The 71,357-nt window shown below is 43.1% G+C and overlaps 3 protein-coding genes across 3 annotated transcripts; all 3 read left to right on the top strand.

Annotated features, from left to right (window-relative positions):
• Positions 1 to 33,645: 33,645 nt before the first annotated feature.
• Positions 33,646 to 44,642, top strand: LOC146755879 (obscurin-like). The gene is made up of 4 exons (XM_085525089.1): positions 33,646 to 33,987; positions 34,632 to 34,769; positions 35,565 to 35,800; positions 44,604 to 44,642. Exons 1-4 carry the CDS (start codon positions 33,738 to 33,740, stop codon positions 44,640 to 44,642), a joined length of 663 nt encoding a protein of 220 aa, XP_085381215.1. The 5' UTR covers positions 33,646 to 33,737.
• A 179-nt stretch (positions 44,643 to 44,821) lies between these two features.
• On the top strand, positions 44,822 to 48,704 carry LOC146755878 (uncharacterized). The gene is made up of 6 exons (XM_085525088.1): positions 44,822 to 46,018; positions 46,459 to 46,597; positions 47,327 to 47,449; positions 47,849 to 47,909; positions 48,149 to 48,274; positions 48,538 to 48,704. The coding sequence occupies exons 1-6, from the start codon at positions 44,871 to 44,873 to the stop codon at positions 48,684 to 48,686; spliced, it is 1,746 nt and encodes a 581-aa protein (XP_085381214.1). The 5' UTR covers positions 44,822 to 44,870; the 3' UTR covers positions 48,687 to 48,704.
• A 7,760-nt stretch (positions 48,705 to 56,464) lies between these two features.
• On the top strand, positions 56,465 to 58,835 carry LOC146755877 (kinesin-like protein KIF20B). Its single transcript, XM_085525116.1, has 4 exons — positions 56,465 to 56,725; positions 57,164 to 57,244; positions 57,973 to 58,099; positions 58,645 to 58,835. The coding sequence occupies exons 1-4, from the start codon at positions 56,480 to 56,482 to the stop codon at positions 58,815 to 58,817; spliced, it is 627 nt and encodes a 208-aa protein (XP_085381242.1). The 5' UTR covers positions 56,465 to 56,479; the 3' UTR covers positions 58,818 to 58,835.
• Positions 58,836 to 71,357: the final 12,522 nt, after the last annotated feature.

Genomic DNA, 71,357 nt, shown 5'->3' with positions numbered 1-71,357 from the left:
GTTTGTGTGCCACCTTCTGCACACTGATACCATAGATGAGCTATCCAGTCAGGCTATGTCCAGTGATGCTTTTCAATTAGGATGTTTACTTCTGTGGTTTTGCACAAATGCAAACTTCAACACACAAGAAGCTAGAAATCTTGGTAGAGCTGCAGGCCTGAGCTCCTGTTTGGACCATGGGGACACAGTTGAATGGCTTCCACAACTGCACTGTAGCACAAGGGGGATACCGAGTCTTTAGGATGGATGGGTGAGGAGATAAAGAAGGGTGAATGCCCTCTGTGAGAGTGCACTGAGCTCTGCCTGGGGATGGAAGAGCAGACAGGTCAGAGCTAATGGAAATGGCCAACAGAGGAGACCATCAGTGTCTTTTCCTGTCTTCCTGATCAGGGAGAGTAAATGGAAGGTGCCCTCTGCAGACAGATGGGAATCTGATGTTGTCTGTCCCTTGTCCCATTTGGTGGCCTTTGTCACTCCATTATCTGCGGCAGGGACAGCACAGCAGGGCATGTGGCATCCAGCAGATCCCTGGAGAGCACAGATGGCAGCTTCTTGACCAAGCCATGAAGGAACCAAAGAGGAGAGGTGCTCTGCTGGATCTCATACTTTCTGTCATGGAAGGACTTGTGGGAACTGTGAAGGTCAAAGGGGCATCAGGCCATGTGCAAGATACAAATATATCTCTTTTTATTTATTTATTTATTTTGAGGCTGTAAGCTTAATAGTTGATCATAAATGTCAATAAAACTGAAACAAATAATTGAAGACGAAGATGGAAATCAATGAAAATTTGTTAACCCTTCTCAACATGAGAAATTCTCATGAGTCTTGTTCCATTTTAAGTTGTATATATGAATCTTTGAGGTGATTTGATGTCTTTTTTTTTCTTTCTTTCTTTTTTTTTCTTTTACTGAAACTACAATGTTTTCTAGAACTGTGTTCGCTGGACACAAATGTCTTCAGATTCAGAGACACAGACAGCTGTGCCAGTGCCAATGCCCTGTGACTATAGCCCAGTGCCCAGCACTACTCTTCCCTGCTGCCTATTTGACGTGTCTCATCCTCCAGGTGTTTTCAACTCTCCTAAATAAATGGCCATTGTTAAGGGCATGTTTTCAGCAGGCCATTTGGGCACACACTACTCCCACTGCCCTCCAGATTTCTCCATCCCTTCCTCTTTGTTCAGTCAGATACCTCCCAATTATCTGTCTGATTTCTGACTTTTAGGGGGATTACTGGAATTTGTCCCATCTCCCCAAAGTCTGAGAATCAGTGAGAATGTGTTAACCCGTCTCAATGTGTGAAATACTCAGAAGTCCTGATAAGTTTTAAGTTGATATTTCTCAACTACCTGGCTGATCTATCCCAGGGAGATTACAGGAATTTGCTCCATCTCCCACAGTCTGATGGCCTCTGTTGTCAACTACTTCACTGTGATTCAATCTATCCTATCCTACCTCAGTATAAATCATTTCTTTTAAAAGTATTCCATATGGAAGACAAACTTCAATAGATGCCGCTTGAACATGGCATGCAGTTGATCACTGTGTTTTACTGTTCATTCAATTGTACCACCTTTCTTTCCATTTGCTGGCCAGATAAAAAAGAGAAATCTTTCCTTTTCCATGTGTAGCTGGTTCTCTGAGGAAAGCCAGTGGGAGTTGGTGCAAAGCAGTTTTAACACTGAGCGGATGAATGCAGAGGAGAAGAGTGATGTGAAGAAAAGTGATGCAAGTCCCATAGGTACATTGTGAGCAGAAATTGGGTGGGGAGGTTGAGAAGGACCTTTGTCAACACAGTAACAGTACAGAACTCATTGGGACAACCTGGATTGGTATCAGTTGCACAGTGCTGCTTTAATGTCTTCTTTAAACCCAACTATAAATAAATAGACAATAAATTTATAATGGATTCTTTAAGCTCTCTCCAGATATCCCTCCTTTTTGCTGAACAAGTTCTGATAACCTGAAGAAGAGAACAAGATGGCATAAGGCACAGGAGATTCTTTAGGTTATAATGGTCCCAGGGTGCATTTGATGCTGAGTTCATCAGCCTCCAGTGCAGAGAGAAGTTTGCACAAAGTGCTCAACAAGACCAAGTCAGAAGTAACAGTGAAGTTTCTTGGAGTATTAATGGGCCCACTGAGGAACATTAACAAGCAAGCTTCCCAAGGGACTTGTTAGGGAAGATAACTGGAAGCCATGACTACAGGCAGGCAAAGGCACTGGCATGGTAAGAAACCTCTCCTTTGCCTTATGAAGCAGACAGGTCAAGCCCTGATTGCAAGACCAGTGGAAGAGATGTCCTGTATCTCATGTTGGCTCCGGGCATTTCCTGGGGCAATGGGTTGGAGGTCCGTATGATGTTAAATGAAAGACAGAAGATCCCAGGCTCTACATGTGGTGCAAGGACGCTGTGAGGTTCATGTCCCATATGAGACCTATGTTTCATTGCAGGATCTGAGAAGGGATGTGAGAAGGGCCCAGTCTGAATAAGCAGTCAATCCCTGTGAAACTCTGAACTTCAGATCTCTCAGTTCCAGTGCCCTCCTTTGCACATTCTCCCAGAGTTTGAAGTCCTTTATGTTCTGCGGTGCCCAAAAGTGCACCTAGTGCTGCTAGTGAGGCAGTAGCAATGCAGAGCAGAGAGGGATGATCCTTTCCCTCACCCAGCTGGCAATAAGTTGCTTCATGCACTCCAGGGGACTGTTGTATTTCCTGGCTGCCTGGGCACACTGCTGACTCACACTCAGTGTGATGCTGACCAGCACCCCAATCCTTTCCAGTCGGACTCCTCTCCAGTGTCCCATATCCAGTCAGTGTGTATGTCCAGCGTTGCCCCTACCCAGGTGCACAATCAGGCACTTGTTCTTGTTATACTTTATGCACTTGGTGCTTAGTACCAACTGGTACCCACTTCTCTGACTTGTCCACATCTCTCTGCAAGTCCTCTCCACCCTCAGTCAAGGCAACAGCACCTCCTCATCTGGTCTTATCAGCAAACTTGCTCAGAAGAGCTAGAACGTCTTCTAGTCCTGCATTCAAGTCATCTGCATAAACATGAAAGGAAAGTGGCCCCAAAATGGAACCCTGGGGACCCCGACCGTGACCATCTACCAGCCTGATGGAACCCACTGACTATAATCCTTTGGGACAGAACTACTGGCCAACTGCTCACCCGCCACTGCTGGTGAACCTGAAAGGCAAAATATCAGCGTGCTGGGACAAACAGACAAACACCAATATAGTTACTTATAGCTATGTCAATTTATTGCCCGAAAAGCCATGCTTTTATAGGAGACAGACAAGGGCGTCCAAAAATCACACACGCTAATTGGAGGAAAGCTACTGCAATAACAACCCTATGAAAGGAAAGTGGCCCCAAAATGGAACCCTGGGGACCCCGACAGTGACCATCTACCAGCCTGATGGAACCCACTGACTATAATCCTTTGGGACTGACCTACTGGCCAACTGCTCACCCACCACATTGTGTTTCTGTCTAGCCATATGCAGAATATTCTGTCCAGAAGGTTGTTGTGAGAAACAGTGTCAAAATCTCCACTGAAATCCTCAAGGATTACATCAACTGGCTTCCCTTGGTCAACTAAACGGATAACTGTGTCACAGAATGAGCTTAAATTAAACAGGACCTTCGCCTCACAAACTTGTGTTGGCTGCGACCAATGACAGAATTGTCCTTCAGCTGTTTTTCCATAACTCCCACCATCATTTTCTCCATAATTTTACCAGGCTCTGGACTGACAGGTCCATAATTGCCCATGTCATCTTTCTTGCTCTTCCTTACAACGAGACAACATTTGCCAGCTTCCTGTCAGCTGGCATGACCCTAGACTTCTTTAGATGCAATTGAAATGAGAGCCCAGAGCACACTAAGGTGTCATCATTGAAAGAAAGTAGATGTGCCATAGCTTTGCAATGCCTTGAACTCCAGAGTATGCCACAGATGGAGCAGAGGGGAAGATTTGCCTCTTCTGTAGTGAACTCATTCATTTGGTAAGCAGAATAACACTACCTGATACACGGGGACTGTGTCTCCACTATTCTCTGCTCTGCTCACAGGGCAGCGGTGCAGGTTGTTGCTCTCATGTCAGTGCAGGTAAACTCACTTTAACCCTTTTTCCTCTGTAAATGCTTCCTCTATTTCTATGCTCAGATACACTTCCACATTCCCTCAAGTACACTTTCATATATCATTAACAATTACACTTTCGTATACCATCTAAACAGTTTGTCAAACAGTACAGTTCTTCAGTGCACATAAACTCCCTTAATACAGTCTGTATTCTTCAGTTATAAACACTGTGCCACAGAATCAGCACTGACTGAACCACCTCCCTCACACACTTCCTCACAAGCTGTACATAGTATTACATAAATGGGTTGACACTCATTGGTGGTGGAATGTACACCTCTCCTCAGGACCATCTTATTAATCTACAGAGTACAAACTCCCATCTTCTTACATACAAGCAGAAAGTACATATGAGTGGACAGACAACACAGTCTTTCACTTTGTCCGTGTCTGGCCATTTCCCTCACAGGAGGAAGGAAACATGGATCGGGACTCGGCACTCACCCTGCAGCTGTTCTGTGTCTCACTCACACCACACTCACTCTGACATTTAGATCAAAAACCATGGTTTATTCATACTACACAATGCTGACAACGTTTTCTAGCTGGAATCTTAATAACACTCATACTCTGGTCGACCAGTTGCAAACGTTAATGTTTTTCCCAGAGTCGGCTTGACACACGGTACCAAACACTTAAAGCAGATGATAATATTGAACATACAACCTATAAGCCCCATGATTACACCTTGGAGAACCCAGGCTACCATTTGACAGGCTATCCACTATATCCCATACCCGTAGGAGAGACCAACCTAGGTCCCTCCTATTGCCAACCACCTGGGAGAGAGTATTTGTTCTTGTTTCCATTCATATGACATACAGTTCCCTTTCATAGGAACTCACCCAAGGAGTCTTCCTACCCCAGCTGGCAACCAAAGCCATGAGCTCACCTCCCTGTGAGCAGCACGTATGGCTGTAAACTGTGTAGGATGTCTCCTCAAGACATATGGCTCCACTTACCATACACATACCTGGTCCACCTATGGGTGGTCCTTGTCTGTCCCTGCAGTGATCAGGTGAGGAAGGGAGTCCTTCAGAGAAATCTCAGGGTGCGCCCAAAGTGTCTCCCTCTCAGCTGGTCCTGCAGCAAACAGAGCTGGTCCCACCTGGGCCGCCAAATTGACTACAGGAATTGAACTCTATAACCTCTATAACTGATACAGTCTCCCATGACATACTTATACCAAAGTTGAGGAAGTATGGGATAGGTGAGTGGACAGTGAAGTGGGTCGAGAATTGGCTGACTGGCAGAGTGCAGAGGGTTGCCGTTGGCGGTGCAGTGTCTGGCTGCAGGGCTGTAACTAGCGGCGTCCCCCAGGGGTCTGTGCTGGGTCCGGTCTTCTTCAACATCTTCATCAACAACCACCCTCAGCAAGTTTGCTGATGACATGAAGTTGGGAGGATTGGCTGACACACCTGAAGGCTGTGATGCCATTCAGTGAGACCTGGACAGGCTGGAGAGCTGGGCAGTAAGAAACCGGATGAGGTTTAACAAAAGCAAGTGTAGAGTCTTGCACCTGGGTAGAAATAATTGCATGCACCAGTACAGGCTGGGGGAAGAGCTGCTGGAGAGGAGCTCTGCTGAGAGGGACCTGGGCGTCCTGGTGGATGACAGATTGACCATGAGCCAGCAGTGTGCCCTTGTAGCCAAAAAAGCCAATGGCATCCTGGGGTGCATTAAAAAGAGCGTGTCCAGCAGGTCAAAGGAGGTGATCCTCCCCCTCTACTCTGCCTTGGTGAGGCCTCATCTGGAATATTGTGTCCAGTTCTGGGCTCCCCAGTACAAAAAAGACAGAGATCTCTTGGAAAGATTCCAGCGGAGGGCCACAAAGATGGTGAAGGGCCTGGAGCATCTCCCCTATGAGGAGAGACTTATGGAACTGAGTCTGTTTAGCCTTGAGAAAAGAAGGCTGAGAGGGGACAGGATCCAGGTTAATAAATACCTGAGGTGTGGGGGTCATAGTGGTGAGGCTGGTGTCTTTTCAGTAATGCATGGGGACAGGATTAGGGGTAATGGGATGAAAGTACAGCATAGGAAGTTCTGCACTAATGTGTGCAATAACTTCTTTATGGTGAGGGTGACAGAGCACTGGAACAGGCTGCCCAGGGTGGTTGTGGAATCTCCTTCTCTGGAGATATTCAAGACCTGCCTGGATGCCGAGCTGTGCAACGTGGTGTAGGGAACCTGCTTTGGCTGGGGGACTGGACTCAATGGTCTCTGGAGGTCCCTTCCAACCCCTACAATTCTGTGATTCTGTGAATATCATGGGGTGGTTTGGATGGGGAAAGACTACCCCTTTGAATGACCTTTTGTCAGGGCATGTCCTGGGATTCCTAGGATCCTCAAAATGCAGCATTGCTTCTGTCACTGAAAAATGGGGCCCTGTGTGGGACGGAGGGAGGGTCCATGAGTCCCTGGCCCACCTGACTGAGTATTTCTATGGTCTTAGCAAAGACATACTTACAACTTGAGAATGACAGTTAGCTGCGTCCATGGTGGCATGGCCACTGCTGATGGCCTTGAACTGTCTGAACATAACTGAAGAGGCTCAGGCTGATGCAAATCAGCTATTGAATGACAGTGTTGAAAAACTGGAAAGACAGGTGGCAGTTTTGATGGGAAAAAAACCTAATTCAATCATTCTCCTATGGAAGATCAGTAACAACTCTCTGGAAGACCACGGGGACCCTGTACAAGGGAATCTGTATAAAATGGACTCTGTAAATGAAGGCACTAAAAGGTCAGATTTTGAGGTTCCATTTGGACTAGATCTATTTGAGATCTGACTGATTGTAACCCTAAAATGAAAAAAAAAAAAAAATAAATGCAGGATAGGCTGGTGAGAGTGCCCTGACCAGTGTCCAACCCCCCAAACCCTGCTGCCCATAATACAGCAGCTGAACTGATGGATATAGTACAATGGTTTAGACAGAAACCAAGAGAGCATGCCAGCATAGCTGCTCTGGTTATGGGACATGGAGGCAGAAAGCGCTGTGGTGAATGGACTGGAAATTTCAAAACTGACATCCATTACTACTCACCCTGCCCTCAGGCAAAGACTGTATGCTCTGTCCAACATAATGAGGATAGCCATTTGATCAGAGAATGATTTATGGCTGTGTGTCATATAACATGGCCAAATAAGAATGACATACCATTAAATATCAGCCTGTGTTCCTCTATGGAGGACTAACAAAATTATATTAGAGAATTAGGCATGAAAGAGGCAATCTATGAAGATGATTTTGATAGCCCAGTCAATAAATTTTTCATCAGGAACGAGGGATCTCATCCTACAGCCATCACCTTTACATCAGGATGGGTCTATGTTATCCATACTGAACCCCCTAGTGGCCCTCAGGTGCTGTAATACAACAGGCTGCCCAATTGATGGGGAGACAAGAGTGCCTATGGCCAGATGCAGGCTCTGAATGGTGGTGGAAAGGTCAGAGAACCATCTGCTGCCCTGACTTAGGTGTCCAGCCCCTAAGGTAATCCAGTCTGGACCCATTAGGGTCTTGAGACAACAAATGTTTAAAGACCAGATTAGAGCAGGAGTTCAGTTTAAAAAGATCGATGGACAGCATAATCAGGAAAAAATATCTGTTAAACAGGCCCAAGCACTGAGTATTTATAGTCCAACCTTTTCAGCCAAACTAGATGTGAATGTAACTCAAGGAGGGTCTGGATGGGGGCTCTGGCAGAGCCGGAGTTCTTTGTGAACACCTATGAGGTTTTGGTCACGGGTTTGGCATGGAGCAGAATAAAGATACATCACAGCTGCAAAGCATTTATTGGCTACCTATTCTACACTACAGGTGGTAGAACCAGTAACTCAGATTTCAGAGGTTATCGTTAAACAACAAGGCCAGTCCAGGGGTGGGTAAAAGATCTAACACACATCTCTATGATGGGGGTGGCCCAATCACAAGCAGTGGTGCGCTCAGTTGTTCTGCTTGCCTGCTCCTCAAGGAGTTAGGAGAAATCTATGCCTGTTGCGTGTTCGAGTGCATGCGCAATGCCATGTGGAGGGCTTATCACAATAAAGATTGGCGGATTTGCTGCGTAGACCGGTCAGAACTCAGATCTGCGTTGTGCTTCCTGCGGCACCAAACGCCCAGCAGTGGCAGTTCCGTGTATTGGCCAGCAGGTGGCAGCAGAGACCACGGAAAGAGTGTCTGCGGGACAGACCCTGGGGATCCGTTCTCTTTTGATTATAGGGGAAGAACACGAGGATGGATTAAAAAAAAAGGGGGGTGGGGGGAGGGGGAGTGGGAAAAGAAAAAAAGAAAAAATCAAACCACAGCAAACAAATAAAACTTCTCCAAATGTAACAAACGTGAATGTCTGTCAATAAATAAATGAGTAATTGAATTGATGTCTGTTTCCCCTCCCCCCCACCCCTCCCCCCTCCGCTCCCCCCAACATCTGAGATGAAAAAAAAAACACCTGGTATCAATTGGACAGATGCACACAGTGAAGCCAGGGATGGTCTGAAATGCAAAGCAGCTGAGCAGCTTTTAGAAGAAAACAGAGTAGTAACAACTTCTGTACCTACATTCACCACTCTGAGATCCTGTCTGGGTCACCCAAGGCTTGTAAATAACCACTGGGTCGGTTCTGATGTCGAGTGATTTGTTGTCAGTTCTCTCATGGTTCTCCGGTCAGTTCTCCGGTGCCAGGATCTGCCACAGGGCATTCTGACCACGGGCATCATGTTTCTACGCTGCCGCCTGCATTAAACAGGCAATGGGACTGCCCAGCATGTGCAAGGCAGCACCTCTTTCACACCACCAGAATGTTTAAGGCTGTTGGGATTGTTGTTAGCGTCCCATTAACACTGAGGCTAGAGATACCCTTAGGATTGACATTACTATTAGCATTACTTTGATGGTGCCCTATCTGGGTCATTTCCAGGGGATGTCAGGAGTAAGGCACAGTGTCAGGAGAAAAAGAACAGACTCTGTTACTTTATAAAAGTGATAATAGAGAGAGTTCATTGGAAAAAATACAACTCTTAAATAATACAAAGCATGCTTCTGATTCGATGCAGGCATCATCTGGGCTCTGATTAATATTACTCTTAAGGTAAAGATTATTGTTACCTTAATGATTGTTTTTTGGATTATGATCAAGGTTAAGGTTCCTTTTGCTACAAACTTCTAGCATCATTTTTGTTGTTACATTTGGAGTTAGGGACGATTTTAGAATCATGGTAAGGGTTAGGATTAGAGTTACATTGCGGGTTAATGCTGTTATCTTTACAGCTCCTGTGAGGGTTGGGGTCTGGGTCAGGTGTTTAAAAAATGAAATGAAAAAAGAATAAAAAAAATTATTGACAGCTTCAGATTTCCTTAATCTTTGTGGAAATCATATAATGTGCAACTCAGATCTACCTCTTTGTGCTGTGACTGCCTGTAAATTTGCTAGAGCCTAATATAATATGGCCTTGTGCTTTCCGCTAACTCACCTTCATTTCATTTTCATTACATTTGCTTGGTAGTCAGATTTTGGTGTGTGGATATTTTAAAACAATCTAACTGACATTGGCAAAAAATTAAAAATAAAGAAATAAATGTACGACAGCATCAATTGTATCAATTTTTATAGATAAGATAAAGAAGAGCAGTTTCCCCTAGTTTTCTGTGCCTCTTTACTTTCTTACCCTCTCCCGTTGTGTGAGAAACTCTCAAAGTCAAAGATTTCTAGTTAGGCAAAGATGGCAGCGATAGCAGCAGTGCTTATTCATTATTGCAATACTGCGCGCACATCCCCTATTGGCAAGGGAGAAATTGCACACCAGTCAGTGACATTAATTCTGTTCTATGCCCTAAACCCAATGCAGGTAATGCTCTCATGGCTCTCATTGGTTGAGCATCACAGGCTCACAGACTCCTTGAGACTGTTGCTAGGATTCATTTCCATATAAGGTCAATTACCAACCTCTTGTTTTTAGGTCTGCCTTGTACTTTTCTGCGGAGAGAGAAGGGCAATGTTTCCAAAAGTCAGTACATTCATTCTGTCCTGTGCTGGGCTCTACCCACCCTGTGTATTTATCTTGTGCTTGTCTCAATTCTCCCCATGTCAGAATGCCCCCAGTCTGAACTTAACTCTGTTCAGCAACTTTCTTGGTGGAAAAACTACTTATACAGCTGTTTTACAAGAGGGTTATACATTCAGTTAGGGCCGACACTATGTACTGAAAATACTGGAAACTCCCACTGCAAAAACACAATCTACCTCTCCCATCTGTGCAGCCTTGCAGACCCAGAGCATGCCAGGTTATTTCTGCTTTCATAGCATTTGCATGCTGTAGGGTGAGCAAAAGGTTCTGCTGCTTGATTCTTCTGCAAGAGCTGCCTACCGGCAAATGGTTGCAGGGATGGAGGATGTGACAGAAAGCATTTGTCTCCACAAGAGCATAGTTACATTCAGTGCAGAGTGTGAGAGTCAGGTTGGTGTGGAAAAGCACTGACACTCTGGGGATGATGCAGTGCTCACATGTCTAACACTCACAGACATTACTGTCAGAAGGATGGTGCTGTGTTGTGCTTCTACCTTTGGCAGCCCCTGGAGAAATGCTGTGGCACACAGAACACCTTTGTATTGCACTGTCTGCTGCCATGCAGCATGGATTTAACACAGCAAATCCAGAGGAGCACGACTGCATCTAACTTCCCTGAGAAAAACTACTGTAGCTGAAGAGATGAGGAGGCAGCTGCTCATCTGCAGAACAAGCAGTACTGCCAGACATTGGGCCAGGTGAGCACCTCCTGCTGCAGCGTGATGATGACAGGGCTGGAGATGATCTGCAAAGCCAGCTTAAAAGTGGGAGACGTGAGTCAACATGGCAGGAGGACAGAGGTGTTAGGGAGCAGCCAAGGCATCAGAGAGTATCAAAAGGCTTTGAAAAGTATCACAAAGTGACAGCCAGGAAGACTGGGATTATCATGAGCAGCAACCTGGATGCTAGAGATTATTTGCTCCCATACAAAATGGTAGAGATCTTGCTGCAGACATCCCAAAGCCAGGCAAAATGGGAACCCAGAGCTCCGCCTGCACGAACCCCACAGCCAGAGTGTTGCAAGCTGAGCTGCCTTGCTGTTTGTTGCATTCATCCTAATCCCTGTGAATGAAGACTCGGAATGCAGTCAAGGCGATGACTGAGCATGAGAGTGACTTTATTCAATAAAAGACAGGAGGGCTTGAGAGGTCAAGGGTGAAGATGGGACTCCTCTTGTCAAGATGAGAGTGGCTCAGAGCTGGTGCTGCTGCCTGGTGCCTGGGACTGGCAGCCTGACTCTAAGTCCCCATCTAAGATGCTCAGCTTCACCTCACTGATGCTGACCTGCTCCTGCATGGTGGTGCTGCTGTTGGGGCACTCGGGCTGTGCTTGGGATGGGCAGCACTGCAAAGGCACTGGGTCACAATCCAGGCAGGTGACTGCTGTGTCTGGCAGGCTCAGGTCAGCATCTTCAGCAGAGCCAGGAGATATGAGAGCATGAACGTGGATGAGCCCCTTGTGTCCATCACTGTTACCATGTCGAAGGCTGTCATCCGAATTGCAGCGATTCATGCTTAATAAGAACTCTCCATTGATGGAAACACACTGCACATCACTACTTGGTTTGGATCTTTGGGGTTGACAAGGGCTCGAATCACCTAGGAAGGCATAGAAACACAAGGGTTAGTGTCAAACATTTGCAAGTTGAATCATGAAAGGTTGTTGATATTTGGTAATAGAGTGGCGGCAGGAAGAAGCAAATAGGCTTCAAGCAACAGAGCCACTGTCTTGAATGTGATCCTCATGCAGGTCCAGCTCGTGTGTTGTTTCACTGTAATCTGCTTCTTAGGGTCTACCTAGTGGGCAGCAACACTCGAGCTGTTACTGATATCACTGAAAAGAACTGGAGACAATTGTTCTATTCCTAAGAGCTTCAAGGTGCCTAGAAGCACAAATAGAAACCAGCGGTATTTCATCACTTCACCAAAAGGAAGGTCAAACACCTGAGCTGTGAAGAGCAGTTACAGAACCTATGCATAAGATCACACCAGACATACTTTGTTCTAACAACAGTTATGGCACATAGTCCATTTCCTTCAATATTCCCAAAATGAAATGATGTGGAGCATTACAGGGAAAGAAACACTGCACACAGACACTATGACCCTGATTAGACTCAAGCAGCAGACTTAAAACAAGTCAGAGTTTTAGATTCCAGGATATTTCAGGACCTATCATGTGTGAAATTCAGTTACACAACAGTGCCTAGGTGCCTGCGTTTCAAGCAACTTTCAGATCACAGCCATGTAAAATAAAAACAAATTCAGTGCAGAAATAGCAAGCCTGTACCTTAATACTCATGAGATTAACCATTTTTTACAGCACTCTGACTAAGTTCTAAAACTTGCTCACCCCAGTTCACTTCAGCAAGTTCCACCAGTTCAAGCAACGCAGTTCTGAGATCCTATGTATGTTATGCAGATAGAATTGAACAGTGCAGAAATAATCTCTGACAGCTTTAAGAGCTCCGTTCTGCTTACAAACTCTCAGTCCAAAATTATTCGCAGTTTTAAGGAAATGAACACCTGAAGCAGTTGGATCATCTGCCATTTGCTGCATTCTGCTTCTTGGCATCATGATTAGCACAAAGGGTTTTCTGCTGTCCTGCAGAGATGGACAAAGTCCTGCTTACAAATGGACCAAGTTTCAGTGTACAGCAGAGTTTGTACCAGACTAAATAGCCACGTCATTCTATTCATGTGCTCAGGTTGTTATGCACTCAGAAAGGAAACAGAACTAACTGTTGGATTCTGAAGGCAATCTGTGGGGTCCTACATTACCTCCTGATTCTGGAAGAGGAAATTCTAATAGCAAATGCAGAACTTTGATCTTTGTAGACATGAGAAGAGCTGGCATTTAGGAACATTCCTTTCTGGGAAATCAAATGATGTGTCTCTATTTTTACTACAGATAGTATAGGGAGCAGCCAGTTGAAGAACCAGATACAAAAAATCCAGCCCATTGGCAAGAAAATACTTCTCCTTAAATTCTGTATGCTATCATGGTACAGAATCAGGCTACAGTGCCACATAGGCCAACCAAGTGTAGAACCAAATCCACAAAATACTGGTAGACAAAGCAGCAAAAACAGGGACAATATTCAGCAGACAGGCCTTTCTACCCACAGCTCAGCATGTTCTGCCGTCCGAAAAGCAAGGTCAAGCTCAGCTATTTCCCTTCTCAGTGTATTCTAGCACCACTGATACCCACTGGTATCCTCCTGTAGAGTGCCATCATATTGTCATCATCCAAAGGGAAAACCCACACAGCAGAGCATACAGCACTACACCCATGCTCCAAATATCCGCCTGAAAACAAAAAGACAAGCTTACAAACCTGAAGCACCTCAAATGGCTTCCTGACAGACTGGATTGTCTGCCCTTGCCAAAGCCCACATATAGCCCATGAAAAGCTGGCTCTTTCCCTCAGGAAATAAAACCTTATCGTCCCAGAGAAAGCATATAACCCTCATTCAATTGCCCTTCCACTCAGGTTAGAGCACTACTAAAACCAGCATCTTCATCTTAGCTCATCACACTGCTGCAGTTCCTTTTACAAGGATTTCACTGCCAAAAATGAAATCAAAGCCGTCACAAGGGATTTAGCACAGTTACGTGTTACTGGCTACGAGAGCTGTCAGCACAGTCACCTGTCTGGCTTTGCTGCTGTTCTATTTATGTATAGGCACAACAAGGTTCAGCCACCTCACAGTGCAGTTCTCACTTTGACTGTAAAGAAAAAGGAGGCTTGAAAAGCAGTGTGTGGAAAACAAAGAAACAAGAATTAGAACAGTGGGGCCATGGCACTTGTAGGAATTGCTCCGCCTTTAACAGCGATTCAAGAAGGATGAGGGCATTCCAAACCAGACCAGTTTGGACAGATTAACAACTGCAAGTAGTGGGTTCCAAAATTCCAGACATGAAATCAAAGCTGGAAAAACTCTTCACATTTTCATCTCTCAATTTTTAGTACATTGTGCATTACAACGGAAACAATTCTTCACATACAACTTGGAAGCTAAAGACAAGTCTGACAAAACAGACTGCACAGAAATGATGGATAATTAACAGAGCAAATTGCTCTTTCAAAAACTTAGTAATAGAAAGAGATCTCTGAAGTTGCTGTTCTGTAGAGACCCAAAGCAGTCGCTTGAGGCAGTTCAGGATTAGCCAGAGACAAACCAGCCAGCTGTGTGAACTGAGACCAATTGCAATTTTCCAGTCTGTGGCCACTGACAGCTTCTGAGAGCTACCAAGCGATGCAACCTAGCAGAATTCAGAAGGGAAACCAAGAGAGCCTACCTGAGCTCCACTGCCTTTAAATGCTCTGTGGAGACATTTGGGTGATTTTGCATGGCTGAAGCAACTCTTTATTGCTTTGTATTACTGCAATCATCTTGCTTGTTTTAATGTACGTTGAAATGAGGTGTGTATTACGGCAGTGTAAAACCAGTGGGAATAGCTATGAAGAATACAAAATGAACAAGCTAAGACAGAAAGTGGAGAGCAGAAGTTATTTGAAATCTTCCCTTTCCCAGAATGTAGTAATCAAGCAAAAGTATTTGTAAAGTCCAAGAAAAGAGGGATTGAGTTCGAACAAGGGGGCAATCTAAGACTTAACTATTGTAGAGGGGCTTGGGTAAGCAGGATGTCAGGTCAGATAAGAAAAGAATATTTTGAAACTCCACTGTCAGCGTTACAGGGAACACTGGGCAAGGGACCAGCTGGAAACGGTTGCAGGCTGAAGTCAACGCACAGTTTGATGAACAGCCGTGTGCTTCCGGCTGGATTGTGGGCTTCTGAGAACATCCGACCCCGACAGCTCCAGAAATGTCTCAAGGAGGACAGACAGAGTCACTGCACATCCTTAATTTTTTTAAGGTTCATGGAGAGCCTAATTCATTATGTACAGTGCGTCTGGGCTACACTAAAAAGTTACAAGCTGAAGAGGAATTGATTTGAATAATGACATTTTAGTAAAAAGCATTACAGTATTTAAAAAAAAAAAAGAATAAGATTTAATACATTACACTTATAAAAATCGATTGAAACAAAATAAAACAAAGAGTTTGCAACAGTAAAAAGCTGCATTATATGTCATGAATTCCAATAGACGAGCAATTCACTGCCTTTAAAACACATCTGGTTATCACTTCCCTCATAGCATTCTTGACTTCGTGGTTCCTCATGCTGTAGATGAGGGGTTTACTGCTGGAGGCACCACTGAGTACAGAAGTGCCACCATCAGGTCCATGGATGGGAAGGAAATGGACAGGGGCTTCAGGTAGGCAAAAAAGCCAGTGCTGAGAAACAGGGAGACCACGGCCAGGTGAGGGAGGCACGTGGAGAAGGCTTTGTGTCGTCCCTGCTCAGAGGGCATCCTCAGCACAGCAAGGAAGATCTGCACATAGGACACCACTATGAAAACGAAGCACCCAGAAGCTAAAATGACACTAAAAATGAGAAACACAACTTCCCTGAGATTTGATTCTGAGCAGGAGAGCTTGAGGATCTGGGGGATTTCACAGAAAAACTGGTTGACAACATTGCCTTGGCAGAGAGGCAGTGAAAATGTACTGGCAGTGTGCAGCAGGGAGTAGAGAACCCCAGTGCCCCAGGCAGCTGCTGCCATGGTGGCACAAGCTCTGCTGTCCATCAAGGTCCCATAGTGCAGGGGCTTGCAGATGGCAACGTAGCGGTCATAAGACATGATGGTGAGAAGGGAATACTCTGCTGAGATGAAGAAGACATAGAAAAAGAGCTGTGCAACACATCCTGTGTAGGAGATGGCCCTGTTGTCCCAGAGGACGTTGGCCATGGCTTTGGGGAGAGTGGTGGAGATGCAGCCCAGGTCAAGGAGGGCCAGGTTGAGGAGGAAGAAGTACATGGGGTTGTGCAGGCGGCGGTCGCAGGCTACGGCTGTGCTGATGAGGCCGTTGCCCAGGAGGGCAGCCAGGTAGATGCCCAGGAAGAGCCAGAAGTGCAGGAGCTGCAGCTGCCGCGTGTCTGCCAACGGCAGCAGGAGGAACTCGCTGATGGAGCTGCTGTTGGGCATCTGCTGTTGTTGTGCTTGGAGTCCTGCTCAGAGTGCAGAAGATAATGACAAGTCCAGACCATTCTCTTAGACACTCCTCCTGCAATAATATAAAATGTTTTCATTCTCCTACAACAGTGTACATTTAGCACCATTACCTGCATTTAATTTCATGTTGTTCAGCATTTCTTAAGCAGAAGCAGTATATGGAGCTCTAACCTTCCTCTTATTTTCTTATTCCTCCTCCCTGGATATTTTCATGTGCTTCATGTCTCATATCTTTAACCCAACTGCTCTTGGAGCCCCAAAACAGCCTCTGTGCCATTCAGTGTAAATTCTATAAAGCTGCCTGCTTGCAGGTTAATTATTCATGTCTACTGAAAATAGGGATATTTTCAATTGGTTCCATCCTTCAGGAAATGGGATACTGAGAGCACATCATGTGTGACTGTTGTCAAAACAAGCAATTGATTGAAGAAAAATTCTCAGAGCTGTGACAGCCCCTTTTACATTTCTGCCTCCAATCCTTTCTGCGTTCCCCCAGAACAGGAAATTGAAACCCGCTGCATTGGCTCTGCTCTTGCAAAGTACCCTCAGAAACATACTGTTGTGCAGTGTAGCTGTGATCCTTTGACCTAGGCAGCAGCTGTAGCAGCACAAGCCCTGCCAGGGGGCTCCTTCCCCCCACACGTCTCCCCGCAGTGCCCTGGGCAGCTCCCCGGGCAGGCTGAGTGCTGAGCCTGGCAGGCGGCAGAGTCCCATACCCGGCACACAGCCCCTGGGGCACAGCAGGGACCCTGCTCTGCAGGACAGCCCTGGGCACCCGCCTGCAGCCCCGGCTGCACAGCCTGCAGCCGTGCTGGTACATGCAGCCCTCAGGGCTGTGATTTCATACTGCAGCACAGAAGCCCTCTGCTGGAACCGAAGTCTTTTTCCACAGTAAAGGAACATGCAGTGCCTGTGGCCATGTCTTCTATGGGATGTCCCACATTTATATAATCCTCTATTAAAAGCAGCTGCATTACCTACTGCAAGAGACTTACCATGTCATGGTCTGTGAGCGTTGTTCCTGCTGCGTGCTCACAGCTTTCTCACATAGTAACCATCCTCCAAGTTCTCTCCAATTTTTCTCCTCTCCTCTGTCACCTGCAGGCTGTGCTGTGCACAAGAGCTGCTCCTGGGCACAGCTGCCTCTCTAAAGAGCTGTACACTTTTATGAGCTCCCTGTGTCCCAGGAGCCTGGTCCAGCTCAGCATAAGATGATGTCAGTTTTTATGTTTCCCACTCACCTCCCCTGAGATGTCCCTGGGTCCTCATGGCCATCAGCTCCTGAAAGACAACAGTGTGCTTTGAAATCTGCTCAATTATCCACCAGACAATTCCTGACATGAGGTGAATCGTACCAGGGAGTGTTTGATGAAACAAAAATTGCACCCAGACAACAAGAAGGAGGGTTGGACTTCCCCTGTGCAGAGCAGTGATCCAGCAGAGGCTGTACAGGCACCTCATCCCCAGATGGAAACCTTGGGGCTGAAATGGGATTCAGCGCCCCACGGACCCACAGGAGCTGGGATTCCTCTGGTTCAGCTAAGATGTGTACAAGGAGTTGTACAGAGCGGCTTTAATATCTTCTTTATAACTGTAAATTAATAAACTATAAATGTCTGCTGGATTCTGGCTCTTTAAGCTCTCTCTAGATAACTCTCCATTTTGCTGAACAAGTTTGAAAACCTGAAGATTACAGAAAGGCACAAGACACAAGACACTCTTTAGGTTATAATGGGCCCCAGGGCGCATTTGATGTTTAGTCCATCAATCTCCAGTGCAGAGAGAAGTTTGCACATAGTGCTCAGCAAGACAAAGTCATAAGTAACAGTGAAGTTTCTTGGAGTATTAATGGGCCCACTGAGGGACATTACAGGCAAGATTCCCAAGGGACTTGTTAGAGAAGATAATTGGAAGACAAGATTACAGGCAATGAAAGGCACTGGCATGGTGGCTCTAATGCTAAGAAACCCCTCCTTTGCCTTACGAAATAGACAGGCCAAGCCCTGATCCCCATACCCTTGTCATGGAGATCTGGTCTCATGTTGGCTCAGGACCCTTCCTGGGGCAGTGGGATGGAGGTCTGTATGATGTTAAATGAAAGACATGGGGACAGAAGATCCCAGGCTCTGCATGGCGTGCAAGGATACTGTCAAGTTCATGTCCCATGTGTGCCCTGTGTTTCATTGCAGGTTGCGGGTTGTGAGAAGGGCCCAGTCTGAGCAAGCAGTCAATCCCAATGAAACTCTGAACTTCAGATCTCTCAGTTCCAGTGCCCTCCTGTGCACACTCTCTCATAGTTTGATGTTTTTGATGTTCTGCATTGCCCAGAAGTGCACCCAGTGCTCCAGGTGAGGCTGCAGCAGTGCAGAGAATACAGTGACAATCCTTTCCCTCACCCAGCTGGCAATAACTTGCTTGATGCACTCCAGAGGACCGTTGGCTTTCCTGGCTGCCTGGGTACACTGCTGACTCACATTCAATTTGATGCAGACCAGGACCCCCAATCCTTTTCAGTCAGACCACTCTCCAGTGTCCCATATCCAGGCAGTGTGTCCAGGGTTGCCCCTACCCAGGTGCACAATCAGGCACTTGTTATGCTTTATGCACTTAGTGCTGTCACGGTTTGAACTAAAAATCCACCTGTGTCCGTGACAGGGGCCGTGGGCCCTGGAGGGGCCCTAGGCCGAAAGGAAAAAGTTAATTAGGAAAAGAAAACAGCGGCAACGATCTAAGGAGGCACACTTATTTACTAAATACTATATCGAAATACCGGATAACACAATATAATACAATATAATTGAAAATTGAAAATTGAGCTAACGAATCAAGCAAAATAGGAGAGAGAATGAGTCCCGTAACCGAGAGGCCTACTGTGAAATCTAGGCAAACGGCTGAAGGCTCCCACACACTCCCCTGAACGCCAGAACTCGAAAGACGTCAGTCTGTTCTGCGACAGAGTTAATATAGAGTCCAGGTCCCGTGACCCATCGTGTTGTTCTCTGGGAGATGTAGTCTTCTGTAAGTTGCAGATTCAGTAAAATTATTCATGCTTTATATGATGTTATGATGTGGAATACTGATAGCAAAATTACAAAATTATTAAACCATGACATTCCACCCCTTATTCTACATCATTACATTATGTTTATACATACATACACACTCATACATATAGTTGTGAATAATCAGTAACCTTATTTTCTCAACAATTTATATTTGTTCCATACAAACCTCTAAGATGAGAACAAAACTCTATACCTTAACCTACTATTTATTAGTTTTGAGAAAATGGCAAAACTGCCAGAAAAAGGAAAACATGTCAGCGGTAGAGGAGAAAGGCAGCGCTAGTAGGGCGTCCCCTACATCAAGGTGCACTCATCCTTTCCCAGCCACCACAGCAGATTTCCTTTTGACTTATACTTCTTTCCATGTGTGCTCTACACATGCATGGCCAGTGCAGGATATAGAGTCCAGATGGAAAACTTGCTTACAGAATGCCTAATTAAGGTATATGGGAAAAAAAAAGTGTTTCCTTATCATTAATCCACTGTATCTTAATTCTGATATCTAATTGAAAATTCGTCAAATATTTTCTGAGCCTCTACCTATATATCTACAAGAAAAATCATTGGCTGCACTCCCCCAACATCAAATTCCCTTGTGGTACACATTGAACATTCCCATTTTTGTCCATCACCCACCACGTGCACCCAGGTCCCTGGGCAAAGACAGTACCCCGGAGAGGTTTGCCCTTTCCAGATGCTGGAAGGACCCAAACCATCTTTCCCAACACGCTCTTTATGTGTACTACAGGAACCTTATCTCCCTCCACGGTACGTAGGGGGCTGGATTGGTTAGGACCATTACGATTACTAGATCCTCGAGTGTTGACTAACCAGGTGGCTTCTGCTAAATGGTTCTCCCAGTTTTTATATATTCCACCACCCATTGCTTTCAACATAGTTTTCAACAACCCATTAAATCGTTCAATCTTACCAGAAGCTGGTGCATGATAGGGAATATGGTAAATCCACTCAATGCCATGATTTTTGGCCTAAGTGGTTACAAGAGAATTTTTAAAATGGGTCCCATTATCTGATTCAATTCTTTCCAGAGTGCCATGCCGCCACAGGATTTGCTTTTCCAACCCTAATATGGTGTTTCGGGCGGTAGCATGGGGTACTGCGTATGTTTCGAGCCACCCAGTGGTTGCCTCCACCATGGTGAGTACATACCGCTTACCATTGCGAGATCGTGGCAAGGTGATATAATCAACCTGCCATGCCTCTCCATATTTATACTTTTGCCATCGCCCTTTCCCCCAAAAAGGTTTCATCCTCTTGGCTTGTTTAATTATGGCGCATGTTTCACAATCATGAATAACCTGAGCAATAGCGTCCATAGTTAAGTCCACCCCTCGGTCTCTGGCCCACTTCTATGTTGCATCCCTTCCTTGATGACCTGAAGTCTCATGGGCCCACCGAGCTAGGAATAATTCACCCTTGTTCTGCCAGTCCAAGTCTATTTGAGCCACCTCAATTTTGGCAGCTCGATCAACCTGATGGTTATTTTTATGTTCTTCAGTAGCCTTACTTTTAGGCATATGAGCATCTTCATGGTGCACCTTTACAACAATGTTCCTTATTCGGGCAGCAATGTCTTTCCACAGTTCAGCAGCCCAAACAGGTTTACCCTTTCGTTGCCAATTATCATCCTCCCACTGTTGCAACCACCCCCATAAGGCATTTGCCACCATCCATGAATCAGTATAAAGATGAAGCATTGGCCACCACTCCCGTTCAGCCACATCTAAAGCCAGCTGAACAGCCTTTACCTCTGCGAATTGACTTGATTCTCCTTTACCTTCAGTGGCCTCTGCAACTTGTCGTGTGGGGCTCCATACAGCAGCTTTCCATCTGTGATGCTTCCCTACAATACGACATGATCCATCTGTGAATAGGGCAAATTTCTTTTCGTTTTCTGGTAGCTCATTGTATGGTGGTGCCTCTTTAGCACGTGATACCTCTTCTGTAGGTGGTGTTTCAATTTTTTTACTCTCAGGCCAGTCCATGATCACTTCTAGAATTCCAGGACGGCTGAGTTTTCCCATTCGAGCTCGTTGAGTAATTAATGAAATCCACTTACTCCAAGTGGCATCAGTAGCATGATGGGTGGAGGGAACCTGTCCTTTAAACATCCAGTTTATTACTGGCAAGTGAGGTGCTAGAAGAAGCTGAACCTCTGTCCCAACTACTTCAGAAGCAGCCCGAACCCCCTCATACACGGCTAAGATCTCCTTCTCAGTCGGAGTGTAGCGCTCCTCAGACCCTTTATATGCTCGACTCCAAAATCCTAGGGGTCGGCCTCAGGGCTCTCCTGAGGCTCTTTGCCACAAACTCCAGGTGGGACCTTTCTCTCAGGCAGCAGTGTAGAGGATGTTCTTCACATCCTGTCCAGTCCGTACTGGCCCCAAGGCCACGGCATGGGCTATTTCTTGTTTTATCTGCTCAAAAGCCTGCTGCTGCTCAGGACCCCATGAGAAATTATTCTTCTTCCATGTTACCTGATAGAGAGGGCTCACTATGTGGCTGTAGTTTGGGACATGCAATCTCCAAAAGCCCATTACTCCCAGAAAAGATTGGGTCTCTGTTTTATTTGTGGGCGGAGACATAACAGTGATTTTGTCAGTCACATCTGCTGGGATGTGACGATGTCCATCTTGCCGTTTTATACCTAAGAACTGGATTTCCTGGGCAGGCCCCTTCACCTTGCTGCGCTTAATGGCAAAACCAGCTTGCAAAAGAATTTGGATTATCTGTTTCCCTTTCTTGGAAACCTCTGCTGCTGTATGGCCCCACACTACAATATCATCAATATACTGCAAGTGTTCGGGAGCATTACCCTGTTCCAAAACAGCTTGGATCAATCCATGGCAAATTGTTGGGCTGTGCTTCCACCCCTGAGGTAAACGGTTCCAGGTATACTGAATACCTCTCCAGGTAAAAGCAAACTGTGGCCTACATTTTGCAGCCAATTGGATGGAAAAGAAGGCATTAGCAATATCAATGGTGGCATACCACCTAGCTTCTTTTGACTCCAGTTCATACTGGAGTTCTAGCATGTCTGGTACAGCAGCACTTAATGGAGGTGTGACTTCATTCAGGCCACGGTAATCTACCGTCAGCCTCCATTCCCCACTGGTTTTACGCACTGTCCATATGGGGCTGTTAAAAGGCGAGTGCGTTTTGCTAATCACTCCCTGATTCTCTAATTGGCGAATTAGCTTGTGAATGGGTAGCAATGAGTCCCTATTGGTGCGGTACTGCCGTCTGTGAACCACTCTGGTGGCAATTGGTACCTCTTGGTCCTTTACCTGGAGCAACCCCACAGCAGAAGGATCATCTGACAGATCAGGTAAAGCTGACAGCTGCTTAACACCATTTGTGTTTACAGCAGCTATCCCAAAGGCCCATCGATACCCCTTGGGATCCTTAAAATATCCCATCCTAAGGTAATCGATTCCCAGTATACATGGAGCCTCTGGACCAGTCACAATAGGGTGTCTCTGCCAGTTTTTACCAGTGAGGCTTATTTCGGCCTCCAACATAGTCAATTCTTGGGAACCCCCAGTCACTCCATGGATATATATTGGTTGTGTCCCTTGGTGACTTGAGGGCATTAGGGTGCATTGTGCACCAGTGTCCACCAAGGCTTTATATTTCTGTGGTTGAGATGTGCCAGGCCACTTAATCCACACAGTCCAGTATACTCTGTTGTCCCTTTCCCCCCCCTGGCTGGGGGCAGGGCCCCTCTATTGTTTACCTCGTTGATTTGCAGCAACTGGAACTCTCCCCTTCTTGGAAGAGTTCACCTTGGTAGTTGTTTCACCTTGTAATTCTTTCACTCGTGCCTGAAGTGCAGAAGTGGATGAATTACACCACTTCTTCATGTCCTCCCCATGACTACAGAGGAAAAGCAACAAGGCAAGACGTGTAGTCTCATCGTTGATTCGAGGTGACTTATCATCGTCATTTGCTTGAATACGAGGACGTCTCTTTTTAATGATTGAGATTTTCGATGATACAGGTCGAGAGGAACTCATGTTGTTTAGCTTCCTCAATAGGCAATTGTGGAAATCCTGGTTTCCATCATCTTGTACCACCGTGGATTCATCTACATCAGGCACATTAGCCAATTTGTCAATAATATCATTTTGTGTTCCCTCCACTTCGTTTAACCTTTTCACAATTTTGACAATGGCTGAAGTATACAGATTAACTTCTGTGGCGCTTATAAATAATACAAGTTCCTGAAGTCTGCCAATTAGTTCATTCACAAAGGGTTTCCTGTCCCCTTTGCCATATACTAATGCAAGTGCACTGGCATGCTTTTCTGGAGCTGCCTTTGTAAAGTCACGCCACATTTGTCGTGGAATGCGGACTGCTTCAGGATCATGTAATTGGTTTGGATCGTTACGATTGAACTGAGGGCTGTATAGCATTTCCACCAGAGCACTTTCTCTCAAAGATTGGATACCTTTCTCAATATCAGTCCATTTCTTTCGCTCAGGCTCCAAGTCCCGTTTAAAGGGGAATCTATCTCTTACTGCTATCAACATCCGCTTCCAGAGGGTGTAGGACCGATTTTGGCATGTGCCAATACCTCTGTCCACATGCGAGTCCCTGGAAATGCTACCCAGTTGGCGAGCTTCACTGCCATCAAGCCATGCACTGTTGGCACCATTGTCCCAGCAGCGAAGTAACCAAGTGACCATATTTTCTTTTGGCTGACGTGTGAAATCCTTTCTTAGATCTCGAATTTCACTCAGTTTAAAAGATCGATCAATAATGGTCGTTATACTTTGCTCACCTTTTGCTCTATCAAGCCTCCCAGGTGTTGATGGTGGCAACTGTGTTGATGAGGCTGCCCCATCTATAAGTTTGGACTCGAGAAATTCTCATAAAGAAAATCTAGCTTTTGGCTCCTCTTCAGACTCTGACCCCAACCCTTGTGTTATTTCCTCCAGGTAACCCTCCTTCTTTTTCCTCTCTCCTAACTTCCTCTGCTCCTCTAAATTCTTCTGCTCCTCTAACATCTTCTTATTCCCCTCAGACATCCTCTGCTCCTCCAACTTCATCTGCTCCTGAAACTTCTTCTGCTCCTCTAACATCTTCTTATACTGCTCTAACATCCTCTGCTCCTCTAACTTCTTCTGGTCCTCTGACTCCCCCTGCTCTCCTGAGTCCCCCTGCTCTCCTGAGTCCCCTTGCTCTCCTGAGTCCTGCTCTCCTAACTCCCTCCACTCTTCTAACTCCTTCTGCATTTTCTCTAACTGAGTTGAAACTTGTTTTGTCTTTTGCCCTTTTACAGGGGCAACCAACATTGCGTCTGGTGTCCCCGATGGTTGGTCCAATTGGACTACATGTGCCCCCGGTGGCTGGTCAGATTGAACTACATGCGCCCCCGGTGGCTAGTCAAATTGGATTACATGCGCCCCCAGTGGCTGGCCAAATTGGACTACATGTGCCCCCAATGGCTGGTCAAATTGGACTACATGTGACCCTGGTAGTTGGTTAAATACATTCAGCTCACCCCGGAGGGCACATAGCTGGTCTCGGAGAGCGTTCCGCTCGAACTGGACAGCACCGAACTCAGTCTGGAGGCTGTTGTAGTTGGACTGAAGAGTGTTGTACCCGAACTGGAGGACGTTATGCTCGGACTGGAGAGTGTCGAGTTTGGATTGGATACTCTCATTCTTGGCCCTGAGACTCTCTCTCTCAACCTCAAAATCTTCCCTCTCAGGAATGGTATTGAATAAGGCCCGATAAGCATTAGCTAGGCCCCAAGTCATTTGTGCCTCCTTAGATCTGCCTGAGCCACAACATTCCTGTCTCAGATCCGCCTGGACTTTCAAGGTCAAGCTCACAGGTGCAGAATCGCAAACCTAAGATAGCTCCTTAACGGGAAAAAAAACTTGTAGCTCTGTTAAAAGCTAAAAGAGCAACAGAAGAAAACACAGAAAAACAGCAACTCAATTTGCCCGCATTCTCCACCAAAATCTGTCACGGTTTGAACGAAAAATCCACCTGCGTCCATGACAGGGGCTGTGGGCCCCGCAGGGGCCCTAGGCTGAAAGGAAAAAGTTAATTAGGAAAACAGCGGCAACGATCTAAGGAGGCACACTTATTTACTAAATACTATATCGAAATACCGGATAACACAATATAATACAATATAATTGAAAATTGAAAATTGAGCTAACGAATCAAGCAAAATAGGAGAGAGAATGAGTCCCGTAACCGAGAGGCCTACTGTGAAATCTAGGCGATTTCTAGCTGACGGCTCCCACACACTCCCCTGAACGCCAGAACTCGAAAGACGTCAGTCTGTTCTGCGACTGAGTTAATATAGAGTCCAGGTCCCGTGACCCATCGTGTTGTTCTCTGGGAGATGTAGTCTTCTTCTGTAAGTTGCAGATTCAGTGACTCTGTGGTTCTCTGCTTCAGCAAAGAGCTATTCGCTGACTTACACACGTGTCCAAGTCAAAGATGCAGCAGAAATAAAATCTGTAGCAGAAAAGGCAGAATCTCGTGAATCTTGTGCCCATCTTACAGTTAAAGGTAATTATGCTTCTGATGACTATTTTGATTAAATTATCTTATGTTATAAACGAGCTAACATCCTTTGCTTTAATGTCAAGGAAGTTAAACACCACCAGGACCTTTCACAGAAATAAAAACTCCTACCTACCTACCTTTCTGCCCACAAAATATCCAGCTTCTCTTTTGGAATTTACTTTTGCTAAGTAAAACAGATTATTTTCTTAGGAGGTTGATTTTCTACGTTTAGACTTCAGATTTGTGTTTGAACGTTGAGGGATAAAAAACATAGCTTGACTTTCTCTTCATTTTCTCTTGCTGTTTGAGAAGAACACAGGGTTTTTGTTTTTTTTTTAATATATACAATGTTAGGGTATATATATGATGTTAAGTGTGATAAAGAAAAGGGAGACATTTGAGTTAGCACACTACTCAAGAGTTCAGTCCCCAACTTTGCCACTGTTACCATTATAAGGGCAAGAACTTCCTGGAAAATGAATTTCTCCTAAGTAGAGTCATTACATTTGAGCTACAGAGACCTTTACTAGGTGAAAACTTGTTGTTCAGAGCTAAGTTGCTGTATTTAACCAAAGTAATTATCAATGTCCGTGTTTCATTGAACCTCTTTTCCATTTCGTAATGCGAGGAGTTTGATATTGGGATGGGAAGGTCATGGTTTGATTTAGATGTTGGACTGGGAATCAGAAGATCTGGGCTCTTTTCAGATTGTCAGTCTTATTATCTGACTTCTTAACAACATTCTTTTCTTTCTATTATTTTTTAATGATGTTTCAAGGCATTCTGAGCTGATAGGTGTAGTGTTCATGTGCAGTAATGCTGACGTGAGTAAGTGGGGTGATAATGTAAGGGTTTTTTACATTCCTTCTAAATCTCTGCTTTCTCTTGTTCCATCCTTCTTAAAGAGCAATCAGTTAATATTGTAAAGGAGCTGTGTGATGACGATGTGACTGAGCCTGAAGAAGCCAAATTTGAATGTGAGATATCTGATGTATTAGGCGGCACGAACTCACGGGATGTAACGCGATAGGCCTCCCCGTGCTCAGTAATGTATATGTATGAGGCTGAAATTGGAGCCCTGTATAAGGGTCTCACACGGTTCATTAAATGCCATTTTACAGCTCACCATATTGGTGTGATCAGCGTGTAACTTGGTCATGGGGCCGTCAGATGCACATTCTCAATGATGGACGTAGTTCTTTAGGTTACCTTACACAAGGCAACAATTGGTGCCCCGTGTGAGGCAGTCCTGAGAGTGAGTGTGCGACGGCTAACCGCGAGACGGACGCGAATCCTACGGTTAGATCCCGTGGAAGCGCCGGAGGGGCGATATATTGACTGCAGCTACTGATTATCCTGCGGTGAGACCGTGGAAGACCGTGGGACTTTGGGCCCGGGTATATATACAAAGGGTGCGAGGACGTACAGTGTCGAGCACCAGAAAAAACATGGATTCCGTCACAAAGGTACTATTACGGGTTTGTAAAACCCACTGCGGTAGGAATGCTCCTTCTAAGAAGGAGATTGTTGCCGTTATTACTTTTTTGCAGGAAGCGGAGCTTTCACCCTCCCCTTGTAATTTGCTCGATTCGGAGCAGCGGGAATCTTTCACCGCTGCCCTGCTCCTAAGAGCAACAAACGATTATAAGGCGGAGGAGTTAAAAACCTGGGTTTTGGTCCTGGGTGCGCTTAAAGCGGCTAAGGAGGAGAAAAAGATCCAGGCAGTCGCGAATGGGGTTTTTGGGGTGGGTTCCGGGACGTCTGGGGTCCCGGAGGGTGCGGAGGAACCGCTCCCTTGCGGCGACTCCGTACCCAAGATGGCGCCGACCACGCCGGCCGTTTTCACAATGGCCATGGCGGCGCCCGAAACAACTCCGGAAGGGATGGCGGAAGTTGCCTCATCTGGGGAGGCGCCGCCATATTATCCCCGCCTATACCCCTGTTTGCAGAGCTTTCGTTCACCTGAGGGGGGTGGGTCCTGTCCGAGGGAGGGAGAGTCATGGGGGGAGGCGCGCCGTGGAGGCGTTAAGCCACCCCTAGACCCGCCCCCGGAGGAGGGACCTCATCCCGCGAAAGGGGAGGAACGAAAGGTACTGCCTGCCCCTACCCCTTTGGTTTCGCCTTCCGAGGAGGGGGAGGAGAAAGGGGAGGAACAAAAGGTACTGTCTGCCTTCACCCCGTCGGTTTCGTCTCCCGCGAAGGGGGAGGAGAAAGGGGAGGAACGGAAGGAATTGCCTGTCCCCACCCAGTCGGTCGTGGTTCCCCGGAGGAGGGGGGAGAAGTGGGAGGAGCGAGAGATATCGCGTAAGCCCACTGATTGGACTGACATTTGCGATACAATGCGAGAGGTGGGGCTCAAGGAGCGGGACTGGGCGGTGTTCCCAATTGTAGTCAAACAGGAGGGACCGGTTTGGGTACCTTTGGAAGCAAAAGCAGTTGCTCGGTTTATAGAGGCGATTGACAAAAAGGGATTGAGATCCCCGATGACAATGAGTGCCTTTGAGGCTCTCGTAGCCCCAGGTCCCCTACTCCCATATGATATTGAAAGCCTTATGAGAGTAGCCCTCAAACCAGTACAGTTTACTGTGTGGAAGGAGGAGTGGATAATACAACTCAAAGCTGTTTTAGCACAGGCTGCGCGCGATCCACAGCATCCAGCAAATGGGAAGGAGGGAGATCCAAAAACTGATTTAATGAGGCTTTCAGGTTCATCTGCGGATTTGGCTGGATCTGCAGAGAGGCAGCTTAGGGACCTCCACCCAGGAGAGCTGCTTGCCACCACGGGGGCGGCTACCTCTGCTTTCATACACTTTATAAGAAAAGCAGAGCCTGTAGCCCCGTGGTCAGAGATTATGCAGGGTCCCTCAGAGTCATTCTCTGAGTTTGCCAATCGATTGATACGGGCAGTAGAAGGATCGGAACTGCCTAAGGAAGCGCTGACTTCTGTTATAAAGGATTACACGACTTGGAAAGGCGGGTGGTTGAAGCTCTCACCACGGCGGGTTTTACTGTTGATGGGAACCCGCTAGCCGCAACCGCGAAGTGACTCTTCAGAAAAAGGAAAAAGAACAGATAAAGAACTGCTGCTAGTACCAACGAGAAGGACATCTGTTGTATCACTTGCTGTGTGTCTTTGTGTAATTGCATTCATTACCGGGGGAGAGGGTACTCACTTAACATCACAACCAGAAAATATTTGGGTTACATGGTCTAATCGAACTGGGCAGAAAGATTTCTGCCTTAGCCTGCAGTCAGCCACATCACCGTTTAGAACATGCCTTATAGGTGTACCCAGGTGGGACCCAAAGGAGTTCAACGGATATGTGCATAAGAACAACTGCAAGAGAGATGCAGTGGACAAAGTTTTCTTTATGAAAGCATTTGAGTCTAAATTCACTGACTGGGCCAGAATGTCTGCATGTTTTATTAGATCCTTGAACACCTCCTTGCCCTGGGATCCACCAGAGTTGCAGCTTCTTGGATCCCAATCGGTTGGTAACGTAACATGGAATAAGAACTCTCAAAAGTGGGAACGCCCGGTTAGATGTTTGTATTTTTCGGGTTTTAGGACACCGGGTCAACTGTCCAATCGCAGGGTATGGGAAGGCCTACTCGGGAATGGGGCACCATTCTCAGGAACAACTGGGTCGGAACCCTTTACTTTACTTAACCCCATTCAATTTGACACATATAGCTTGTCAGGGGCATATTGTGGTTTCTCAGCTGAAAGGGTGGAGGGATTCTCCCGTCCCTGCTCCGGGGATGGCTCCAAGAATGGATTTGCAGACCAATGCATAAAGCAGGGTGGGAGGTGGCTCTCTTACAATCAGAAGAATGTGGTACGTCATCCTAACGGGTCCACCTATAATCTCTCATGCTACTGGGGCCCTGACGATCTGGCATGTTCTGGTTGTTGTTCTCGAAAGGAACCTTTAGCTGGGGAAGGAATAAACTGCAATGGTACAGCCAAGGCCCTTCCTAAGGACATATTTTTGATATGTGGGGATAGAGCTTGGCAAGGGATACCAAAGAATCCAGTTGGGGGGCCGTGTTATTTGGGAAAGCTGACATTGTTGGCTCCCAATCACACTGCAATGATAAGTGTTATGAAAAAGATCGATCGAGCTCGACGCCAGAAAAGGTCAATAAAAACATTGGACCAGGATTGTAGTGATGAGGTTCAGCTGTGGGGTCCCACAGCTAGAATCTTTGCATCCGTCTTAGCTCCGGGAGTAGCTTCAGCCCAGGCCCTAAGAGAAATTGAGAGATTGGCATGCTGGTCCGTGAAGAAAGCTAATGTCACCACAGCAGTCCTGTCGGAACTCCTGATGGACGTTAACAACATCAGACACGCTGTTCTTCAAAATAGAGCTGCAATTGACTTTCTGCTGCTTGCTCAAGGGCACAGGTGCAAGGACTTTGAAGGGATGTGTTGTTTCAATCTGAGCGACCACAGCGATTCGATACATAGGAAGTTGGAATGGATGCAAGAACACACGAAGAAGATCGCAATAGATGATGCATTTGGAAGCTGGTTGGAGGGACTGTTTGGTAATCTGGGCCCATGGCTTAAGCAGTTTCTCAAAGTATTAATCATAGGTATTTTATTCTTTTTAGCTTTAATGATTTGCTTACCTTGTTTGTTTCAGTGTGTCCAGGGTTGTTTACAGCATATGAAAGAAAGAATGTTTAACGAAAAAATGGAGTACCAACGGGTATATGATAAACTTTGAGAATAAGAAGGAACTGTATAAACCCAAGATGCCTTGGATATAATCATTAGAAAACTACTGATGTTATTAGATATTGCACTACCTACCTCTGTAGCTTGTCTACCTCACTTTTTAGATAACTTATTAAGTTTAAATTATAGAGACTAACATTTTTATATTAGGATTAAGGATTAGCGTTCGGGATGTAACGGGGCATACTTTATCGAGCATGGAGAGGGGGAAATGATGTATTAGGCGGCACGAACTCACGGGATGTAACGCGATAGGCCTCCCTGTGCTCGGTAATGTATATGTATGAGGCTGAAATTGGAGCCCTATATAAGGGTCTCACACGGTTCATTAAATGCCATTTTACAGCTCACCATATTGGTGTGATCAGCGTGTAACTTGGTCATGGGGCCGTCAGATGCACATTCTCAATGATGGACGTAGTTCTTTAGGTTACCTTACACAAGGGAACAGATATCCATTCCTTCTGTGAAACCTCCCAAGTGGTATTCCTACGTGGGGAAGTCTTACAGGCTGGCAGAAACTTGATTATGCAGCAAGAAGGCACCATCCACCAGCTGACCTTAGCGAAAACCACCACTGATATGACAAGCACCATTCAGTTCTCAATTGGCAAATCAAAATCCACAGCCAATCTGCTTGTCAGAGGTAACATATCCAGGCTTGGTTTACATCATGAAGATGAAGAATTAATTAATGTACAGTCTTCCTTCACTGGGGTCTTTGAAATATTGTGTGTGTGTCTGGAGGGTCTGCTCCATTTCCAGTTCAAAGTCGTTGGACACTAAATGAGACAGCTGCATCTCAGTAAAAGATCTGTTTGAATAGCTATGATGTGCTTACTATTCAGATCTACAGAGCTGAGGTTTTGTCCTTGGCTATACCAAAGAATTCAGATCAGGTGAAATTAATTGTATTTCTGAACTAGACAAGTTTAAGTTTGGTAGCACCTAAATTTAATGCAGTTTGTCATTGATTTCATCTGAAAGAAACTTGCAGGCTTTTTATCTGCTGTTGTCCCCAGCATAAGAGTCTCCATTCACATCCTGAAGTATTTGTTATATTTTCAACTCACTCTTATTTGAATAAAAGCCTCAACTGGGAGCAATTTAATAAGCACAGAACAAGAGCTGGACCTTGCATTTGGTAGATAATATACAGTATTACTTTATAGAAATGTAGTCAATGGCATTCCCTATAGACAATCGTTTGTTTTATCTTTAGAGTGGTTCAAAGAACCATTGTGAACATGACATTAATTGGAATGGAATAGACGCAAGAGACTTTCCTCTTCTTCCAATTGTCCTCATCCTTTCTTCTCTTCCACCCCTGCTTTGCAGATTACCATATAGAAATCACCAGGAAGTTGGAGGACAAGACAGCTTTGGAACGTCATTCTGTCATCCTGTCCTGTGACTTCAGGCCTTCTCCAAATGTTGTGAAATGGTTCAAAGGCCACACACTCATCAAGCCCTCTGAGAAGTACAAGATCAAGAGGGATAAGCATTCAGCAGAGCTCAAGATTCTGAAGCTGAAGCCTGATGATGCTGGTGTGTACAAGTGCAAGGCAGGAATTGCAGAGACTGAGGCCACGCTGACAGCTGAAGGTATGAGCAGGGAGGGTGGCCTCTTCCATGTCCTATTTCACCTCAGATTTCTCTTCTTGGGGTTGATTTCTGCCGTTCTCTCCTGCTAACTTTATAAATGTATAATCTTCACTGAGAAGATTACACAAAGATCATCTAGTCCAACCATTCTACCACATCCCAGTATGATTTAAAGTAACAGTGGTTCACCTTGTTTCCCCACAGCCCACAATGTAGAAGTAATGAAGCACCTGCAGGATGTAGAAATTGAAGAAGAGAGCTCTGCTGTCTTCTCCTGCGAGCTGTCCCATAATGATGAGGACGTGGAATGGTTCCTGAATGGCAACCTCCTTTACACCAACAATTACAATGACATCAAGAACGTTGGCAATTGCTGCACACTGACAATGAAGCAGGTTAAGCCTGAGGATGCTGGCACAGTGACAGTGAAGTCAGACAAGGTGTCAGAAAGCGCACCTGAAGGTGATAGGTGGGTCTGATCACACCCCTCCTGGATGTAAGAGATGCTAAGGAGCTACAGTTCATTCTATTGTGCAGCAATCCTGCTTCTAAAGCTGACCTCTCTGGGGTGACAAGTCATCAGAGGCTTTCTTCCAGTGGAAGGTTCCATTGCAGCAGATATCAAGGAAGGAGGATGGTTTTGGTGTCCTGCCAAAGCATTCCATTGCTTTTTATCATCATTTTATTTAGCACAAGGAGAGTTACAAGAACAATTTCTTTTACTGCTTCAGTAACATGCAGTGTCAATGCTGTTGTCTCCAAGGATTTATGACTGCAGGGAGAGATCATTCACAGTGTGTTTTGCCTCTGGGATGACTAATGACCAGGCTGTGAGCAACCTGATCTAGCTGTGAATGTCCCTTTTTATTGCAGGGGAGCTGGGCTAGATGGCCTTTAAGGGTCTCTTCCAATTCTAAGCGTACTGTGATTCTAATCTGCTCTCCCCAGCAATTAAGCTCTTTTACTCTATGCGCTCAGAGTTTGAAGGATTTCCTCTTTCTCCTTTCTTTTGCATTTGGTGGAAGTTTTTTCCCCAGTATAAACATCTGATGTGTGAAATAGAAGATAGATAAAAGGAGTCAATAAAACAGGAAAATCAAAAGTGTTCAGCAGCTTATCCTCTTAATCCTGTGGCCTGTATGAGCGCTGCTCCATGTGAGGGCTATTCCAGCTCTCCAGCTTCAGAAGAGCTGCATCCCAATTACTTCATATGATATCAGTCCCACCCACCAGCAATGCAGGCTGTCCCTCCTGTTCCCTGTATTCTCCTACTGATTAGTTCAGAATTCCATAAAGTGCATTCAGTCAACACACATGAAACCGCTTTAGGTTCTATATTGGTGTCGTCAGTGCTGGTAAAGATTTATTTATCCCTCTTTAAAAATCTGAAAGCAACTGGAAATGTCTCAACTTCTGTATCACATTGTTCTGTTTTGCCCTTTTAATTGCAGAGAAGCCTGCTGTCTTCATGAAGTCCTTGGATGATGTTTTTGTTGAGGAGCGGGGTGTGATTAAATTGGAATGCGAAGTCTCTAAAGATAAGGTCAAACCAGTGTGGAAGAAGGACGGTGTTCTGCTCACTTCTGGCAACAAGTATGAGCTGGTACAGTCTGGGAAGACCCTATGTCTCCTTATCCATGACCTCGAGAAGTCAGATGCAGGTTTCTATACCTGTGATATTGGCACTGATGTTGCCAAATCAAAGGTCGGCATTCAGGGTAAGTACTGTGGAAAGTAAAGGAGTGCTGAAAGCACATTCAGTGTGGTCACTATGTCTTACACCTATTCCCCCACGAGCCTTAATAGTTTCTACAATAGAAGTGTATTACTGCAATTTAGCACAGTGATGTCTGGAAAATTCCCATTGCTTTTGATGTAAATGTATCTCATTTTGCCATGAAAATCACCAAACACATCAAGAATGTCCTGGAAATATTTCCTTTCTAAACATCCCTAAAATGGAGAAATGGTTTGAACACCAGTAGGGGTAGGATGGTAACAAATTAGCTAATAGAAACATTTAATTTCTTGTCATAGGCAAAACCCTTTTTCTCACGCAGCATCCTAGAGTTGTCCTCTCTGTTAGGTTGTTCCCTCTGTAGCTCATTGAATCTTCATTCTGCTCCATGGACTGAGCTGCTCGCCTTGTAGTTCTTCCAGAGCAAAGACAAGAGATTCACGTCTCTTTCTTTTTATAGCTTTCTGGTAATTCTGAGTGGAGAATGTCTTAGAGAATACATCAGTAAGGAATGCAGCCATGTTCTGCAAATCCTGAGTTCAAACACCAGTACTGCTACTCATGTCAGTCACAAATGCCTTTTCTCCATATAAACCTCATACTAACCTATCTCTTACCTTCCAGAGCTGAATAGTGGCATTACCAAATGGCTGAAAAACACTGAAATCCAGGAGGGAGAAGATTGTACTTTTGAATGCATTCCGTCCCATGAAAGCATTGATGAGTTCAACTGGACACTGACTGGAAGCAGAGTGGAAAGTGGTGGGCGATTTAAAGCTTCTAACGTGGGTCGGAAATATACTCTCATTATCAAAAGTGTGACTCCTACTGACGCTGGGGAAGTCGTTTTTTACTGCCCGTGGTCTAACCTCCAAAGCCTCTCTGTCTGTGAAAGGTAATGAGATGGGAGAGATTCTGGGGTCTGATTCCTTCAACTGTCTTCTGATAAGATTGTCGTGAGAGCTAACTCATAATATGGTTAAAGTGAATAGCAACCTTCTACTTGAACCTCGAAGCACTGAGAATTTCTCTTAAAAATAAGTAAAAACATAAGACAACATAAGAAACAGAAGGACGAAACATTTTACACAAATGTGAGAACTACCCAAAGCACTGGGGTAGTGCTGGAAATGGGCATCTCACTACAGCTTGTTCCATTAACAGTAAATCAGGAATGATCTGTTGAGGGAACTGTGGGAGCAAATATCCTCTAAGTATAAGCTGAAGGGATGGCCTTCACATCATCTAGCTGTACAACAAATTCCTATCTAGAACATGTCCATCTGAGAGCATCATCCGAGGCTCCCAGTGTGATGAGTGGAGAGAAGAAAGAGGCAGTTTTCAGACATGGTTCATCATCCTCAATGTGGTAGATTTAAGAGAGAATAAATGCTGCCTGGAATTCTATTGTCTGTACTTTGCAGATTACTGCTGGCTGTAGGATGGCGTCTGTTGCAAGTGCCTCTCTAACTTATCTCCAGCATGTAGATGCATGTATTTTGAGAGAGGCATCCTACCCTAAGTGTATGTTACTCAAAAAGCAATGTTTTCTTCCAGGAAAACCTACTGAGGTTTCAAAACAGCTGGAGGATAAGACAGCAGCAGCAGGGCAGGACATCAGCCTGAGCTGTGAGCTGTCAAAACCGGATTTGAACATCAGGTGGTACAAGGATGGCAAAGCAATCAGAAAAAGCCAGAAGTACGACTTGCAGCAGGAGGGAACTGGGGCCATTCTAATCACACACACAGAATCACACAGAATTACCCGGGTTGAAAGGGACCTCAAGGATCATGTAGTTCCAACCCCCCTGCCTAGCAGGGCCACCAAACATACACATTTACTAGATCAGGTTGCCCAGGGCCCCGTCCAACCTGGTCTGGAACACCTCCAAGGACGGGGCATCCACAACCTCACTGGGCAGCCTGTTCCAGGACCTAACCACCCTTCTAGTAAAGAACTTTCCCCTAACATCCAACCTAAATCTTCCCTCCTTCAACTTAAAACCATTTCCCCTAGTCCTGCTATTATCAGCCCTTTCGAAGAGTTTACTCCCTTCCTGGGAGTAAGTTCCCTTCAGGTACTGAAAGGCTGCAATGAGGTCACCCCGCAACCTTCTCTTCTCCAGGCTGAACAAACCCAACTCCCTCAGCCTGTCCTCATAGGGGAGGTGCTCCAGCCCCCTGATCATCTTTGTGGCCCTCCTCTGGACCCTTTCCAAAATCTCCATATCTTTTTTGTACTGAGGGCTCCACACCTGGACACAGTACTCCAGATGGGGCCTCACAAGAGCAGAGTAGAGAGGGACGATCACCTCCCTATCCCTGCTGACCACCCCTCTCCTGATGGAGCCCAGGATCCCATTTGCTTTCCGGGCTGCCAGAGCGCACTGCTGGCTCATGTTAAGTTTCTCATCTATCAGGACCCCTAGGTCTTTTTCAGCCGAGCTGCTCTCAAGGACAACTCCTCCCAGCCTGTACAGGTGCCTGGGGTTCTTCCGGCCCAAGTGCAAAACCTTGCACTTTGCCGTGTTGAACCTCATTAGGTTTACCCGAGCCCAGCTTTCCAGCCTGTCAAGGTCCCTCTGAATGGCATCTGTTCCCTCCACCGTATCGACTGCACCACTCAGCTTGGTGTCATCAGCAAACTTGCTGAGGGTGCACTCCATTCCCTCATCGATGTCATTAATAAAGATGTTAAAGAGCACCGGTCCCAAGACAGACCCTTGAGGGACGCCGCTCGTTACCGGCCTCCACCTGGACATAGAGCCATTGACCACCACCCTCTGTCTGCGGCCTTTCAACCAATTGCTTATCCATCTAGTTGTCCACCCATCAAATCCACCTCCCTCCAATTTGGAGATGAGGATGTGATGGGGGACCATGTCAAAGGCCTTGCTCAGGTCCAGGTAAATGACATCGGTCGCCTTCCCTTCATCCACCAACGCCGTCACTCCATCATAGAAGGCCACAAGATTAGTTAAGCATGACCTTCCCCTGGTGAAGCCATGCTGGCTGTCTCGGATCACATGCTCGTTCTTTATGTGATCAAGCATGTTGTCCAGGAGGATCTGTTCCATAATCTTCCCAGGCACAGAGGTGAGACTCACCGGCCTGTAGTTACCCGGGTCGTCCCTGCTCCCCTTCTTGTAAATGGGAGTGACGTGACCCTTCCTCCAATCATCCGGGACCTCACCTGACAGCCACGACTTCTCAAATATGATGGAGAGCGGCTCAGCAACCACCTCAGCCAGCTCCTTCAGGACCCTGGGATGCACGCCATCTGGCCCCATAGACTTATACTCATTCAGTCTAAGGAGGCACTCTCGGACTTGCTCTACCCTTACAGTGGGGAGGGATTTACCTCCTTGGTCCCCACATGGAGGTATGGGGGTGCAAGACTTAGGGACGTGAAAAAGACTAGAATCCTGGCCACCTGTGAAGACCGAGGTGAAGAACTCATTCAGCACCTCAGCTTTCTCTTCATCTGTTGAAGCCATTTCTCCTTTTAAATTTACCAGAGTAGGTACGCCCATTTTGGCCTGTCTCTTCTGGCCAATGTACCTGTAGAAGGTTTTCTTATTGTTTTTCACTAATCATCCATGACTCTACTGCCAAGGACAGTGGGGAGTACCCCTGTGAGACAGAGTACTCCATAACAAAAGCCAGGGTCACTGTGCAAGGTGAGTTGAAAAGCACACTGGAGATGGCATGTAGAGAAGTCGAGGTAAATATCTGCAGCCTGTGGGTGATGTTTTTCTCTTCTGTTTCCTTGAGCAGGATCAATTCTTAGTTTTCAGAAAATATGATGGATTAAAATCTTTTCCTTAAAATAATCTGGAAACTGAATGATTCTCCAGTGTGATGTGGATCTGGGCAGCCTGGTCTGGTGGTTGGTGACCCCTTGGAGGGGGTTTGAAACTAGATGATCTTTGAGGTCCTTTTCTACTCAGGCCACTCTATGATTCTGTGATCATTCTATGATTCTATGATCTTGGGTGTTAGTGAGCCAAGAAAAGATGGCAATCTGAATTAGTCTATATTGAATATGTGTAATCAAAACTATATGCAGTTTATCAGATGAGATCCTACCAGCGCATGTATAACATGAACTTTCCAGATATCTACTGGAATTATCAAACCTATGTAAATGGGTGGACTCTGTGGTCTTCTTAGACTCTTTGCATCTCTATGTGATATTCTGAAATGAGGGCAAAGGAGATTCAGGACACCTCCGTATGCTTGGGACTTGTTGGGGTAACAAATCCCTTTGTCCTACACCCTCATCCTTTTTTTTTCCTTCCAGAAAATCCTAATTACTTTATCAAGGAGCTTTCAGATGTGAAAACTGAAGAAAGTGGAAGTGCATTTTTTACATGTCAGAGCGAGAAAGCTGCATCCTTCGTCATATGGAGGAAAGGCATTGCTGTGCTCAGGCCTGGCAGGAAATACAAGAGGGCACAGAAAGGACGAGACCTGCAGCTGTGCATAAAAAATCTGGAGAAAAGTGACAGTGACGTGTACACCTGTGACATTGGTGTTGCCCAGTCCAGAGCCAAGCTGGTTGTACAAGGTATGTGTGAGAGCCATATGACTGCGCATCCTGTTTCTCCACTACCAAGACATTATCCTGGTAGAATTTGTACATTTATGGCAGGTCTTTGGGGCTGCAGCTGTCTGGCCTGAATAGCGGTTCACAAGCCATGCACAGAGCAAGCTGCACGGAAAGGGAAAGAACTACCGACTAGAGCAGTGCCATTGAGAACTTTATGTATCATTTAAAAACCAAAAGTGCTGATGTACGGTGAGGCTGGTGACCCAGAAATCAGTGTGAACTTTCTATCTCTGACCTTTCTGAGTTAAAAATAGTCCTCCAGAGTTCTAGGCAAAAATTCCCTGATGCTGCATTCTGGGTAGTTGTCACGGTTTAAACAAAAATCTACCTGTGTCCATGACAGTGGGGCCACAGGCAAGCGAGGTGCTAGAAGGAGCTGAACCTCTGTCCCAACTACTTCAGAAGCAGCCCGAACCCCCTCGTACATGGCTAAGATCTCCTTCTCACTTGGAGCGTAGCACTCCTCAGACCCTTTATATGCTCGACTCCAAAGTCCCAGGGGTTGGCCTTGGGTTTCTCCTAAAGCTCTTTGCCACAAACTCCAAGTGGGACCTTTCTCTCCAGCAGCAGTGTAGAGGATGTTCTTTACATCCTGTCCCGTCCGTACTGGCCCCAAGGCCACGGCACGGGCTATCTCTTGTTTTCTCTGCTCAAAAGCCTGCTGCTGCTCAGGACCCCATGAGAAATTATTCTTCTTCCGTGTTACCTGATAGAGGGGGCTAACTGTGTGGCTGTAGTTTGGGACATGCATTCTCCAAAAGCCCACTACTCCCAGAAAAGATTGGGTCTCTGTCTTGGTGGGAGGAGACATAGCAGTGATTTTTTCAATCACATCTGCTGGGATGTGTCGATGCCCATCTTGCCATTTTACACCTAAGAACTGGATTTCCTGCGCAGACCCCTTCACCTTGCTGCGCTTAATGGCAAAACCAGCTTGCAAAAGAATTAGGACTATCTGTTTTCTTTTCTTGAAAATCTCTGCTGCTGTATGGCCCCACACGACAATATCATCAATATACTGCAAGTGTTCGGGAGCAGTAAAATTATTCATGCTTTATATGATGTTATGATGTGGAATACTGATAGCAAAATTACAAAATTATTAAACCATGACAACCTGGTATTTTTCTTTTTTTTTTCTTCAATATTTTCCTTTTTTTTTCTTAAATATTTTCCTTTTTACTATTTAAATGTTATGGGCACATCTTATAGAAACACAATGCTGTTTACAAAGAAGTGCATGATGTGTTGCTGTATGATGAGCAAGATACATCTATTCTTCATCTAGCAGGAATAGCTGCTGAGCCTTAAGAACAGTTTCAGAAAGCTTTGGGAATTTGGGCGTTTTCCTTGTTTCTGCAACACAAAATGAAAATTTACGCTGTATACAAAGAAAAGGGGAGTCCGAACTTGTACGTTAAATTTGAAGGAGATCAATCTGGGGTAATATTTAAAAAAAAAAAAAAAAAAAAAAAAGGGAATGTGGTCATCAAATACTATAAAATATATTAGCTGTTACTGGAATGCCACTTATCTTCCCCCCATATGAATCACTGTCATGTTGTATGTGAATTTGTGAGGTGGGTTTTGAAGCTGAAATTAAAAACTTCTTGTATGGCTGTCTTCATAGTGGCTATCCAGACTATCTGCAGAAATAACAGCTATTATGTAGTCAGCTATTCACCAGTTTTAACTGATTATAAATTACGTTTCAGGGTGGAGAACATAGCATAGTGCCTGACACCTGTGTTGATCCTGAGGGCATTCTTGATTCTGTGCATTATGATGTCATGGATATTAAAGAGCAAGCTGAGGCAGCACATAGTTCCATTGTATCCCTGGGGGACCCGAAGGAAGATATTGGCTGGTTTGAAAAGCAGCTGGAGAAAACTAACTTTGAACTGATGGAGACCAAAGAAGAGCTAACAGAGAAAAACACCAAACTACTTAAAACTGAAGAAGAGCTGATGCAGAAGAACAAAGGTGAGTTATGCGATGTGAAAGGTAGAAGACAGAAATAGTTCATTAATATAAAAGAGAAATAACCAGTTTGAGTAGGAATTAGAGGAGATGCTCTACCTTTGGAACCATAGCCTGTAGATAAGTGATAGTTTGTTCCTTGTGTATATTCAGGTTCAGCAATTCCACGGTTTTTGGTTATTTCTTTTCTTTTTTCCCCCCTCTCCTTTAAACTGCAACTAGCAGCTTTACGCTTTCGTAAGTATGGGGTTAAATGTCTATATCTTGATTTTTACTTTTATATTGTAATCTCTACTCTTCTTTATGTCTTGTTGATGCAATGTTTTCGTTCCAAGAAATATAGAAAACTTTTGAATCACTCCCAATAAGTGAAGACCACATGCAAATTAATTAATCTGTTCAAAAGCTACCTAAACGTTAGAATATCTGGAAAAATTGATTACTTAATAAACTATCTATTGGCTACTTATGTAATACAACCTTTTCTGTGTGTTACAGACTTTGAAATGCAGATGATTAAATTGGATGAGTCTGTTGAGCAACTTAAAGAAGCAACTGAGGTAACTTTATCAAGAAGATGTTGTGTAAAATTGTTTTAATACCAAGTTGTGGTAGCTTAAAATGCTATGAATGCTCAGGATATCTCCACGTTCTATGTAGTCCATAAAACTTTATCCTGACTAATGTACTGCGAGCTACTGAATATGTGAAGACTAGCTTGATTAAGTATGTGTGCATACCACTTCTGGTGGGTTTTGTTCATTTTTTGATGTTTGGTAGCCTGAAGTATCTCTGAAAACATTTATAGTTAATTCTGTCACTCAGATCTCTAACCTTGTAAGCTTAGCAACTTGACCCTTCTTAGTCTTTGACTGTCTGCATCACTGCAACTTAGTATTTCCATGGTGTTAAAGCTGACTGTGATGAGTAGTCATGTCCTCACCTATTACTTCTTCCAAGAACAAGGCTCCAACTCTATCTGTGAGATTGTGTGGCCTGAACACTTCTGAGGCTTTTCTTTTCATAAGCTACTAAAGATGAATAATCAGTCCTTGGCAGTGCCAGCATGGCTTAACAATCGTCATCTTGTAAGTAAGGAAGCTTCACTTGTGGTCAAGGACACAATCTAAAATATGCGTGACAGAGCTGACTAAGCTTTAAGGTTGGATTATATCTGTCACGATGAAAGTGATTTTAGCAGCTTAGCTGAAGTGTGATGTGATGAACTTGTATGAGAGCTGACCATTTGCTCTTTGACCATGTTTGTAATTTTGTTGACTTCTTGGAAACAGGAAATTCTTTGATAAACCGGTAAACTCTTGATTGTGTGCAAGTCTTTTACTCTGTAACCTGCTAGGCTCTTGCTTTCCCTTGTATACTCTACCGAGTATTGCACTTGTCATTATCTGAAGGTGTACTTGTTCTGTCTGCTATTGAGATTTGTAACTGATGTCTATAGAGTCACCGGGTAAATATTTTAGCTGTATGGTTTTGTGTAAATATTTGCCTACAGAAGATTACTGAGACTTAAGTGCTCCTTTTGTTAAGCTTCAATGTAACTGATCTTATATCAATACAGGAAAAGACTACCTACCATTTAACTACCATTAAAGCAGAACCGGCAGAAGAGAACACTAATAAAGGAACTGAAAGCAGCCAATTTTCATTGCTTTCAGTTAAAGCACTGAAACAAGAGAAAACTGAGTTGGAAGTGGGAAGAAAGCACAGTACTGATGAAGATAAGCCTACCGTAGAAGAGCCACCTCCAAAGAAAGGTACAGTTTCTTCCATCGTTGAACAGGGTGTCTTCCAAAACAATAAATTGCTTCCTATTCCGGATAGGAAGCAAAAGGCTGTGAAGCGCGTACCTTATGGTATAAGGAGAAAAGCCACTGTGTTAAACTGTAAATAGAAGTAACTGTTATGTAAATATCCCTTTTTCAGAAGGTCCTATGCTGTTCGTTTTTGAATGCTTAAGAATAAAAGTTTTTTGCACTATTTTTTTCCTTTTTGCTGCTTTTTCCTCATCTGTTGATGCACTTGCAGATTTGGTAATGGTTTTATAGCAGCTTCTTTAGGATTGTTTCAACTGCTGTTGCTGATCTTCTGAGTAGCATCAGCTGTTCAAGTGCTTTTTTTTGTTTGTTTGTTTTGTTTTTCCTGAAGCAACTATCAAAATTGTTGACGACCTGCTAATTGCTCGCTCATGGGCAATATTTGAGCAAAATGGTTTGGATAAGCTCTGATGCGTTTAACTTCACTTCTGGGCACAGCTGAGCATCAGTGTTCCTAGAATTACGGAAGGCATATACAGTGTAGAAGGGAAAATCTAAAACTTAGCTGTAGTCCCTTCCTTTCTTGTATTCCTCTTGCAAAATATGTGCAAGGGAGAAAGTCAAGGCCTTCTTTGGATGAGATGCTGTTCTTGGATGATTTGTCCCTGCTGCCTTTATTTGGCATAAATATTGAATCCTAATGTGACCACTGAATGGCATCACATATAAGCATCTTACCAGAGACTGAGGGAGGGATGTGGACTCCTCCATACTCCAAATAGTAGTGGGTTTGTTATAATCATATGACCAAAGCTCTCATTTAAAAATTAATGACAGCAATGCTCCACATAGGAATTAAAATGGGTAGCTGATAGTCACAATGTCAGCATGAAGTTTTCTGTTTAGAAGTACTGAGTATTCAATCATGTTAAAATTTTCTTCTATTTGTGAGTATTAATAGCGTCCAATTTCAAAAACCGCTTAATATATATTCTTTAGCTACGTTAAATATACACAGTAGAACAATGAGCACAGGTATGTTGTGCTGGTTCTTTTGTAGAATTAGTTACATAAGTAGCACGAGCAAAAGTGTTTTAGGAGATGCTAGGTTATCTCAGCTTCAAGTTCAGGGTATTTACACCATTCTCTGAGCTTTTAGGTCTTGTTTCCTATGCTCTGTAATAATGCTTTTTCCCTACTTCCTGTGTAAGGAGCTTCTAGACTGAACATTACACATCTTCTCCCTAGTCTTATTTATCTTGCTTTAGTGCTTGCTTGTTGTTTTCAGCATAAAGTGTTTAGATTACTTATAAATCATATTCCCCTCACTAGTGTTGCTGGGAGCAGCAGTCAAAACCAAAACCTGGTTTGGGGTGGAATATGCCACTGCTGTTTCTTCAGTATGACTTTTAAATCAGTTGAGGACTGTATATAAAACTCCTTAGATGAGTTAAGAGGCTGTTTCCATGTAGTACATGTGAATCTGTATGTAATGCAGGCTGCACGTGGGTGCTATAAAATTCTGCATTTCTGTAGTTGTAGTAATAAAAGGACTGTACAAGAATCACCATGGAATATATTGTTGTGGTGACCCAATCCCTAGTAAGTCTTGACTTATATTTATTTTTTTTAATACTTAAAGTATGCATATTATGGAATGGACATAACTGGATTCTAAAGCAATGATGAAATACAGCAGAAGTTGCTTTTGATAGAAAGAAAATGCTTGTGATTTTAGCTAATTGCTCACCAGTTAAAGAAAAAAACAGCCCCAAGCTAATGGAATATTTATGGAAACTTGAATCTGCAAATTTGTACAACTTTATGAGTGAACTTTATATGCAAAAGAGTAAGTGTGGACAGAAGTAGGAATCCTCATATTTTGTTTAGAGATCAACTGAATAAGAGAGACAGATATCAACACTTAAGTGATCAACTTGTCCAGGGTTTTATCTTTCTTTTGAAAGTAAGAGGACTGTGAGTTGGAATGAAATTTCTTAGAGAACTGTTTATCTACCATTTAGATGTAGATGGAGTGATTCCTGGCTGCCTTATAGGGATTGCTGAAGCACGGAAGATAGAAAGAATATAGCTGTGAATTATCTATCTCGTTCCCATGTTTCTTAAATCTAATTAGATTTTCTACTGGTGTGGAGTGGAAGGTTTGAGTAGTGCCATGGTAGAAGTGTTCTTCCAGACTGAAAACCTTTTGCTGTTAATTCTGTATAGAAATCTGAGGCACCTGAATACGTGTCCAGAGGACTTTAATTCCTTCACTAGTATCAAATACTATGTGATGTGAGGGCATGGCTTGCATATTACGACAGTTTTTCACTTAGAAGTTGCTACTTGGTGTTGTGAACTGCTATGTAATAATGATTTTAATCAATCTGAGCTACATTCCTTTTCCCTTTTTTTTGTTTGTTTGTTTGTTTTACAGTAGCTGTAAATGAGAGAAAGAAAAAGAACACTGTAGAGCAAAAGACAATTGAACACATGAAACAAAAGTGCTCCGCGTACCGAAAGGAAGTACTAGCACTGAGGGAAAGAACTGAAATCTTGGAACGTCATTTAGCTGTGCTTGAAGAACAATGCAGAAGAGAAAAAAATAAAAAAGAAGATTTCAGTAAGCAGGTAACAAGCCTGCGTATTCAGCTTTCTTTTTCTGAAGAAACAGCTGATGTCCTCCGTGAACAAATTCTGCAGGGTCAAGCTGAGTATCGGGAAATTGCTTCTGAACTGGATGAACAGAAATCTATAAATATGACACTAGAAGACAAAAATGCCCAACTAACTAACAACATAGAAGTTGCCAAAGAATATATAATTGATAAAGTGTCACAAGTAAAAGAAATGCGGACCAAATTAGATGAATTATACAAATGTCACTTAGAGTTTCGTGCCATCGGTACTTACTTTGTCAGTGTAAAGGATTCCTCAGACTCTGAAAAAGATGAGACAGGGACATCTCAAATTAGTTCTGCATGCACTCAGTCACAGACTTCTTCCATCTCAGATCTTGTGCAGGACCTCTCCTTTTACTGTAGTCTTGAAAGGATTTGGGAAGTATGCAGAAGTATTGTTGATGTTTACTCACAAAAAAGTCAGCACATCAAAGCACTGCTTCAAGACAATGAAAACCTAAAGGCGGGACTGAATAATGCTGAATATCATAATCGTCAACTTGTAATGAAGCTATGTGAGATTACAACTCACACTAGTCAGGAAGATGATCTTGTGAATCAGTTACATGAGCAAATAGAAAAGAAAACTCAGGAGTTTGAAGAAAAGACTGCAGAAGATCAGAGAGTGATTGCACAATTTCAGGAGGAAGTTGCCAACTGTGAGGTAAAAATAAGAGAGCTTGAATATCTCCTGGAGGCTTCCAAGACAATGGAAGACAATGTGTCAAAACTCAATGAATTACTTAAAGAAAAAGAATCTATTATTGTTAATCTGGAGACAGTTACAGCAACTCTGCAGGAGAAGTCTGCTAATTCAGACAAAAAGGTTGAAGAGTTAAGTAGCAAAGAAGCAAATCTGATTCAAGAAGTTATGCAGCTGAAAAACAGCTTGGAGCAGATGAAACATTCTCTTCAGGAAAAGGAAAAGAGTGAAATGGAGAAAGTGCAACGTATAGAATCGTAAGTAACCACTGAGTTAACTTAGAGCCCTTTGAGAATGAACTAGAGTTAAAAATAGTTAATGGGAACATCCCTTCGACTTAATGCATCTGCATGCTTATCAATGGCCAAACTACTACTTTAGGATGCTTTGGTATGCTACTTGAGTTCCAAGGGAAAACAGGAGTGTGCAAGGAAATGAAGAATAATATGGGGATTTCTGGTGGTTTTGTTGTACATCCCTCAGAATAGCATCTGAATAATTTATTGCTTCAGCATCTGATTATGAGAAGCAAGCTGAAATTCAAAAGTAATTGTTTAAATCTTGTCACTGGTCTAGATAGATTTAAGAGTCTATTGACAAATAGAAACCAACAGGCAGGGCATGGATTAAGCTGTAATTGCTGTTTCCATGAGATGTGTAACAGTAATGTTCTTTGTCTCTTTATTTTTAACATAAGGCTAGAAAATATTCTTTCTGAGAGTTCTGCCCTTGTACTGAATTTGAAAAAAGATTTGCAGAGGAAAGAAGAAGAGTATGCAGATCTAAAAGACAAACATTGTGATGCCGAGAAACAAATTCAGCAACTACAAAGCGAGGTTTGTAGTCAACTGAGCTATTTTTTTCTGTAAGATTATGCTTGGCTTTCTGCTGTTAAAACTTCTCAAACTTTAACTATGAAGCTGGAAATTTCACACTAGTGTGGCTAGCAGCAAATCTTAGGTAAAGTTGCCATTGAAGCTCTAGAGGGGACCAGAAGTTAAAACATGGTTTCACATAGATAATGAACAGAGGAAAGTAAAGTTGGTTAGTAGTCTGGAATAAGGTTTGTGAAGAGAATAGCTAATCTGCCTCTGGAGGGGACTTGTTATTATCTCTACGTTACTGGTGACTTGCCATTGGTATCCGTGGTAACTCCAAAGCCTAAAACCTAAGTCTTGTGAAAAAACGCTGATAACTGGGAAGAAGAATGCTATTTACTTGAAGAGAAATAGACTAATTTCCAGAGGCTCTTTAATATAAGCATGTATATTTTTTTTCTTCAATTTCAGTTTCAGTGATGCTAATAGTTAAAATTTAATTATTAAACAAGAAGATATATTAAAACCCATTTTGCAGGATCTTAGTCTGAAAGTTTATTGGGTGTGCTTGGGGTGGAAAATTGAAGCTTAAAAATGAATTCATGTCTTCCTTGGTAACCTTGCACTTGCTGTCGTTTTCCTACTCAGCACTTGTTTGTGAATTCCTCTTTATTTAACAAAGAAGTATCTGGCCAGGTTGGATTACAGAAGTCTTTTAATGAACCGTGAGCTGTGCTTACATTACAGGTGTCCACGATGCGTTCTGTGGAGGAATCCCTCAGGAACAAGACGTATGAACTTGAAAGGGTTATTAACCAGTTTAAGGATGAGCTGGATTATAAAGACTTCTATATCCAACAACTTAAGCAGGTATTTTACTTGCTCTTAATTTTTATTAAATGAATGATGCAGGTTTTCCAAGCAACAGGAAAAAGGTCAAAAAAAAAAGAAAAAATTGGAGCAAAATGAAAGTGGCCAACTGAAATTAGTGGTAGACCATGAAAGATATTCAAATAATTAGTCACTACAGAGCACTGGCAGATCACTTTAAATACAATAATCTGCATAGTAAATACATATGTAATACATGCATATAACCTGATCTTGTTGAGTGACATCACGATATGTTAATTGAAATGTCTTACCATAAACTCTTTTTATCAGCTTGAGTCCTTATTTATGCTATATGAAAAACTTATTAATTCTAGGCTGTCTTAAAGATTCTGCTTGTTTCTACTGTCTATGCTTTTCTTTCAACATGAAATATAGGAGCTGGTGGAAACTGAGAGGATGGAAGATATCTCCAAAGACTATGACCAACTATGTGACGGTCAGCCATTATTTGTGTGTGTGTGTGTGTGTTGAATATCCGTGTAAATGTTGTCACATTGCTAATGACTTTGAGTCTTCTGTGTTTTGATTTTAAAACATATCTGCATGTATTTGTATGTAAATATTTCAATGGAGATGCTCTATTTCTTTTAAAAGAGCTTTTGGTCATGGGAGAATCTTGATTTGAGAATAATGGGAGCTAGTAGGGAGTTCATCTGTAAATTTTCAAACCTTCAGATCTGTGTGCAAGGGATAGAACAATTGAAGTTATGCGGATGACATTAGAAGAACAAGAGGTAACGCAGCTTGAACAAGATGAAATGCTTCAAGCTCAGTTAGAAGAGAACCAAAAATTAGCTTCAGGTAATCTTTCCAGGGAAAGGGAGCAGGGATGCAAAAGGGGTTTAGACGTACTGTGATAGCCACTTCCATTTTCATGTAACTGTTACTTAGGCATTAACGTTCCATAGTAAACAACAAATCTCTTGTAGTTAAAGGCTTCTGTTATTTCTTTATGTCTGTAGCAGATAAAACCGAAGCTGCTTTAGTAAAAAGTCATTGGTGTGGTATTTCAAATATATATTTGAAATGATATGCTATCTAACCTCATTTTGTGTATTGAGTAGAACTGATTGCATGGAAACACAAATACAGTGAACTGGAATACCAGAGCAATGGTGACTGGCAGCAAAAGAACAACGAAAGTGATGAGGCAAATTTGAATGAAAACAGTACAGAATTAATAAAGCTGCAAAAAGAGCTGGAGGTAACTTAACTTCAAAGTTGTAACTTGATAAAGTAAACTGTTATATTGATTACAGAAACTTCCTGTAAAAGCTGCAGTGCAACATGCAATAGAAACCAGGTGCAGCTTTTTTGTGGTACGTTAAGAATGGCATCACTGATGCCCCCATAGTATAGGAAGTGTAGCCTTCCCTACATTATGCTGCCATGAGCAGTGCTTCTTTTGCTGGCCTCTGAACAGTTAGTTGTCTTATCCCATCTGATGTTATTTTTTGTTATTGTTGTTTGTTTGTTTTTTTAAATAAAAGTAATGGGCTGGCAGTGGGAGTTTTCTAAGTGAGTATACAATAGGTTACATCCACTCTGTTAGTGGAATGGTTCTGAGCTTCTTTCCTCCTTCACCTTGAGTAAGCTTATTCATGATATTTTTTTTTAATGCGCAGAGCCAATTCACTTTTTCAAGAAGAGGGGAAAGTTGAGCATTCATTGCTTCATTCTATACCACGTCAATGTGCTATAAGCAGAGTATACTTATACAACTGTTGTTTGCAAGAAAGGAATACTAACTCAAAGCAAATTGTAACTTACGGTGTATTTGTCAAAACTGTTTTCTGTTAGTTGCTTGGGCAACTAATATAAGCTATCGAAATCATCATCTAACTTTATCACCAGGAAGCCTTTTTTGTTGGGCTGCGGGTCTACTAATTTTCCTTGGTTAAAAGACTTTTATTTTTTCCAAGCAGTTTCTCAGGTGCTCTGTCCTATATATGAGAATGTCTGCCAGTAGGTTTGATAGGAAAGGAGACTACTCCTACAGTGTAAACTATGTTGCTTTTCTTTGTCTTTCAACCCTGAAGGAGCTGCAAGTTTTTCTACAACTGCTGCAAGGCAGCGTAAAGTGTTAGAAGTTTTTAAGTTAAAAGAGTTTTTCTTATACTGACTTTTGGTGTAAGTTCTGTAAAGCTTGTGTGAACATTTATAAAGAAAAAGAGATGTTTTATGGAGGCTCTCCAGTCTGAATAAGAAATACTGGAAATGATTATTTTTTAATGGAAAAGAACTAATGATTATCCAATACCTGCCTTTGGGAATATTCTGTAGTAAAAACTGCTAATGTTTCTGTTATCTTGCAGAAACAAGTCTATTTAATGATGACCTGGCTTTTAAGACTTTTATTCCTTAATGACTCACTATTTCATTTTTGGTTTCTTTGAAATAGGAAAATGAGACTAAGTATCAAACTGATAGAAAAAAGTGGCTGGAGGAGAAAGAAGAGCTCCTAAATCAGATAAAAGAAGCTGAGAATCTTTGCAACAAAGAAATGAAACAATTTGCTGAGGACCGACAACATTATGGAAAGCAACAAGCAGAAATCGTAAGTGATGAGGTCCTGGCAGAGTTGTCTGGTGCCTGTAGTTTGGAGACAACTACATACCAAGTATTAACAGTAAGGGTGCATAAGAGCAGCTTGTCCAAGTCCCCTTGCTTTCTTATGTGGCAAAGCCCATATGAGAACTGCTTGATTTGGAAAAGGAAGGAATGGGGGGGCCACAAAAAGAAAGATCTTTCATAAGTGCATAATGAAATGTCACGTATGTGGGACTAAATAAGAAAATTACAGTTGAAAAATAGATCACTATTTAATGAGGCTAAGAAAGTATTTTGTACAATAGCTTTTGTTTGTTCTCTTTTCTGCAAAGCAGAAGGCCTTTAAGCCTTTATAAGGAAGAAAAGGCAATTGAGTTTCTAAAGAAACCCCACAAACTTCTCTCCAGATACTGAATAAAAATACTTGGTCAAACGGCCACAGTTTTGCTCCTTTATCACTTTCCAAATAGTGACTGATAACAAAGTCACTAGAGTTACTTGAGCTGTTTGCTGGGCTCTTGTCATGTAACTTCTTAAACATGTGAATCTGTACATTCTGCAAAGATTTTTTTACATCTGGAAGTAGTTAGTCCCGACTTTCTGGACCTGCAAGCAGCATAGAAGGATGTGAGGAGCTTAGTATTATTATCACTTTGTGACTTTATTTTCCTAAAGCTCATTAGTAATCATTAAATGAGCAAATTGAAGTTCTTAAATAATACCAATATTTTTTCACAAGGAGAGTAATGTAGGTTGTCTAATAGAAGCATGGTTTTGCTTCTGTAAGTTTGTAGTGCAACTAGTTCTAGAGCTCCTGTGGATCTTGAAGAGATCATACATTTACTAAGACTGTAAAACAGTGCTAACTACCAAAGTGTTAGAACAGTTCAGTGTGTAGTAGGTGATGTTCACTGTTCATCTGTTCTTCATTTAGGAAAGACTTGTTGACCAGCTGGAGGAAAAGGACCGTAATCTTCAAAAGTGGCGTGAGGAGAGAGATCAGTTAGTAGAAGCTTTGGAAGAACAGCTCAAAAGTTTGGCTTTAAATGAAAGCTTGGAGCAGATGAAACATTCTCTTTGGGAAAAGGAAAAGAGTGAAATGGAGAAAGTGCAACGTATAGAATCGTAAGTAACCACTGAGTTAACTAAGAGCCCTTTGAGAATGAACTAGAGTTAAAAATAGTTAATGGGAACATCCCTTCGACTTAATGCATCTGCATGCTTATCAATGGCCAAACTACTACTTTAGGATGCTTTGGTATGCTACTTGAGTTCCAAGGGAAAACAGGAGTTTGCAAGGAAATAAAGAATAATATGGGGATTTCTGGTGGTTTTCTTGTACATCCCTCAGAATAGCATCTGAGTAATTTATTGCTTCAGCATCTGATTATGAGAAGCAAGCTGAAATTCGAAAGTAATTGTTTAAATATTGTCACTGGTCTAGATAGATTTAAGAGTCTATTGACAAATAGAAACCAACAGGCAGGGCATGGATTAAGCTGTAATTGCTGTTTCCATGAGATGTGTAACAGTAATGTTCTTTGTCTCTTTATTTTTAACATAAGGCTAGAAAATATTCTTTCTGAGAGTTCTGCCCTTGTACTGAATTTGAAAAAAGATTTGCAGAGGAAAGAAGAAGAGTATGCAGATCTAAAAGACAAACATTGTGATGCCGAGAAACAAATTCAGCAACTACAAAGCGAGGTTTGTAGGCAACTGAGATATTTTTTTCTTTAAGATTATGCTTGGCTTTCTGCTGTTAAAACTTCTCAAACTTTAACTATGAAGCTGGAAATTTCACACTAGTGTGGCTAGCAGCAAATCTTAGGTAAAGATGCCATTGAAGCTCTAGAGGGGACCAGAAGTTAAAACATGGTTTCACATAGATAATGAACAGAGGAAAGTAAAGTTGGTTGGTAGTCTGGAATAAGGTTTGTGAAGAGAATAGCTAATCTGCCTCTGGAGGGGACTTGTTATTATCTCTACATTACTGGTGACTTGCCATTGGTATCCGTGGTAACTCCAAAGCGTAAAACCTAAGTCTTGTGAAAAAACGCTGATAACTGGGAAGAAGAATGCTATTTACTTGAAGAGAAATAGACTAATTTCCAGAGGCTCTTTAATATAAGCATGTATATTTTTTTTCTTCAATTTCAGCTTCAGTGATGTTAATAGTTAAAATTTAATTATTAAACAAGAAGATATCTTAAAACCCATTTTGCAGGATCTTAGTCTGAAAGTTTATTGGGTGTGCCTGGGGTGGAAAAATGAAGCTTAAAAATGAATTCATGTCTTCCTTGGTAACCTTGCACTTGCTGTCGTTTTCCTACTCAGCACTTGTTTGTGAATTCCTCTTTATTTAACAAAGAAGTATCTGGCCAGGTTGGATTACAGAAGTCTTTTAATGAACCGTGAGCTGTGCTTACATTACAGGTGTCCACGATGCGTTCTGTGGAGGAATCCCTCAGGAACAGGATGGATGAACTTGAAAGGATTAATAACCAGTTTAAGGATGAGCTGGATTATAAAGACTTCTATATCCAACAACTTAAACAGGTATTTTACTTGCTCTTAATTTTTATTAAATGAATGATGCAGGTTTTCCAAGCAACAGGGAAAAGGTTAAAAAAAAAAAAAAAAAAAAAAAAAATTGGAGCAAAATGAAAGTGGCCAACTGAAATTAGTGGTAGACCATGAAAGATATTCAAATAATTAGTCACTACAGAGCACTGGCAGATTGCTTTAAATACAATAATCTGCATAGTAAATACATATGTAATACATGCATATAACCTGATCTTGTTGAGTGACATCACGATATGTTAATTGAAATGTCTTACCATAAACTCTTTTTATCAGCTTGAGTCCTTATTTATGCTATATGAAAAACTTATTAATTCTAGGCTGTCTTAAAGATTCTGCTTGTTTCTACTGTCTATGCTTTTCTTTCAACATGAAATATAGGAGCTGGAGGAAAAGGACCATAACCTTCAAAAGTGGCGTGAGGAGAGAGATCAGTTAGTAGAAGCTTTGGAAGAACAGCTCAAAAGTTTGGCTTCTAATGCCATACAAAAAGAGACAGAAATAGCAAAACTGAGACAATCTGCCTTAAAGGATTCAAGCAAGGTCAGCTCTCCTTTCCTCCTACCTGATTAGCTACCCATAAATTCTTTAAGACTCCTGTACCTGCTCTTTGTATTCTGGGTGTTCTTCTGTTCTTGAACACTGTCGTATTGACATCATGTGCAACTAACCAAAAAAAGCACCAGCTTTTATTTTTGTTCTTCAGAAACAGAATTTCTGTTAATTACTAAAATTTCAATTTTTTCAGTATTCAGATAAGCAGATGTCAGTTTGATGCATATGATCCTACAATCATACTGGACATCTGTAGCTTTTTCCGATAATTCACAGCATTTCCGGATCCCAAGCTAGGCTCAATACTCAGACAGTAGTTCTGTCTCAGGTTTCTTACTTTCTTTGCTTTCTCTGAGGTAGTATCTACAATGGCATGAAAAGACAGAAGGGGACGTGGAGAGAGATTAAGGGAAGCATCAAAAAGCAGAGGGGGGATGATCTCTGGAAGTTGCATTTCTTATTTCAACATCCAGCTTTTAATCAGGATAGCCAATCTAAGCCGTAGCATAGAATTTCAGAAGCTAAACAGAAGACTAAATGAGTTGTGCTCTTTTGAGAATGTTTGGATTCACTTTCTCTGAGAAGAAAGATGTTCTCATAGCAAAACTTCCCCTACAACTGCCAACTTTCTCACAGTACCGAGGATTTGGGAACAAATAAAAGCTTGGGTTATTATATCTTAAGGGAGATGAAGGCTGAAGCACATAAGTAAAATAGAAGAATCAAAATATATTGTATTACAACTTCCCAGGCAATTCTGTGACTACTGCACTTGTAACAGTGACCGTACAAATCCGTGAAATGTTACTGTTCTTGAATAGTTAAGTGTTCTAGCCTGTAATTCTAAAACTGATGCTACTAAGTAATTGCAATACTGCTTGTGTGTGTTAATTCCTTTTGCCAATCCCACAACTCAGCAGTTTTTACTGTTTATTAGGATAATGCAACTGTGATAGAAGAGTTAAGAAAAGAACTGGCTGACAATAATGACTTTATAAAGGAATTAAAACAACGCATTAACCACAGTAGCCCTCAGTGTTTGCCAGAAATACCTTTACTTGAAGAAAGACAAAGTAGAAGGAATGACTCTGTAAATGAAAAGGTATGATTATATTTATAGAAAGTCAGTACTTAACATCTTGTTAACCCCTTTTTGTTCTTCTGTTTTCCTAGGAGATACTGGAGCTAGAATCATTTTTCTTAGCATATAGTCCTTTAACTACATATTCAGTGATGAGTACTTGTTGGTTCTTTTTGTCTTCCACTCAAACATGAGCTCTCATCTTCTCAAAAATATTTTATTTACTAGAACACCATCTCTCTGTGTACATTATGGAACTTTTCCATGCAGTTTTCCATGTATTCGTATGTGGATGCTGAAGATTAGGCAGAGGTTTAGCCTTTGGTGTTCTAGCATAGCAGCTGTGAGCGTGCAGAGTATGGGGGGAATGGATGACAAAAAGACCAGCGTTACAGATTTTGTCCCTAAATAATGTCTCGCTTTCTCTCTTTTGGAGGCAGAATACTGCCTGAGACTGTTAGTGAGACCCAGTAGGGTGTATCTGAAGATCACACAATGAATAGATGTTACTACCTTCCCACACTTGTGCTGTGTTTCAGCTTATGTGTTCATGTGGCGTCTGAGCTTGAGGTTTTACACTGTAACTTTAGAAAACTCGAGATATTTTGGAGGTCTAATGCATAGCCTAATCTTTACTCCTTTTAAATATTTACAGCCTAGGAAACAACAAAGCAAAACTAAAACTGGAGAAAGTATTCCATTAAGATGCAAAGCTGAAGACAATTATTTGTCACGTCGATGTACTAGGAGCCTCACTTCATTAAATAAATTTGAGGTTAGTATGAAACTTCAGATCTGAAAATGTTGTGATTGTATTGCTTTTGATAAGGAATGAGTAGGAAAAGATCTCATGTTCTCTAAACAATTCCCAAGCTTTAATTTATTTATCCCTTTCAAGGTGATCAGATCACCTGTTTTTATAGCCTTTGATAGGAATAAAAGCTGTTGAAACAATTGTGTGATGAATTTTTGTCAGGTGCTGTTGAAAACTCTTCTCATGTTAATGCTTATGAAGTGGCTCATGATTAGATAAGTTACTTGGAAAAAATTCATGGAGCCACTGAAACGGGCACAGCAAATTGAACTTATTTTCTTCCTCTGCAGGATTTCTGGAGATTGTTTTGTTAGCAGATGATGTTAATCATTCCTATATAAGTTTTTAATTGCTAACTTTCATAAAATAGCAGTTACATATATTTTAAAAACAAAGTATTTATTAACCAACTTAATTCTTGGAAATACAGTGGGTGGTGATACTCCATTCAGATTCTTAGCAGAGCCTGATAAAGTGGCTCTGACTACTTTTTGTCTTTCTACAATCTTTGGTAACTTTTTGAGAGGAAGAAGACTCCCCTCAGGGGGTCGGAACAGTGTAAGTAGTAAAAGCTGCTAGTCTGTGTTTGGGACACTGGAGTTTGCTAGTTACTAGCAGCAGTAGAAGCAGCCATCTCCCATTTTCTGATGTCCCCAGCAGCCTGTCTTCCATGTGTTCAGCCAGCATCTGAACTCATTTTTGATATGCTAGCTGAATTCCTGCCATAGAGAAGGAGGAGTCCAGGTGATCTCAGTTCTGACTTTGTTGTTCCTGTTGAGAAAAACAGGATTGGGTGGATTGTGGACAGTAAGTGCTGCTGGGGAAATGCATACTGACATTTCCCTGTCACTTAGCTGTGAATTTGCTGCCATTTGACCATGAGCAGGTACATGATAGCCTTCAGCTTAAGTACGGTGTCATTGCTTGAATGTCTGTATTCTCTCCAGGGAAAAGATAGCAATGGAGTTCTTTAATGACTTGTACTGGGCTTGCACCTTGCCAGCTGGACCTTACTTATGTAAATAACATCTCTAGTGTAGAAGAGAAGGGCAAATTCCCTAAGATTAAGCTGGAAGTTAATCGAACACTTGAATCAAATGCTCCTGTTCCTGCCCAGTTCTGACACAGCAGAGTTGAGATGAAGAAAATCGTGTCAGTTCTACCACCATTCTCTATTAAAAAAAAGCGTAGTTGTCTGTGCCCTTGAGAAAAAATGACTTGTAAAGTATCAGGCTCAGTTTAACATGGAGAACTTTTTTTGTGATCATAGATTGGAAATAATTTTAAATGTAACAAGTTCTAGGAAAGAGGGGTAAAACTCTGCTGTAACTGAAATAGACTCCTTCTGTTACAAGTGTTCTTACAGCAGGAAAATGGAATGCTTACATATCCTTTTCCAGATGCTTTATAGCTTTTTAATCTCATGGCTACCTTAACACTTGCACTTAAAATTCTTCTGTGCTATCAGGAGCATTTGGAAACTGTCCTCGACTCTTCTGGAGTGTCCGCAGAAAATGGCAAAACTAGTCGGTTCCCAAAACCGGAGCTGGAAATCCCACTGACACCTCTGCAACCTGATAAGATGGAGATAAAGCAGCATGGCAGCATGATACCTTTTGGAGTGAAAATGCCTAAGGCAAAAAAGAAAAGAAGTGATGACATGGATGAGGTATGACCTAGACCCAACAGAAAACAACATATCTGATGCCTTTTTACCATTCTCATTTAAGCATTAAAAAAATGCTATTTCTACCTCAGTAAAGTAGTTGAAGAATTTAATCAATGAACTGCTTTAATGAACAAAACTAATAGCCAAGCTCAGTGATAATGGTTTAAGAGAAGGGAATTTCTCTTAACTCCATTGTGTATTTTCTTTGAAACCTGTAGACATAAATCAGCTTTTTAGACATCATGAGATGTCTAATACTGATATCTTAATATCCTGTTTTTATAATTGAATGCTTATTTATTATTTGATTTACAGTGGAATAGTTACCACTAGCAAATACTTCCCTACTATTAGCAAAAGTGTTTAAAGTGTTCACTTTTGTGACATCAATTGTTCTTTCCAAAAGAATCATGGCTGAAACTTGTCTTATTTTCCCAGGATTTTGTGAAAAGTGAGAACACGAAAAATACAAAATCTGTCATGGCTTTTAATTCACCCTCTGCAAGTGACGAGAAAATGGTTGTTTTTTGTTCTAGTTTTGAAGCTAGCTTGGGACTTCCTGTAATTGTGTGGTCACACGAAAGAAGCAGTGTCTTATCCTTATGTGTATACCTGAATGGGAATCTTACATGCTTATGAGCTCTTCCTATTAAATTCCATAAGCTAACCAAAGGGCAAGTCAGTCTGTCCCCAGAGCGTGTAATGGCTGTACTGTGTAATGATTTGGAGGGAAGGATATTGCACACTGAATAGTTGGGAAGAGAAGCTTTAGTGTATTATCGTGTGCTTTTGTAAGTGAAGCCCTTGTATTAAACTAAGGTTCATATCATTAATATGCATGGCAGTTATTAAAAACAGATGTTCACATGTGATAGCAGTATCCTTGGCATGGTCAGAGTATGAGTAGTAGATTTTTCCCATCTGTTGTCTTCTGTTTTGTATGTTTGTTTATTTTATGTAATTAGAACAGCTTATGTAAGAAACAACTCCACCGCTTGGGAGCTACTTTTAAAGAAACTACTGCCTTATTAAGAAACTTTAAGAAACGTATGCCTTGAAATAGCTGAGATTTTGACAACTCCCTAAAGGGTATAAAATTGTCTACATTACTTGCCGTTGTGGTATCATCAGCATAATGAACAAAGGTGTCAGTAGTAAAGCTCAAAATGTCAACTTAAAATAACGCTGAACTAAAATGAAGTTTAAACAATGCTCTTGTTTCACATGTTCACATCTCTGTTGAACAGAAATCCGGAAAAGACTACTTCCTGAGAAAGCGAGTACATGCTTCAAGACTGACTAAAAAGAAGGATGAAACACTGCAAAAAGTTGGAGATTTTATTCAAAGCTCTCCTTCTATTATACACTCTAAAGGTTGGTGTAGAATAAGTTTTATTCCATGTTTTCTAGACATTGTAGAATGGCTTGTTTCTGCTGTAGGCTATTAATGTATGTGTTCCTAGAGGACTTGTCTGCCATGTTAAGTTGTCTTGTCCTTTGATTTATGAAGTAAATGCATTTATTCGTCTCTTCAGAGATTCATTATTACATTTGTGAAAACCTACAAGTATACAGAGAAAGTTGGTTCTGTCTTGTGCTTCTGTCAGCACGAAAGTTAGGCCTGTTGTTTAACTCCTGCTGAAGTTTCTGACTTCCAGCGACTTCTGAGCCATGATTGTCTTTCATACTCCATTTTAATGCGTGCTTTAAGCTGCCGTAACTGAACCTATAAACAGTTTCAGCTATAGAAGCAATAAAGAGCCTCTATGAACAAATACAATTTCTGAGTATTTTCACTTAAATTTTACGTGTCATTTATAAACCAAGTTTGTTACGAAGCTTTTTTTGCATTCATTGATTTAAAGACTCACAAAACCAGTAAGTTGATTGGTTTATGTATCAAAACAAATTTCTTCTAGCCAAGAAGCTGATGTCAGCAGTAAATTCTCCTAAATCAAACGAACCTGAAAGTCTCGAAGAAGGAGAGACCAAGCCAAAACGATGCAAAAGGAAGCTGTATTCAACTGTCGTTTCTGGCCCTCTAGATATACCTGCTTCTTCGGTAAGCGATTATACTGTAGTCTTGGCTTAAAATAAACTACTAAGGAGTCCAAACAGACTGGAGGTTTCATCTATTTGCAGGAGGAGGTTGAAAGTACTGAGGTATTTCTTTATTCTACCAAGTCATTCTTGTTGGTCTTCCTGCTGTTCTGTTTTAGTTTGTCCTCAAAGATCTCTGTGTTTGGCTGGCTTACAGTTTACTAAGTAGGTGATGTAGCAATCACGGAGATGTCTTCTAATTTGGAATCATAGATAATTTCAGTGTGTTGGAGTGGGATTATTCTACTACACGCTTTTCTAGAGCACAACTTAGACAGCTTTTTAGGTATGCTTAAACTATGATCTCCTGTCTAAGCCAACTGCAAGTTGGATCTGATGCGCCAGTTTCATGACTCTGTCGGCAGCTATTGTGCTAAGAACATTCTTGCTCTGTTGGAACTGCATCTTTTAATTATATTAGAGTCCTTTTTCTGTTCAGCATAGTGCTCATTTGCCCATACTGTAATATCCCTCTGAATTTTTTGATGATTTGACGAATGATAGGGGCAGAAACCAAAATGTTATTTTTTTTTCTTAGAGGATGAAGAAGATGAGAATTTCTTTTCTCACTGTAGTTCTGAGAACATGGAACTGAACCGAGAACTGAAATTCTGGTCAAGTCATAGCTACAGGGATTGAGGCTAAAAATGTTTTCTGAACGCTTCATGTTTCACAAAACAAGTATTATAATACTCTTTTGAAAACAAGTATTTAAAAATGAAAGCTGCCTTCAGGCTTTCCTCAGATGTGTGTGCTTTTTTAAGATAAACAGGATTTTGTACATTCTCCATATTTGTTCCTTGTGATTAAGCTGCATTAAAATGATCTCGGTATCCCATAGTTTTCTGAATAAAATATAATAAGCAAATGCCATTCTGAAATCCATTTAGGGGAAGAAATATGTTTGTGTGTGTCAAGAAGAGCTTGTCAGTCTTGTGTGAAAAGATGAGTAACTTTTGAAATGTTTTCTTCAGGAATCTGAGGAACAAAAGAAGGAAAGTGATCATCTGATCATCAAGCGACGGCTGAGATCCAGAACAGCTAAAAAACCTTGAAGAAGCGTGTTTGTTCCCCTTTCTCAGGACATACTTTTATCGTATTATTAAAACTGGTTGTTAATAAACAGTAACAGTAACTCCGTTGTGTTCTTAAATTTGTATATAGGTGTTTGTTGCAGAACGGCGGGAGAAAAGCAGACGACCACACCTGTCATTGACATATGATCAGCGAATCTCATTTATTCCTTGGCTGCGTGTACCTTTATAATACGGATAATTAGCTCATACATATTGCAAAAGTGGAGCTCATCATTGGTTCCCAATTACATACTATCCCCGAGTATCTTAACAGCTTGTTGTTATCAACTGAAAGCTACTCCCTTGCTGAGTTCCCAGAACCATGGCTAGTTTCTCACCATCACAGGGCATCCTGTTGTTCTTGCTGTCCTTGCAGGTGTTATGGCTGCTTGATTAACCGCACCGTGTTTACGACCCTTCTCAGCTAACTAGCTGTAAAAAACACTCTCTACAGGACCCCACAGATTACCTTCAGAATTCAACAGTTAGTTCTGTTTCCTTTCTGAGTGCATAACAACCTGAGCACATGAATTGAATGACGTGGCTTTTTAGCCTGGTACAAACTCTGCTGTACACTGGAACTTGGTCCATTTGTAAGCAGGACTTTGTCCATCTCTGCAGGACAGCAGAAAACCCTTTGTGCTAATCATGATGCCAAGAAGCAGAATGCAGCAAATGGCAGATGATCCAACTGCTTCAGGTGTTCATTTCCTTAAAACTGAGAATAGTTTTGGACTGAGAGTTTGTAAGCAGAACGGAGCTCTTAAAGCTGTCAGAGATTATTTCTGCACTGTTCAATTCTATCTGCACAACATACACAGGATCTCAGAACTGCGTTGCTTGAATTGGTGGAACTTGTTGAAGTGAACTGGGATGAGCAAGTTTTAGAACTTAGTCAGAGTGCTGTAAAAAATGGATAATCTCATGGGTATTAAGGTACAGGATTGCTATTTCTGCACTGAATTTGTTTTTATTTTACATGGCTGTGATCTGAAAGTTGCTTGAAACGCAGGCACCTAGGCACTGTTGTGTAACTGAATTTCACACATGATAGGTCCTGAAATATCCTGGAATCTAAAACTCTGACTTGTTTTAAGTCTGCTGCTTGAGTATAATCAGGGTCATAGTGTCTGTGTGCAGTGTTTCTTTCCCTGTAATGCTCCACATCATTTCATTTAGGGAATATTGAAGGAAATGGACTATGTGCCATAACTGTTGTTAGAACAAACTATGCCTGGTGTGATATTATGCATAGGTTCTGTAACTGCTCTTCACAGCTCAGGTGTTTGACCTTCCTTTTGGTGAAGTGATCAAATACTGCTGGTTTCTATTTGTGCTTCTAGGCACCTTGAAGCTCTTAGGAATAGAACAATTGTCTCCAGTTCTTTTCAATGATATCAGTAACAGCTCGAGTGTTGCTGCCCACTAGGTAGACCCAAAGAAGCAGATTACAGTGAAACAACACACGAGCTGGACCTGCACGAGGATCACTTTCAAGACAGTGGCTCTGTTGCTTGAAGCCTATTTGCTTCTTCCTGCCGCCACTCTATTACCAAATATCAACAACCTCTTTCATGATTCAACTTGCAAACGTTTGACACTAACCCTTGTGTTTCTATGCCTTCCTAGGTGATTCGAGCCCTTGTCAACCCCAAAGATCCAAACCAAGTAGTGATGTGCAGTGTGTTTCCATCAATGGAGAGTTCTTATTAAGCATGAATCGCTGCAATTCGGATGACAGCCTTCGACATGGTAACAGTGATGGACACAAGGGGCTCATCCACGTTCATGCTCTCATATCTCCTGGCTCTGCTGAAGATGCTGACCTGAGCCTGCCAGGCACAGCAGTCACCTGCCTGGATTGTGACCCAGTGCCTTTGCAGTGCTGCCCATCCCAAGCACAGCCCGAGTGCCCCAACAGCAGCACCACCATGCAGGAGCAGGTCAGCATCAGTGAGGTGAAGCTGAGCATCTTAGATGGGGACTTAGAGTCAGGCTGCCAGTCCCAGGCACCAGGCAGCAGCACCAGCTCTGAGCCACTCTCATCTTGACAAGAGGAGTCCCATCTTCACCCTTGACCTCTCAAGCCCTCCTGTCTTTTATTGAATAAAGTCACTCTCATGCTCAGTCATCGCCTTGACTGCATTCCTAGTCTTCATTCACAGGGATTAGGATGAATGCAACAAACAGCAAGGCAGCTCAGCTTGCAACACTCTGGCTGTGGGGTTCGTGCAGGCGGAGCTCTGGGTTCCCATTTTGCCTGGCTTTAGGATGTCTGCAGCAAGATCTCTACCATTTTGTATGGGAGCAAATAATCTCTAGCATCCAGGTTGCTGCTCATGATAATCCCAGTCTTCCTGGCTGTCACTTTGTGATACTTTTCAAAGCCTTTTGATACTCCCTGATGCCTTGGCTGCTCCCTAACACCTCTGTCCTCCTGCCATGTTGACTCATGTCTCCCACTTTTAAGCTGGCTTTGCAGATCATCTCCAGCCCTGTCATCATCACGCTGCAGCAGGAGGTGCTCACCTGGCTCAATGTCTGGCAGTACTGCTTGTTCTGCAGATGAGCAGCTGCCTCCTCATCTCTTCAGCTACAGTAGTTTTTCTCAGGGAAGTTAGATGCAGTCGTGCTCCTCTGGATTTGCTGTGTTAAATCCATGCTGCATGGCAGCAGTCAGTGCAATACAAAGGTGTTCTGTGTGCCACAGCATTTCTCCAGGGGCTGCCAAAGGTAGAAGCACAACACAGCACCATCCTTCTGACAGTAATGTCTGTGAGTATTAGACATGTGAGCACTGCATCATCCCCAGCGTGTCAGTGCTTTTCCACACCAACCTGACTCTCACACTCTGCACTGAATGTAACTATGCTCTTGTGGAGACAAATGCTTTCTGTCACATCCTCCATCCCTGCAACCATTTGCCGGTAGGCAGCTCTTGCAGAAGAATCAAGCAGCAGAACCTTTTGCTCACCCTACAGCATGCAAATGCTATGAAAGCAGAAATAACCTGGCATGCTCTGGGTCTGCAAGGCTGCACAGATGGGAGAGGTAGATTGTGTTTTTGCAGTGGAAGTTTCCAGTATTTTCAGTACATAGTGTCGGCCCTAACTGAATGTATAACCCTCTTGTAAAACAGCTGTATAAGTAGTTTTTGCACCAAGAAAGTTGCTGAACAGAGTTAAGTTCAGACTGGGGGCATTCTGACATGGGTAGAATTGAGACAAGCACAAGATAAATACACAGGGTGGGTAGAGCCCAGCACAGGACAGAATGAATGTACTGACTTTTGGAAACATTGCCCTTCTCTCTCCACAGAAAAGTACAAAGCAGACCTAAAAACAAGAGGTTGGTGATTGACCTTATATGGAAATGAATCCTAGCAACAGTCTCGAGGAGTCTGTGAGCCTGAGATGCTCAACCAATGAGAGCCACGAGAGCATTACCTGCATTGGGTTTAGGGCATAGAACAGAATTGATTTCACTGACTGGTGTGCACTTTCTCCCCTGCCAATAGGGGATGTGCGCGCAGTATTGCAGTAATGAATAAGCACTGCTGCTATCGCTGCCATCTTTGCCTAACTAGAAATCTTTGACTTTGAGAGTTTCTCACACAAGGGGAGAGGGTAAGAAAGTAAAGAGGCACAGAAAACTAAGGGAAACTGTTCTTCATATCTATAAAAATTGATACAATTGATGCTGTCGTGCATTTTTTTTAATTTTATTTTTAATTTTTTGCCAATGTCAATTAGATCATTTTAAAATATCCACACACCAAAATCTGACTACCAAGCAAATGTAATGAAAATGAAATGAAGGTGAGTTAGCGGGAAGCACAAGGCCATATTATATTAGGCTCTAGCAAATTTACAGGCAGTCACTGCACGAAGAGGTAGATCTGAGTTGCACATTATATGATTCCCACAAAGATTAAGCTTTCAATATATTTTTTTTATTCTTTTTTCATTTCATTTTTTAAACACCTGACCCAGACCCCAACCCTCACAGGAGCTGTAAAGATAACAGCATTAACCTGCAATGTAACTCTAATCCTAACCCTTACCCTGATTCTAAAATCGTCTCTAACTCCAAATGTAACAACAAAAATGATGCTAGAAGTTTGTAGCAAAAGGAACCTTAACCCTGATCATAATTCAAAAAACAATCATTAAGGTAACAATAATCTTTACCTTAAAAGTAATATTAATCAGAGCCCAGATGATGCCTGCATCCAATCAGAAGCACGCTTTGTATTATTTAAGAGTTATATTTTTTCCAATAAACTCTCTCTATTATCACATTTATAAAGTAACAGAGTCTGTACTTTTTCTCCTGACACTGTGCCTTACTCCTGACATCCCCTGGAAATGACCCAGATAGGGCACCATCAAAGTAATGCTAATAGTAATGTCAATCCTAAGGGTATCTCTAGCCTCAGTGTTAATGGGACGCTAACAACAATCCCAACAGCCTTAAACATTCTGGTGGTGTGAAAGAGGTGCTGCCTTGCACATGCTGGGCAGTCCCATTGCCTGTTTAATGCAGGTGGCAGCGTAGAAACATGATGCCCGTGGTCAGAATGCCCTGTGGCAGATCCTGGCACCGGAGAACTGACCGGAGAACCATGAGAGAACTGACAACAAATCACTCGACATCAGAACCGACCCAGTGGTTATTTACAAGCCTTGGGTGACCCAGACAGGATCTCAGAGTGGTGAATGTAGGTACAGAAGTTGTTACTACTCTGTTTTCTTCTAAAAGCTGCTCAGCTGCTTTGCGTTTCAGACCATCCCTGGCTTCACTGTGTGCATCTGTCCAATTGATACCAGGTGTTTTTTCATCTCGGAAGTTGGGGGGGGGCAGGGGAGAGGGGAAACAGACATCAATTCAATTACTCATTTATTTATTGACAGACATTCACGTTTGCTACGTTTGGAGAAGTTTTTATTTGTTTGCTGTGGTTTGGTTTTTTCTTTTTTTCTTTTTTTTTTTCCCCCTTCCCTCCTCTTCCATCTTTGTGTTCTTCCCCTATAATCAAAAGAGAACGGATCCCCAGGGTCTGTCCCGCAGACGTTCTTTCCGTGGTCTCTGCTGCCACCTGCTGGCCAATACACGGAACTGCCACTGTTGGGCGTTTGGTGCCGCAGGAAGCACAACGCAGATCTGAGTTCTGACCGGTCTACGCAGCAAATCCGCCAATCTTTATTGTGATAAGCCCTCCACATGGCATTGCGCATGCACTCGAACACGCAACAGGCATAGATTTCTCCTAACTCCTTGAGGAGCAGGCAAGCAGAACAACTGAGCGCACCACTGCTTGTGATTGGGCCACCCCCATCATAGAGATGTGTGTTAGATCTTTTACCCACCCCTGGACTGGCCTTGTTGTTTAACGATAACCTCTGAAATCTGAGTTACTGGTTCTACCACCTGTAGTGTAGAATAGGTAGCCAATAAATGCTTTTCAGCTGTGATGTATCTTTATTCTGCTCCATGCCAAACCTGTGACCAAAACCTCATAGGTGTTCACAAAGAACTCCGGCTCTGCCAGAGCCCCCATCCAGACCCTTCTTGAGTTACATTCACATCTAGTTTGGCTGAAAAGGTTGGACTATAAATACTCAGTGCTTGGGCCTGTTTAACAGATATTTTTTCCTGATTATGCTGTCCATCGATCTTTTTAAACTGAACTCCTGCTCTAATCTGGTCTTTAAACATTTGTTGTCTCAAGACCCTAATGGGTCCAGACTGGATTACCTTAGGGGCTGGACACCTAAGTCAGGGCAGCAGATGGTTCTCTGACCTTTCCACCACCATTCAGAGCCTGCATCTGGCCATAGGCACTCTTGTCTCCCCATCAATTGGGCAGCCTGTTGTATTACAGCACCTGAGAGCCACTAGGGGGTTCAGTATGGATAACATAGACCCATCCTGATGTAAAGGTGATGGCTGTAGGATGAGATCCCTCGTTCCTGATGAAAAATTTATTGACTGGGCTCTCAAAATCATCTTCATAGATTGCCTCTTTCATGCCTAATTCTCTAATATAATTTTGTTAGTCCTCCATAAAGGACCACAGGCTGATATTTAATGGTATGTCATTCTTATTTGGCCATGTTATATGACACACAGCCATAAATCATTCTCTGATCAAATGGCTATCCTCATTATGTTGGACAGAGCATACAGTCTTTGCCTGAGGGCAGGGTGAGTAGTAATGGATGTCAGTTTTGAAATTTCCAGTCCGTTCACCACAGCGCTTTCTGCCTCCATGTCCCATAACCAGAGCAGCTATGCTGGCATGCTCTCTTGGTGTCTGTCTAAACCACTGTACTATATCCATCAGTTCAGCTGCTGTATTATGGGCAGCAGTGTTTGGGGGGTTGGCCACTGGTCAGGGCACTCCCACCAGCCTATCCTGCATTTTTTTTTTTCATTTTTGGGTTACAATCAGTCAGATCTCAAATAGATCTAGTCCAAATGGAACCTCAAAATATGACCTTTTAGTGCCTTCATTTACAGAGTCCATTTTATACAGATTCCCTCGTACAGGGTCCCCATGGTCCTCCAGAGAGATGTTCCTGATCTTCCATAGGAGAATGATTGAATTAGGTTTTTTCCCCATCAAAACTGCCACCTGTCTTTCCAGTTTTTCAACACTGTCATTCAATAGCTGATTTGCATCAGCCTGAGCCTCTTCAGTTATGTTCAGACAGTTCAAGGCCATCAGCAGTGGCCATGCCACCATGGACGCAGCTAACTGTCATTCTCAAGTTGTAAGTATGTCTTTGCTAAGACCATGGAAATACTCAGTCAGGTGGGCCAGTGACTCATGGACCCTCCCTCCGTCCCACACAGGGCCCCATTTTTCAGTGACAGAAGCAATGCTGCATTTTGAGGATCCTAGGAATCCCAGGACATGCCCTGACAAAAGGTCATTCAAAGGGGTAGTCTTTCCCCATCCAAACCACCCCATGATATTCACAGAATCACAGAATTGTAGGGGTTGGAAGGGACCTCCAGAGACCATTGAGTCCAACCCCCCTGCTAAAGCAGGTTCCCTACACCACGTCGCACAGCTGGGCATCCAGGCAGGTCTTGAATATCTCCAGAGAAGGAGATTCCACAACCACCCTGGGCAGCCTGTTCCAGTGCTCTGTCACTCTCACCATAAAGAAGTTATTGCACACATTAGTGCAGAACTTCCTATGGACAAGTTTCTGTCTGTTTCCCCTTGTCCTGTCTCCACACATTGCTGAAAAGAGTCTCGCCTCACCACTTTGCTCCCCACACCTCAAATATTTATAGACCTGGATCAGGTCCCCTCTCAGCCTTCTTTTCTCAAGGCTAAACAGACCCAGTTCCCTCAGTCTCTCCTCATTGGGGAGATGCTCCAGGCCCTTCACCATCTTTGTGGCCCTCCACTGGACTCTTTCCAAGAGATCCCTGTCTTTTTTGTACTGGGGAGCCCAGAACTGGACACAGTATTCCAGATGAGGCCTCACCAGGGCAGAGTAGAGGGGGAGGATCACCTCCTTCGACCTGCTGGACACGCTCTTTTTAATGCACCCCATAATGCCATTGGCTTTTTTGGCTACAAGGGCACACTGCTGGCTCATGGTTAATCTGCCATCCACCAGGACGCCCAGGTCCCTCTCAGCAGAGCTCCTCTCCAGCAGCTCTTCCCCCTGCCTGTACTGGTGCATGCAATTATTTCTACCCAGGTGCAAGACTCTATACTTGCTTTTGTTAAACCTCATCCGGTTTCTTACTGCCCAGCTCTCCAGCCTGTCCAGGTCTCGCTGAATGGCAGCACAGCCTTCAGGCGTGTCAGCCAATCCTCCCAACTTCGTGTCATCAGCAAACTTGCTGAGGGTGGTCATTGATGAAGATGTTGAACAAGACCGGACCCAGCACAGACCCCTGGGGGACGCCGCTAGTTACAGCCCTTCCTCACCTGATCACTTCAGGGACAGACAAGGACCACCCATAGGTGCACCAGGTATGTGTATGGTAAGTGGAGCCCATATGTCTTGAGGAGACATCCTACACAGTTTACAGCCATACGTGCTGCTCCCAGGGAGGTGAGCTCATGGCTTTGGTTGCCAGCTGGGGTAGGAAGACTCCTTGGGTGAGTTCCTATGAAAGGGAACTGTATGTCATATGAATGGAAACAAGAACAAATACTCTCTCCCAGGTGGTTGGCAATAGGAGGGACCTAGGTTGGTCTCTCCTACGGGTATGGGATATAGTGGATAGCCCGTCAAATGGTAGCCTGGGTTCTCCAAGGTGTAATCATGGGGCTTATAGGTTGTATATAGAGTGAGTGTGGTGTGAGTGAGACACAGAACAGCTGCAGGGTGAGTGCCGAGTCCCGATCCATGTTTCCTTCCTCCTGTGAGGGAAATGGCCAGGCACGGACAAAGTGAAAGACTGTGTTGTCTGTCCACTCATATGTACTTTCTGCTTGTATGTAAGAAGATGGGAGTTTGTACTCTGTAGATTAATAAGATGGTCCTGAGGAGAGGTGTACATTCCACCACCAATGAGTGTCAACCCATTTATGTAATACTATGTACTGCTTGCGAGGAAGTGTGTGAGGGAGGTGGTTCAGTCAGTGCTGGTTCTGTGGCACAGTGTTTATAACTGAAGAATACAGACTGTATTAGGGGAGTTTATGTGAACTGAAGAACTGTACTGTTTGACAAACTGTTTTGATGGTATAAGAAAGTGTAATTGTTAATTATTTATGAAAGTGTACTTGAGGGAATGTGGAAGTGTATCTGAGCATACAAACAGAGGAAGCATTTACAGAGGAAAAAGGGTTAAAGCGAGTTTACCTGCACTGACATGAGAGCAACACCCTGCCGGACCGCTGCCCTGTGAGCTGAGCAGAGCAGAGTGGAGACACAGTCCCCATGTATCAGGTAGTGTTATTCTGCTTACCAAATGAATGAGTTCACTACAGAAGAGGCAAATCTTCCCCTCTGCTCCATCTGTGGCATACTCTGGAATTCAAGGCATTGCAAAGCTATGGCACATCTACTTTCTTTCAATGATGACACCTTAGTATGCTCTGGGCTCTCATTTCAATTGCATCTAAAGAAGTCTAGGGTCATGCCAGCTGACAGGAAGCTGGCAAATGTTGACTCATTGTAAGGAAGAGCAAGAAAGATGACATGGGCAATTACGGACCTGTCAGTCTCACTCCAGTGCCTGGTAAAATTATGGAGAAAATGATGGTGGGAGTTATGGAAAAACAGCTGAAGGACAATTCTGTCATTGGTCGCAGCCAACACAAGTTTGTGAGGCGAAGGTCCTGTTTAATTTAAGCTCATTTTGTGACACAGTTATCCGTTTAGTTGACCAAGGGAAGCCAGTTGATGTAATCCTTGAGGATTTCAGTGGAGATTTTGACACTGTTTCTCACAACCTTCTGGACAGAATGTTCTGCATATGGCTAGACAGAAACACAATGTGGTGGGTGAGCAGTTGGCCAGTAGGTCAGTCCCAAAGGATTATAGTCAGTGGGTTCCATCAGGCTGGTAGATGGTCACTGTCGGGGTCCCCAGGGTTCCATTTTGGGGCCACTTTCATGTTTATGCAGATGACTTGAATGCAGGACTAGAAGACGTTCTGAGCAAGTTTGCTGATAAGACCAGATGAGGAGGTGCTGTTGCCTTGACTGAGGGTGGAGAGGACTTGCAGAGAGATGTGGACAAGTCAGAGAACTGGGTACCAGTTGGTACTAAGCACCAAGTGCATAAAGTATAACAAGAACAAGTGCCTGATTGTGCACCTGGGTAGGGGCAATGCTGGACATACACACTGACTGGATATGGGACACTGGAGAGGAGTCTGACTGGAAAGGGTTGGGGTGCTGGTCAGCATCACACTGAATGTGAGTCAGCAGTGTGCCAAGGCTGCCAGGAAAGCCAACAGTCCCCTGGAGTGCATGAAGCAACTTATTGCCATCTGGGTGAGGGAAAGGATCATCCCTCTGCTCTGCATTGCTACTGCCTCACTATGTTCTGGGCACCACAGAGCATAAAGGACTTCAAACTCTGGGAGAATGTGCAAAGGAGGGCACTGGAACTGAGAGATATAAAGTTCAGTTTCACAGGGATTTACTGCTTGTTCAGACTGGGCCCTTCTCACATCCCACATCCTGTGATGAAACATAGGTCTCATATGGGACATGAACCTCACAGTGTCCTTGCACCACATGTAGAGCCTGGGATCTTCTGTCCCCATGTCTTTCATTTAACATCATACAGACCTCCAACCCATTGCCCCAGGAAATGCCAGGAGCCAACATGAGAGACAGGATCTCTCTACCACTGGTCTTGTAATCAGGGCTTGACCTGTCTGCTTTGTAAGGCAAAGGAGAGGTTTCTTAGCATGCCAGTGCCTTTGCCTGCCTGTAGTCATGGCTTCCAGTTATCTTCTCTAACAAGTCCCTTGGGATGCATGCTTGTTAATGGCCCTCACTGGGCCCATTAATACTCCAAGAAACTTCACTGTTACTTCTGACTTTGTCTTGTTGAGCACTTTGTGCAAACTTCTCTCTGCACTGGAGGTTGATCGACTCAGCATCAAATGCGCCCTGGGGCCCATTATAACCTAAAGAATCTCCTGTGCCTTATGCCATCTTGTTATCTTCTTCAGGTTATCAGAACTTGTTCAGCAAAAAGGAGGGATATCTGGAGAGAGATTAAAGAGAAATAATCCATTATAAATTTATTGTCTCTTTATTTATAGCTGGGTTTAAAGCAGCACTGTGCAACTGATAACAATCCAGGTTGTCCCAATGAGTTCTGTACTGTTACTGCGTTGAGAAAGATCCTTCTCAACCTCCCCACACAATTTCTGCTCACAATGGACCTATGGGACTTGCATCACTTTTCTTCACATCACTCTTCTCCTCTGCATTCATCCGCTCAGTGTTAAAACTGCTTTGCACCAACTCCCACTGGCTTTCCTCAGAGAACCAGCTGCACATGGAAAAGGAAAGATTTCTCTTTTTTATCTGGCCAGCAAATGGAAGGAAAGGTGATGCAATTGAATGAACAGTAAAACACAGTGATCAACTGCATGCCATGTTCAAGCGGCATCTATTGAAGTATGTCTTTCATATGGAATACTTTTAAAAGAAATGATTTAGACTGAGATAGGATAGGATAGATTGAATCACAGTGAAGGAGTTGACAACAGAGGCCATCAGACTCTGGGAGATGGAGCAAATTCCAGTAATCTCCCTGGGATAGATCAGCCAGGTAGTTGAGAGGTATCAACTTAAAACTGAACAGGACTTGTGAGTATTTCACACATTGAGATGGGTTAACACATTCTCATTGATTTCTATCTTTGTCTCCAACTCTGTTTTTCACTTTTACTGACATTAATGAACATCTTTCAGACTTCGTGCCTTAATAAAAAAGAGACAGTGATTGAGA

Source organism: Coturnix japonica, chromosome 29, assembly GCF_054131305.1.
Source record: "Coturnix japonica strain WE chromosome 29, WE-NBRP24, whole genome shotgun sequence".
Lineage (NCBI taxonomy): Eukaryota > Metazoa > Chordata > Aves > Galliformes > Phasianidae > Coturnix > Coturnix japonica.
The sequence above is the reverse complement of the archived record's forward strand: the minus strand, read 5'-3'. Positions and strand labels throughout refer to the sequence as shown.

What these genes read in the sequence shown, in the direction of transcription:
- LOC146755879 (XM_085525089.1), top strand. Translation starts at nt 33,738, where the DNA reads ATGAAGTCCTTGGATGATGTTTTTGTTGAGGAGCGGGGTGTGATTAAA. An exon ending in ATCAAAGGTCGGCATTCAGG is followed by an intron (nt 33,988 to 34,631) that starts GTAAGTACTGTG and finishes CTTACCTTCCAG; the next exon opens with AGCTGAATAGTGGCATTACC. An exon ending in AAAGGGACCTCAAGGATCAT is followed by an intron (nt 35,801 to 44,603) that starts GTAGTTCCAACC and finishes AATTCTGTATAG; the next exon opens with AAATCTGAGGCACCTGAATA.
- LOC146755878 (XM_085525088.1), top strand. Translation starts at nt 44,871, where the DNA reads ATGAAACAAAAGTGCTCCGCGTACCGAAAGGAAGTACTAGCACTGAGG. An exon ending in ATATCCAACAACTTAAGCAG is followed by an intron (nt 47,450 to 47,848) that starts GTATTTTACTTG and finishes CATGAAATATAG; the next exon opens with GAGCTGGTGGAAACTGAGAG. An exon ending in CTATGACCAACTATGTGACG is followed by an intron (nt 47,910 to 48,148) that starts GTCAGCCATTAT and finishes TCAAACCTTCAG; the next exon opens with ATCTGTGTGCAAGGGATAGA.
- LOC146755877 (XM_085525116.1), top strand. Translation starts at nt 56,480, where the DNA reads ATGGCTACCTTAACACTTGCACTTAAAATTCTTCTGTGCTATCAGGAG. An exon ending in GAAGTGATGACATGGATGAG is followed by an intron (nt 56,726 to 57,163) that starts GTATGACCTAGA and finishes TTATTTTCCCAG; the next exon opens with GATTTTGTGAAAAGTGAGAA. An exon ending in CTGCAAGTGACGAGAAAATG is followed by an intron (nt 57,245 to 57,972) that starts GTTGTTTTTTGT and finishes TCTGTTGAACAG; the next exon opens with AAATCCGGAAAAGACTACTT.